The 71,873-nt window shown below is 47.7% G+C and overlaps 1 protein-coding gene across 1 annotated transcript; it reads right to left on the minus strand.

Moving 5' to 3' along the window:
* Window positions 1-1,005: 1,005 nt before the first annotated feature.
* LOC311530568 (butyrophilin subfamily 1 member A1-like) lies at window positions 1,006-46,793 on the minus strand. Its single transcript, XM_084647361.1, has 10 exons — window positions 46,429-46,793; window positions 32,057-32,173; window positions 30,285-30,632; window positions 27,238-27,519; window positions 20,486-20,602; window positions 16,301-16,333; window positions 13,653-13,673; window positions 11,467-11,493; window positions 11,311-11,337; window positions 1,006-2,123 (listed from the first exon to the last, which is right to left on the minus strand). Exons 2-10 carry the CDS (start codon window positions 32,160-32,162, stop codon window positions 1,570-1,572), a joined length of 1,515 nt encoding a protein of 504 aa, XP_084503487.1. The 5' UTR covers window positions 32,163-32,173; window positions 46,429-46,793; the 3' UTR covers window positions 1,006-1,569.
* Window positions 46,794-71,873: the final 25,080 nt, after the last annotated feature.

Consider the following 71,873-nt stretch of genomic DNA (forward strand, 5'->3'; position numbering starts at 1 on the left):
TAGGGCACAGTGCCATGAATGGCATATTGTGAATAAATCTTCAAAACTGAATTATGACATTGAAAATGTTCATAATGCATCACGTTTAAAACAAAAAGTAGTCCTAGAAATGCCGTGTGATGTGCCTCCCCTCACACTCTGCTCAGCCAGCTCTTCCAGAAATTAGGTTCAATCGCTAATTTCAAGGAATTAGACCAATCGGTCACTATTTTTACAGAGCATTCCAGAAGGTGGTGGCCAGAACCCAGAGGAATTGTGATGAATTTCCTGGAGCAACTTTATTTTCTTTGTACTCTAAACCTCACATGACAACAAAAATATCACCCTTTTGACTGATTTGTGGCCGAGAAGAAAGGTTTCCCAATAAAGCTTCACCAGATTTCATGTTATGTGTCATTAAGTGCCAGCGTCTTCAATACAATTAAGTTAATTTGTGATGATTCAGTGAAGGAATACAACCTCTTCTCTATTTCTTTACCAAACTACATTCGTTGTGTCCTTATAACCAAGAACATGAAAAGCCCAGCCATACATTGAAAACAATAGTGGACACTGACAGTACATTGCTTGCAAATAATATTTCTAAAGAAAAATAAAACAAAAAAATTGAGATTGTAGAAGAGATTTCTGTATACAGCAAGAGAACATTTGAGGTTGGGGACCGTGTTTTGTTTATTGATGTAAGAAAAAGAAAGGAAGGATCATATCTTGATTACCGATTATATGTAGCTACAAATTTAAAAATGACATGAATTAATGCTGACAGAACTTCAAAGAATATTATATAATCTTGTGTGAGTTAACTTAAATATATTGCTTAATTAATTCTATCATTTTTTCACCTATTAATTTTCAAAGATGTAGTGCAGGGGGTGGGTGTATGTGCCCTGCCTTCCAGAGAGAACCAGTCAACACAATAAAGAGAGGGGGAGAGACAGAGCAGCTGCACATGTGTGTAGCTGTGATGTTTTTGACACACGTACATTGTAACTGAACCACCCAGTCTGACAATTTAATAGTTTATTTTGTTAAGATAAATATTTTGGATTTTTTGAAATTCCACAGTTGAAATACAAATGATGTTATTTAGAGAAATTAAACTTCAATATAGATTTGAGGGAGGAATCAAAAAATAAATGTAAATAATTCCATTCCTAAAAATATGTTTAGATGCTTGTTTTTGAAATACTGTTGAAATGTAAATTAAAATAATCTTGTATTTACACCTTGTTACAATAATATTTTCTAAATTAGAATAATCTTTTTTGTTTCATATTTTACACTGAGATTTCACAAGGGGTAGAAAATTCTGACAGGAGTGAATGACCCCATCCACCCCCATCTGCTACCTCTGGGGCAGGGGACGGGGAAAGATGAGGGCTAGGAGTTGCCAGGTGTCCGGTTTTCGACTGGAACCTCCAGTTGAAAAGGGAAACTGGCAGTGTCCAGTCAGCACAAAAAGTCCAGTTGCCATCAGTAACTGGCCTCCACTACTGGGGGTGGGGGGTGGGGGTGGGGGGGAAGAGCAGCAGCGCTGGGAGGGGCCAGTCTCTGCTGCAGGGGTCACTGTCAGGGACAGAGATTCCCTCCGACCTGAGCTGGGACCGGGCAGATTATCAGCGGAGCCACATTTGTACCCCCAGCTTTGTGACCAGGATATAAATAAGGGCGGAGCGTCCCGGAGAAGGTGCCAGTGAAAGTGAAGAGATGGGACCCGTCAGTCACATTGTAAAACGAGACCTCGCCCGCCTCATAGTCCAGGAAAATCCCCACCCGGCCGGGCCGGACGCTCACGGGGATGGGGGGAGAGGTGGAGGTGCCAGCCTTGTATTCCCCACCCCTCAGCCACATGACCCAGCATCCATTCCCAGGTGTGGGTGTGACCTTCCTGTTCAAAGATTCCCTACAAACCCCCAGAGTCCATCTAGTCTTGTCTCCCACCTCCACCTCCCAGTAATGCCTCCCGCCCATGAACCGCTCAGTGCCCAGGACACAGGGAAAAGGATCAAATCTCTCAGGGTTGTCGGGCAGATCCTGGCGTGTGTCTCCGTATCTCGCACGTTTCCGATCCTCAGACAGGACGAGCCAGGGATTTGCCGTGTCTGGATCCAGAGTCATGTCCACTGGGGAGAGAGTCACAGAGTCAGGGCCGGGGGCAGGTCACTGGGATCAAAGGGAAATTAACCTGCATCCAGGCTAATCGCTGTGCTGGGGGGTCGTTGCCCTTTAAGGGGACTCAGAGCCCTGTCTGCTCATGAGAGTGAACTTGCGGGGAACAACAAGAGGAAGGTGTGGGGGGGAGGCATCAGTGGGGGTGGGGGAGGGAAGGGCAACAGAGTGACAGGGAGGGGCCAGGCTGATGCTGGGAGAGGAAAGGGGAGAGGCAGAGACGGGTAAGGGGAGGGGTAGGCACAAGAGCAATGGGGGGCAAGGGAAGGAGCAGGCACCAGGAGTACGGGGGGCGGGAAGGGAAGGGCAGGTTTCAGGATGAGGGGAAGGGTGGGCACCAAGAAGAAGGGGGCAAACCCCAGGGGGCACAGAAAGCAAAGGAAGGAGCAGGCATCCGGGCGCAAAGGGGTGTAAGGGAACGGGGGGGGGAGGGCTCCAAGGGGCAGGGGAAATGAGGAGAGGGGTGGACTCCTGAGGGGCAGATGGGAGCTGAGGAGAGGGTCAGGTGCCAGGGATGGGGGGGATGAGGAATGGGGCAGGCACCAGGGGGACAGTGTGAGGCAGGAACCTGGGGGAGAATCATAGAATCATAGAATATCAGGGTTGGAAGGGACCCCAGAAGGTCATCTAATCCAATCCCCTGCTAGAAGCAGGACCAGTTCCCAGTTAAATCATCCCAGCCAGGGCTTTGTCAAGCCTGACCTTAAAAACCTCTAAGGAAGGAGATTCTACCACCTCCCTAGGTAACGCATTCCAGTGTTTCACCACCCTCTTAGTGAAAAAGTTTTTCCTAATATCCAATCTAAACCTCCCCCACTGCAACTTGAGACCATTACTCCTCGTTCTGTCATCTACTACCATTGAGAACAGTCTAGATCCATCCTCTTTGGAACCCGCTTTCAGGTAGTTGAAAGCAGCTATCAAATCCCCCCTCATTCTTCTCTTCTGCAGGCTAAACAATCCCAGCTCCCTCAGCCTCTCCTCATAAGTCATGTGTTCCAGACCCCTAATCATTTTTGTTGCCCTTCGCTGGACTCTCTCCAATTTATCCACATCCTTCTTGTAGCGTGGGGCCCAAAACTGGAAACAGTACTCCAGATGAGGCCTCACCAATGTCGAATAGAGGGGAACGATCACGTCCCTCGATCTGCTCACTATGCCCCTACTTATACATCCCAAAATGCCATTGGCCTTCTTGGCAACAAGGGCACACTGCTGACTCATATCCAGCTTCTCGTCCACTGTCACCCCTAGGTCCTTTTCCGCAGAACTGCTGCCTAGCCATTCGGTCCCTAGTCTGTAGCGGTGCATTGGGTTCTTCCGTCCTAAGTGCAGGACCCTGCACTTATCCTTATTGAACCTCATCAGATTTCTTTTGCCCCAATCCTCCAATTTGTCTAGGTCCTTCTGTATCCTATCCCTCCCCTCCAGCATATCTACCACTCCTCCCAGTTTAGTATCATCCGCAAATTTGCTGAGAGTGCAATCCACACCATCCTCCAGATCATTTATGAAGATATTGAACAAAACCGGCCCCAGGACCAACCCTTGGGGCACTCCACTTGATACCGGCTGCCAACTAGACATGGAGCCATTGATCACTACCCGTTGAGCCCGACAATCTAGCCAGCTTTCTACCCACCTTATAGTGCATTCATCCAGCCCATACTTCCTTAACTTGCTGACAAGAATACTGTGGGAGACCGTGTCAAAAGCTTTGCTAAAGTCAAGAAACAATACATCCACTGCTTTCCCTTCCTCCACAGAACCAGTAATCTCATCATAAAAGGCGATTAGATTAGTCAGGCATGAGGAGGTGGCTAGGGCAGGGGCAGTCACTGGAGGGCAGAGGAGGGTGAGGAGAGGAGCAGGTGTCAAGGGGACAGAGTGGGGTGATGGGAGGGGCCGGTGCCAAGGAGCTTAGGGAGAAGAGGAGGGGCAGGCACCAGGGGGTAGAGGGTGGGTGAGGAGAGGGGCTGGTGCCTAGGGGAAAAGAAGGGAGGGGTGGGCACCAGGAGGCCAAAGGTGAGGCATGTGGAGTGAGGGCAGGCATGAGGTGGGCAAAGGAGGGGACAGGGGAAGGTGCAGGTGACCAGGGAACAAAGGCTGTGAGGGGTGGGGCAGGCATCAGAGGGGAATGGGGGGAGTGAGGGGAGGGGCGGGCACCAAGAGGGAGATGGTGGGAAGGGGCAGACCCCAGGAGGGTTGCAGGGGGTTAAGCAGAGGGGCAGATGCAAGGAGGGCAGGGGGGCAGATTGGGGAGTGAGGGAACAGGTGAGCACAAGGGGGGCAGAGAGAGGAGTGTGGAAAAGGGCAGGCCCTAGAAGGACAGAGGGGTGTGAAGGGAGGTGTGGGCACCGTGCGGGGCGAGGGAACACGAGGGGAGGAGCAGGACCCAGAGCACAGGGGGTGAGGGAAGGCGCTTGTGCCAGGGGGCAAGAGGAGGGGAGGGCGTCAGTGTGGGAGAAGGAAGAGGCAGGCACTGGGGGAGAGGTGGACACTGGGGGGACAGTGGTGGTGTGTGGGATGGGGCAGGCACCAGGGCCAACAAGGGGTAAGGGGAGGGCAATGCATGAGGGAGTAGAGGGGACAAGGGAAGGGGTGGGTGCCAAAGGGGCAGGGGGTGGGGCAGGTGCCAGGGGGACAAAAGGGGAGGGAAAGGAAGGGGCAGACAAAAGGAGGGAAACGGGGGAGGGCAGGAGTGGGTGCCGGGGCAGAGGGGAGGGGAGCCAGTGGGGAATAGGGGGTGGGCAGCAGGAAGGAAGGGAGCAAAGGGAGGGGCAGGTGCCATGGAGATTGAGGGGGGTTGAGCAGGGGGCAGACAAAAGGAGGGCAGGGGGAGGGGCTGGCACCAGTGGGGCAGAGGGAAGGGTGAGTAGATGGAAGGACTCCAGAGGGGCAAAGGGGATCAGAATGAGGCTAGAAGAGGGGTGGGCACAGGTGGGCGAGGGGAGGGATGGGGATGAGAAGGGTGGGAGCCAGGAGAGCATATGAGGATGAGGGGTGGGGTGGGCATCTGGGGTGAGGGCAGTGGCAGGCACAGGGGTGCTGATGGGGGCGACGGGAGGGTGGGAGACATGGGATCAGAGGGGGAAAAGGAAGAGGTGGATGCCAGGTGGTCAGGCCTGCCGACAGGGCGGGCAAAGGGGGCAATTGCCCAGGGGCCCAGGCAATGTAAAAGGGCCCAGGGCCTGCGGCCAGTGCCAGCAGCACAGCACGGCTAAGGCAGGCTTCCTGCCTGCCCTCGCTGCACGCCATTCCCAGAAGCGGCCGACGGCCCCTGGGAGGGGAGTCTCCACAGGCTGCCTCTGCCCTGAGTGCCGACTCTGCAGCTCCCATTGGCTGGGAACTGCAGCCAATAGGAGCTGTGGGGGTGGTTGTGACGTTGCACTCCATATGTTTATGAAAATTGCTTGTGAGTGTGAATATAATGTAACTGCAATATGCTTTATGCAAAAGGTCTCTTGTAAGTTTTCATTACAAAGCTTATAATTTACTGAGTGTGTTCACTCTATGTGTATGTATGTATCATTCTTGTATCCGAAACTAGAAATATGAAGTATTACTCTGAAGTCCTATTGTAACTATGCAAAGTGTGGGCCATTAATGGTGGCTTAGAGTCTTGATGGCTCCCACTGACTGGGACAATTGGTTGTAAATGGTTTATTTACTTGTACGCCTTCCTGTGTATGTGGTTGCCAGCCAGTGAGTAATGAAGTCTCACAGAACATGTCACCTGGTACCGGAATCTATCTTAAACCTGGTGCTTTTCCATTTAGAGGATGGGGGGGGGGCCCAGAGAGAGACAAAGGATTCTTGCCTTGTGCCAAAGCTATAAAAGGGGGTGGAACAGAACAAAGGGGGCTGCCAGTCATGAAAAATCCCCGAGTTACTACCTGAGCTGGAACAAGGACTGTACCAGGGGAAAGGATTGGGCCCAGACTAGGATGGAGTCTAGTCTGTGAAAGAAGCTTATTGAAACATCTCTGAGGGCGAGATTTACATGTATTCAGTTTCTTAAATGTATTAGGCTTAGACTTGCGTGTTTTGTTTTATTTTGCTTGGTAACTTACTTTGTTCTGTCTGTTATTACTTGAAACCACTTAAATCCTACTTTTTATACTTAATAAAATCACTTTCATTTATTAATGAACCCAGAGTAAGTGATTAATACCTGGTGGAGCAAACAGCTGTGCATATCTCTCTATCAGTGATATAGAGGGCAGACAATTTATGAGTTTACCCTGTATAAGCTTTATACAGAGTAAAACGTATTTATTTGGGGTTTGGATCCCACTGGGAGCTGGGCATCTGGGTGCTGGACACAGGAGTACTTATTGAGTGGTTTTCAGTTAAAGCCTGCAGCTTTGGGGACGTGGTTCAGCAGGCTTGTGTGTCTGGCTCAGCAAGACAGGGTTCTGGAGTCCCAAGCTGACAGGGAAAACTCAGGCTCAGAGGTAGTTTCAACACATCAGGTGACAGTCCCAAGGGGGTCTCTGTGACCAAACCTGTCACAGCAGCCTCCCCACCTAGAAGCCACTGCCAGAGGGGTGTGCCGGCCACTTTTGGAAGCCTCCCAAGGTAAGCACCGACCCCCTGACCCCCTCCTACACCCCAACCCCCTGCCCTAGCCTAAAGCCCGCACCCTGAACCCCCTCCCAGAGCCTGCACCCGCTCCTGCACCCAAACTCCCTCCCAGAGCCCGTACCTGTCCCGCATCCAAACTCCCTCCCCGAGTCCAACCCCGCACCCCCTCCCACACCCAAACTCCCACCCAGAGTCTGCACCCCACACCGCCCCCAGCACCTCAACCCCTTGCCCCAGCCTGGTGAAAGTGAGTGACGGTGGGGGAGAGCGAGTGACGGAGGGAAGGGGGATGGAGAGAGTGGGGGCCGGGCCTTGGAGAAGGGGTGGAACAGGGGCATGGCCTCAGGAAAGAGGTGGGGCAAAGGTATTTGCATTTGCGTGATTAGACAGTTGGCAACCCTACCAGGGGGGCATGTGGAAGTCTTGGCCATGCCAGAAGAGCGCGGCCAGCAGCGCAGCCGGCAGCTAGCTGGGCACCAGCCAGCGCAGGCATAGCACTGCCCTAATGTCAGGCGGACGGTGTCCACGTGGGCACAGCTTGTGGGTGTAGGGAGGTTTATTGACTGTTTTGCCCAGGGCCCGGAATAGCTGTCGGGAGGTCTGCAGGCGGTAGAAGGGGGTGAAGTGATGGGTGGGCTCCAGGGTGCAGAGGGTGTTTGGGGAGAGGGGTAGGTGCCAGGAGGGCAGGGGGACAAAGGGAGGGAATTCTTGAGGGCCACAGGTGGGTGGAGGGCAGGGGCACGTGCCAGGGAGACAAAGTTGGGGGACGGGGGCAGGGGCCAAGGGGAGCAGAAAGGGGTTGAAAGGAGGGGGTGGGGTGACGTGAGGTGGAGGGGGGCAGGATAAAGGCAGGGACCAGGTGAGCACAGGGATGAGTGAAGGGTAAGGGAGGGGCAGGTGCCATGGGTGTAGAGGGATGATGTGGGGCAGGCCCCAAGGAATCTCTCTTGGTCTGGGGCCATGTGTGGTTGGTTTGTTACTAAGAGCAGGTTGGTGCCGTCCCTACACACAGGACAAAGACGCAATAATCAGATAATCAAATCTCCCCAGACTGTTTGGCAGATCCTGGCGTGTGTCTCTGCGTCTCACATATTTCCGATCCTCAGACAGGATCTTGCTCCCTCCATCTGGGAGCAACTGCACCGGGGGCCAGTCCCAGTTCACACCCGCGCGGTGCGTCTGCACTGGGGTTTGCACAGGGGCACACACATGCCTGAGACACTGCTGTGCCAGAGGCCGTAACCCCTCCCCTCCCTGGGGTTATGGATCAATAATTACAGGGTCACGGGAGCAGGGCAGCTGGACTCTGGGCTCCTGGGTGGGGACCCGACCCACCGGGCTGCAGGGTCATTCTCACTCCCACACTCTGGCAGCCGTGGCAGTGTTTAGACACAGGGGGGCGTCTTCAGCAGGAGAGATTGAGGGAGCCCCACGTCAGACACCCGGAGCCCAGCGGTTCCAGCCCTCACCTGATGGGGGGGAGACCCCCATTCCAATTCCTGCCCCACATCCCATGGGGGGATGGAACCGGGGGCTCCCCGCTGAGGGCCCGGCCACAGAGCTACAGGCTGGAAGGGAAGCGGTGGCAGCTTTTCCTGTCCATTGAAACTCGTCAGGAAACTCGTCATGAATCGGCAAATAGTGTCAGTCAACCCGAAATATAATTTTTCAGCAAAAAAACTATTTGCACCCAAATTTCACCCAGCTCCACTGTCTGAGCAACTTCGGAGCCCAATTCCCAGTGACTTGTGGTGAGTGACTCTCAGCATCCCCAAAAACACAGAGGTACGGCCAGGCCAGACTCAGGACATCAGCTATGAAACACTCCAGAGCTGCTATTTAATTTGCCCTGGGTAGAAAAAATCCCCCTGGGCCCAATCTCACCCCCACAAATCAGGCTGAAAATGGAGACTGGGCTCCAGCCTCAACTCTTTGCCCAGAGTGATTTGTCCCGTGGACTCTGCCAGCGGCACAGATCCTCTGCAGATACACCTGGGCGTCTCCCAGAGCGGATAATGGTCCCAGAGACCATCCCAGAGCCCCAGGGGCTCAAGTGTCTCCATCTAACGACTGCGCCAGCCACCCCCCTCGCTCTCATTAACTGGCCCTGGGTCAGACACGCTGGGAACTTTCACACCCAGCCACTGAAGACACTTTGGGAAAAAATGGTGGGCGCTGAGCACCCACCGGTAGGCCTGCCCATCAGCTCCCCCCTCCCCCCAGCACCTCCGCCCACCAGCAGCCCTGATGATCAGAGCCTCCCCCGCCCTCCCGCCGTGATCAGCTGTTCAGTGGCCTGCAGGAGGCACTGGGGTGAGGGGGAGGAGCAAGGGCAGGGCGTGCTTGGGGGAGGGGGTGGACCAGGGTGGGAAGAGGTGGGGTGGGGGTGGAGCAGGGTGGAAAGAAGCAGGGTGGGGGTGGGACCTTGGAGGAAGGGGTGGAGTGGGGGTGGGGCCTGGGGCAGTGCGGGGGTCAAGCACCGCCTGGCACACTAGGAAGTTGGCACCTCTGGCCCCTGGGATCAGGATCTGGGATGGTACTCTCCCCAGGAGTGACAGAAACTCCCTAAAGGTAGAGGGGCCACCGGTGCCTGAACCGTGGCCCTGCCCACCCAGGCCACACCTTCCCCCCAAGGCCCCAACCCCACTCCACCCTTTCTCCCCAAGCTCCTGTCCCCGCACCACCCCTTCTCCCCACACCCCCGCCCTCACACTGCCCCTTCTCCTCACGCTGCCTCTTCCCCCCAAGACCCCACCCCCCTGGTTGCTTCTATCTTAACCCTAACCCTTATGACTGGTAAAAAGTGGGAGGCCAAACCCTTCCACTTTTAAAAGTGATGGGGCCATGGCCCCCTGTCACCCCTTCTTCTGGTGAGGAAACACAGGGCCTTGGGGCAGTGTCAATGAGTTTCATGCTGGGGGTATGAGTGGGGTTTTACACCCCAGATGCTGGAGCTCTGTGTATCGAGGGTATGAGGATGTCATAACAGTCATGTGAGCCCCACATTGTCCTGCCAACATGGCTCAGCCCTGACATCGTCTGGAGTCTCTCCCTGGGGAGGAACCATCCCTGCGGCCCATTCAGGTCTTGGCCTCCCTGCGGAGATGGCCGGTGAGGCTGCCGTTAATGTGAGTTACGATGGGAGGTCCTGTCTGCTGGGAACCAGACTCTCAGCCTGGGCTGGAATCAGTGATTGGGGATTCACTGTCCCCTTGAGTCAGCTGGCTCCCCTTCCCCTCGCAGTATGATAACAGCGATGCTCACACTTGGTGATACCCCCCAGTGCCCCAGCGGGCAGGGCGAGGGCCTGTCCAAGGAGCAATGGGTGCAATCTTCAGCAAGGGAGACTGAGGCTGGAGATGAGGAAACACTTTCTAACTCTCAGGGCAGTAAAGCTCTGGACCTGGCTCCAAGGGAGGTTGTGGGATCCCCGTCACTGGGGGTTTGTAAGAAAAGGCTGGATGGTCTAGGCCCTGCCCCAGCATGGTGGGGCTGAACTAGGCGACCTCTCGAGGTCCCTTCCTGCCCTGCATTGCTATGAGTCTAGGTTACAGCTGTTCTGGGGCTGGGCCCAGGGGGCTCTAAGCGTGGTGTGCGGCACATGGGGGAGTTAACACAGTGAGTGATCATGGTAGCTCAGTGTCCCTGCCAGGGACCTGGGTTGGCATGTGTCTGGCTGCCTGCACCCAGCTCAGACTGTGCTGTGTGGACAGGACCTAGGGTTGCCACCTATCCAGGTTTACCAGGATTGTCCCTTTGGTCAGGTCACCGCCCTGGGAAATCTGTGAGTCTGTCCCCGGGTGTGTTGGTGGCTGTAGCCGGGAAGCCGCGGGGTAGTGGTGCCTGCACAGAGGGAGCTCTGGGTCCAGAGTTCCTGGGAGCCGTGGGGATGGGGCAGCTTGGGAGCAGCGAGTGATATGGGGAGCTCGGGGCCGGTACGGCCCATTTACACCTCACAGGTACTGGATGTGGGGGTCATGCTGGGATGGGGGCGGGGAGTGGAGTAGATCTGGCACCATGTCCTGCTTGGCGAGGTTGGTTCCCGGCTCAGCCCCAGGAACAGGAGCCTATGGGGGCTAGTGCCCTCTCCCAGGGGTGGGATAGCAACACAGTGCCAGGGGATGGGGCGTCAGTGCCTGGAGTGAGGGGACAGGTGGTGGATGTGGAGCAGGCAGATGTCCTGGGTTTTTTTGCACCTCAGAGCCGGCGACCCTAACAGGACCCCCAGCGGTGCTTGTGTAACTGCCCTTGGTGTCCCTCCCACCAGCTCTATGCGGTAGGATGCCCCGGAGTGCAGGTACCCCTGGGCAAGTTGTACTGCAATGTGTGTGCATGGGGGCAGCATTTCATCACTAATCACAAAGGGGCCACGTCCCTGCTCTGCAATAAACCTGGGGTGTTGCCTGCCCCTTTCCACCCACCCCCAATGATATTGCTGTTTCCAGCCTCTTGCTTTTGATATGAAAGTGCGGGTGCGCTGGGGAAATGAGGAGAGAGCTCTCAGGGGCAGGTGGGATGCTGATGTGAATAAAGTGTCGGTTTTATGTACAGTACCTGCATATAGCTGGGCTCTTCTCAACCCTGAAAAAAAAATACACAGAGAGATGAGAACTCCCCTGAACACAGACATGCCGAATAGGACACAGTATATAACAAGGATTATATTAAGGGTGTGTGTGTAGGGGGGGAGGGGGAGGAAATGGAACTTACCAAGCCCCAATTCAGTGAAGAGTTTCCCTAGAAAACAATACATAAATAGACCTGAAACCATGCTTATAAAAAGGGATGGGAGTCAGAAACCTAAAAAAAGTTTAATTCTTTAGACAAAAGATGCACCTAGGCATTCACAACAGTTCCAGACACTTACACAGCCCTAAACAAGCAGTGCTGAAGGAATGTTAAGAGTGAAACTGCTGAGCTGCTAGCAAAAATATGCATCTAATTAAAATCAGCTACTGATCCAGAGGAAAAGAGGGTAGGAAATGTTGCACCTATATTTTTTAAAAAGTGCAAGAGAGATAAGGAGAATTACAGCCCAGTAAACTTAAGTTCAGATCCTGGTAAATTGGTTGAAATTATAATTAAAAATAGAATCCAAAAGCACGTAGATGAACACATAGCACCAACTCCATGGGTGCTCCAGGGCTGGAGCACCCATGGGAAAAAAATGGTGGGTGCTGAGCACCCATTGGCAGCCAACTCTCCTGCACCCCAGTGCCTCCCACCAGCTGATCAGTGCCTCCTCCTCCCTCCCAGCGCCTCCTGCCTGCTGCGGATCAGCTGTTCTGTGGCATGCAGGAGGCACTGAGGGGGGAGCTGGAGGAGCAAGGGCCGGGTGCACTCAGGGGAGGGGGTGGAACGGGGTGGAAAGAGGTGGGGCGGGGCCTTGGGGAAAGGGGTGGAGTGGAGAGTGGGGTCTGGGGCAGAACCAGGGGATTGAGCATCCCCCACGCACATTAGAAAGTCCGTGCCTCTGCTGGTCACTATCTCCAACAGGCTAGAGCAGAAATTGAGGGGAGGGGTTCAAAAAAGGGAGAAGGTGTTAATTATAATATGGAAAGATTTCAGTGTGGGGAGAGATGTTATTATTAGGACTGTTCAGAGAGGAGACAGCAGAGGACATGGCAGAGGTGCACATACTAATGAACAGCATGGAGATGGTAAATCAATTATCGGATGGTCCTAGTCACCCTCTCTCAACAGTTTTATAAGTTGCTGCCTTTCAATTTCATTGAAATACTTCTCCAAGAAATACACAGTGAATCTTCACCATCAGGTATCACTCAGACCAAGACCTGAGTAGCATTATACATATCCAGGGAGAGTGAGGACAGTCACAGTATGTTAGATAGAACTGCAAAATTATTGGGGATGTAAAACCTCCCATTTCAGGGCATAAGCTGACCCTGAACTGCCTAGAGCTAGGAAGAAACGTCCCCTCTGGGCAGGGTGTTCCATGATTGGGGTTTCTGGAACCTTTCTCTGAAGCAACTGGTGCTGTGGGAGACAGGATTCCACAGTAGCTTCTTCCCTGGTCTGATCTGCTATGGCAAATCTGGCAAAGATTCTGTTTACTGAATGTACAGGTCAAGAGTTACTACACAAAATCACATTACAGTACCTAGGTTTCAGAGTAACAGCCGTGTTAGTCTGTATCAGCAAAAAGAAAAGGAGTCCTTGTGGCACCTTAGAGACGAACCAATTTATTTGGGCATAAGCTTTCGTGGGCTGAAACCCATTTCATGCATCCGATGAAGTAGGTTTTATCCCATGAAAGTTTATGCCCAAATAAATTGGTTCGTCTCTAAGGTGCCACAAGTACTCCTCGTTCTTATTACAGTACCTAGGTAAAAAGAAAAGGAGTACTTGTGGCACCTTAGAGACTAACCAATTTATTTGAGCACAAGCTTTTGTCCCAAATGTCAACTCTAAGTTAATGCATTTGTGAAAATCTACCATGAAATGTTATAAAAATAAATCACAACTTAAATGTCTGAAAGTTTAGAAATTTACAATTATATGTCTAACCCCAGCCCCAACCTTTGCGCAGCCAATTTCTCCCTGGCCACCACCTTCCGGATGGGGAATGTCCCTGATGGGGAAGCTAGAAATATTATAACTTAAATTTCCTCATCACTAACTATATAGTGAATGACAAAATAATACATTCATCTGCTCCCTTCTGTCAATGACTAGGAAGCAAATCCCCAGGTTACCAGTGCCCCAGCCACTGAAATAGACATAGCTAGTAAGTGTAGACCGGAAGGGGTTATGGTGGAGCTCTACTTTGCATGCAGTATAAAGCAACTGTGTTCCATTTGATAAGAGACGTCAATAGCTGCTTAGGAAGTATAAGTTATATTCCCTCTTCGCTAACATAAACGAAGAAACATTACCTTTTTCTTCACGATGTTCTTCTACAAATAAATCATAAAGAAGGGGATTTGATTTAACATATTGCACATTTACAGGCATATTTTCTACTATTATCTACACATACACAGGCTTACAGATGTTCCCATTGACTGCATTACTGTCAGGCCCTTGTGTAATGTGATTATGCAGTCATTTGCTTAGCAACATTATTTCCATTTTTTAAAAATTGCCACACAGTTGTGCTCCATAACTGGTGCTTCTGATTTTTGGGTTTAACCAATAAACACTAATAAAAAAAATCCCTAATAAAAAGAAATACTTCCAAAGAGAACCAGCTGTAACAAAACAGCAATTTCTGCCTGAGTCTGCAGAGAACCTGAAACCAGTGATCTGAGAGATCTGAACTGCCCCCTTCATCTCAGGTTGTAGATTCGAAAGCCTTAAAGTGACAGCATTCATCTCTATTTCATGGCTGATAATTTGATCAGAACCACTCAGTACTGTTTGATGTAGTGACAGAAATTGGGGTAGAGTGCACTGAGGCAGTTACTTGCCGTGAAGGCTGCTGGGTTTAGAATAATGAAATCAAGGCCTTTCCCTCCCAAATTTAATGTCACCTCTGCCTGTGGCCAAAGGGGGCAGATGTATCCCCTCCTCAGTCTGAAATGCCACCCAGAGTAGGTCTTCACTGCAGAGTTAGCCCACATGGTCAGCACCCGGGTCTGAGCCCCTGGGCTAACCTAACCTGGGTGAGAGCAGCCCCACTGCAAAGCCCTACCCCATTACTGTGTCCGCACTGGTGCTGCGAACCCCGTGTGAGTCCCTAGGACTGCTGGAAACATATCCCATAGTTCTCCATGCTGAGTGAGCTGAGCCACGCTGATTCTTTCCCAGTGAATTATGAGAGAACTTGTCTGAGCTTCTGGCACACCCGGGGGAATCATGGGATGGCACCTGAGGACTGTCAGCATTGAGTGATTTAGCCTGTGTCCTCACTGAAGAATGGGCAGGTTACCAGCCCAAGGGAAAGTGTTACCCAGGCTCTAACCCTTAGCCCCAGATGGGCCAGCTCCCCTGGACTGAAAGCCCCACTAAACTCAGAGGGTTGTGCGTGGATGGGAGTGGGGGAGTTGGAGGCATCACTTAAGTAAGAGCCTGGCAAACTGCAGTAAAGACACAAAATCATCTCTCACACCTGCCCAGCTGCCCAAACCTCCAGCTCCCCTGCCCCAAACACCTGGGATGCAGTGATATATTTATAATACAAAAATCTCTGTTTTTCATGGAAAGCAGCAGTGAAAGAATGCAACCTGTGGGCACTGAGGGTCCCTTCCTTACATGGCCACTGACCTGTCAGAAGACAGGGGATCCACAGCAATCCCAAAGCACAAGCCATATAGGGGCCTCAGCAGCTCTTAAGCACTGCACAGCCACATCCCGTAGGCACCCATTCTACGAGATCACATAGAGGGGCTCAGGGGCAGACCAGAGTAGGAGGCCTGGTCAGTGGGGCTGTGAGCTGAGCAGATTGACTGGACCCAACCTCAAATCCAGAACCATGTTAGGCTGAGATTTGAATGAAAGCGACACAAGGAGCCAGAGAGTAAACTCTCAGTGCAGCCCCAACTCTGCCCGCTGAGCATGGCCACTAGCAAAGGCCACTGGACATGATCACATCACAGTGAGCAATGGCACAGTGTACTGGGCAATCAGGGCAACACGATGTTCTGTGCATTGAGCTCACCACCTCACAAGGCCCTGCCTTGTTTACACCAACTTTACCCAAGGTGCTTTTCAACTGATTCAGTTAATCTGGTAAAAGTTTGTGTGTAGACACAGCTCAAGGGAGTTTAATGGGGAATCCCCAATGAGATTTTGGAGTGCCCCCTGCTGAGAGAGGGAGCCAATCACACACTGGTCTCAACCCAGAGTCAAGTAATGACCCTGGCACAGCAGTGAAAGGGTTACATGGGACACTGGGCTCGTGGTTTATATTCTAAATGTTACTTCTGCACTAGTCCTGCTGCAGCACTCACAGCTACGTTGCAGCAGCCTTAGCTGAAATTACCCATTCAACTCTCAATCAGGAAATAAGCCAGCCACAGAGCAGACCCTGCAGGTCGTCACAGCAGTGATGGGGTTAATTCAGTGTGTCTCAGCCATTTCAGGTTGTTCATTCCTCAATGAAAGTCAAAAATTTTCGCAACCCCCTTTTATTTACTCTAAAAGTCAGAGTAAAACATATATCAATAACAAAGATAAGCCTGGATAACCCATCACAACCACTACAATTATTGTATGTGACCTTCCAAACTCTGAAGGTTTTAGCAGCCCCAAAGTTATTCTAGACATTTTATTTTCTTTGCTTTGCAACAGTTATAATATTTTCAACATCTCACAACCCACCCACTCCCAACTCGATAGCCTTTCGTGACCCCACTCCAGAGGGTCGTGACCCGCCAATTGATAAATGCTGGGTTAATTAGTACAGCAGAGATGCCTGAGGGAATCACGTTTCTGTGATGATCTCAAGATGTCAGTCATAACCTCCCTTTGGTGTAACTGCAAATGACCCATCTACAGAGAATCTTGGTACTTGCTCATCTCTTCATTGTTTGCAAATAGCTACATAAAATCTTTAACAAGCCGCATTGGCCCAGACACTGACCTTTCTGTCTCTCCAGGTCAGATCGCAGCATCTCTAGGGGGAGAAAAGGGCAAGAGGTGAGATTTCACCATCATGTTTATGGACACATCACTACTGTTAACTACAGCACAATCACATTAGGGTGAGAGGGGCAGACAGACAACAGACAGATCTGTCCAGGGGCCTTTGCACTCAGAGTCCCCTCTGCCTGGGACTGAGTCATGGTAGCAGATAATAGTGGGGACAGGGCGACGTATCCCTTCCAGTGGCCACTTAAAGGTCTGCCCCCAGAAGTCACTCCTGCTGCCTGGGCCTCAGTCACACTCCTCTCAGATCTGGCTGGTGTGAGAGGGGTTGAGAGAAGGTCTCTTTGTCTTAGGCCAGGTGTACACACAAGGCTTCACTGGTTTAACTTCAAAGTGTGTACAATAGCAGGATACCTCTCCCCAGCATGGAGGTGCTGCCATTCCTCAGTTTCCCCTGTCAGACAGAGGCTCCCCAGTGGGCCTGCAGTTTGCAGCTGCTGGAGGGATAATTTATAGTCAAGTAATTCTGGGTTTAGCTCTCTGGCCAAAGCTCTATCAGGGCCCTTCCCTTTCCTGGAACAACAAAAACTCCAATGAGCAAAACAGCTAAACAATCTGCTTCTCCCCCCTGCTACTGGGTCACAGCCCTTCCCTGGGCTCAATAATCCTTCCAGACCCTAGACAGCTCATCCCTCGCCCATCTCTCCAACTCTGCAGTCCCTTGTCCAGGGCTCAGTCAGTCCTCATCCCCTCACCGTTGGGGTTTATGTCCATCTCCTTCAGGTGGCATAGTGGGAGGTCCTGGGTTCCAGCCCAGGGACCCCCAGGTACGCAGGGACTGTTCACTGTGCTCAGTAACCTTGAATTGCTTTTCTCTGGGCCGCTTCCTATACAGCCTGTGGCTTTCTAGGCTTCTCTGAAGCCTCTCCCGGGTTGGCTGCTTCTCCGCTCTCCCCAGGGCCTCTTCTGGCTAAGCCCCTCTCTGGCTATGTTGCCAAGCCTCCTGCCAGGTTGCTGTGGATAGATCCAGACCAGGTCTTTTCCTGCACCTGGCCGCCAGCCTATATTCCATCCTGGTCATGTGACCTGCCAGGGATACTAGCTGGAGGCTCCTCCATGGAGCTGTGGGCATAGGCAATATAACTGGCACAGTTCACAGAGTCACCTGACACTTGTCCATTCTGAAATGAGGTCTTGTGGTCTGTCTGCTCGATGGAGAAGGTGAGCCTCCAGTTTTGGGAGGGCCTAAGTCCACCCCATCCCTGAAGTCATCTGATCCTGGTCAAGTGTCCCTCCTCACAGGGGTTTAGGTGCCTATGTCTGGAGATTAGACACCTAAATACCTTTGTGATCCAGGCCTTAGCGGCCAAGAGAGAGCAATCAAGGGAGCTGTTCCTTGGTACCAGGGTGGTGGTCTCTGAGCTGAGGTTTCTGCACAAAGAGCAATTGCCTGTGTGCAGCTTTGGCCATGTCCGTTCCTGGTAGAGAGGACCCTTGATCGGGGCATCAGTGTTGCCACCCTCCTGATTTTATCACAGGGAGGGTGGGGAGAAAAGATTGAAAACATGACAGCTAAAGGCTCCAAAACCAGAAGGCAAATAAAATGAATCCCAAATTATTATTTTTAAGTCAATCTCATGATTTCGGGGGCCTGACTCATGGTCTTTGAGTATTTGAGGTTGGCCATACTGAAGGCTGCACCTGGGGACTCCGCAGTCCCCTGCTTCAAAGAAACCACAGATCTGGGTGGAGATGAGCCCCAGCTCACCCCATGGCAGTGGCAGAGGTGTTATTGCAATGCAGGAGATTTGATCTTGGGTTCTCCCAAGCAGAATGCTCTGGGGTCTGAGCAGAAGGGAAACAAGATGTCTAAAGCAGTTAGAGACAGATCCACAAAGGTATTTCAGAACCTAACTGCCAGGGGCTAGTTCACGAGAGAATCTAGGAGTGGCGACACTGTGCTCCACAGAGCCTGTGTTAGTCACCCAGGCTCCCTATACCTATACAATGAATCGGGGGAGAATCGAGAGATGCCTTAGAATGGGATTCACAAAAGCCAGCATTCTAGGCAGGGAGCCACCTAAGTTGGCCAATGGGAGATGCTGACCAGAGGGGTGTTTGCTAAGCTCCACCCCCTTTCAGAGTTCAGCACCGAAGTCCAGGCTGCAGGGAGCTGCCTAACCCTGCTAGCGATTCTCAGCTGGAAAACGGGTTCCAAGTCAGGTGCTTATGAGAACAAGTTAAGTGCCTGCCTAACTCCATGGCCAGAGGAGGAGCTGTCACCTCCCTTCTGACTTCTAGCCCAGTGGTTAGGGCCCTTATTTGGGATGTGGGAGACCCAGGTTCAATTTCCCCTCTGCCTGCAGGGGACAAAGGATTTGACAGCGGGGGTCTCTCCCTCTCAGGAAAGTGCTGTAACCAACCACTGAGCCCTGGGATATTCTGATGTGGGGCTCCCTCAGACTCTCCTGAGGAAGCTGTGCTACTGCACAGAAATAATTAAAGAGTCTCTGGAGCTGGGGACTGGCTCCCTGGGTCTCTCACATCCCAGGTGGCAACCCTCACCACCAGGCTATGGCGTCTCTCTCTCTCGGTCCCAATGATGAGGTGGTTATACATAGTGGACCAACCTCATCAGGAGAGATGGAGGTGGGAGCTCACAGCTCAGTGGTTAGGGCACTCTTCTGAGCGGTGGGAGACCCCTATCCAAAATCTGTCACTATCAGGGGTAAGGGAAAATTAAATCCGAGTCTCCCAAGTGAGCTCTCTAACCACTGGGCTGAAGGTTATAAGGGAGATGGCACGACCAGGTCCTCCTTTGGCCAGATTTTGTATGGGTCCTGATCTGGTAGGAGTGCTCTGAGAACACCTGTCAGATCAGGCTCTGTAGGTAAGACAGGCTACTGTATTTCAGGTTCCCCAAAAGAGGACTCTGCTGTGGGGAGAATGGGGTGGGGGGGGGGGAACGGAGTTGGAGAGGGTATGGGGGGGTGCTGGAGGAGCGTGGGTACTGGGAGGGGGTATTTGGGGTGTTGGAGGGTATGTGTGTACTGGGATCTCACACTCGAAGTGGGGGGCAGTGTTGCTCTCTGTCATGGTGGCACGGTAGCTGGCGCAGGCCTGGGACGCAGCACCAGCCCAACAGTCAGCGCCTCTGTGCAGGCCTCTCCCCGTCCCCAGGGCTGGGTGCTGGGGCCTGGATGGGTGGGATCCAGCTGTGGCTGCAGGGAAGGGACCAATCGGGGTGTGAGACGGCTCTTTCTGAGCTACAACGTGTGTACCGCAAAAATCTCAGAAATTGCCTCTTATTTGAAAAATCTGCCCGGATGGAGGGTGGAAGATCAAAAAAGAGGCAAATGTCCAGAAAAACCCAGAAATAACCCTAGATAGGCATCTGGGTGCCTAGACTAAAGCAGCCGTGCACATGCCCAGAGGCAGAAACACAGGTGCCCAGGGAACTTTTTACTGCAAAAGATGTAGGCATTGAGTGAGTTTAAGCACCTACAAGGTTAACTGGCAGACGAGAAAGGGTTTTGTGGATTGCAGCAGTGCCTAAAACGGAGACTTGGGTGCCTAAATCAGGAGTTTAGGTACCTATGTCCCTTTGTGTATCTGGGCTTTAGTGACTAGGCGGGAGCAATCAAGGAAGCTGCTCCTTGGTAGAAGGGCAGAGATTTCTGAGATTTCTGTCCAAAGGGCAATTGCCTGCTGGCAGTTTTGGCCACATCTGTTCCAGACAAAGAGGACCTGTGTACATTCTGATAATAAATTATACTAGGAGATACCCTCCCTACTTGTCACTGAATTCTCTACCAATAGGGAAATGACCTGCTGCAAGGCCCCCAAATCTGCTGCCATTCAGTGGAAGTTCCATGTGCCGTTCATTTAATGTCACATTTTTGTTTCCAACTGAGACAATATGGATCCCCGCTGACTAGTGAACAACAATGCCAGGACTGGATTGTTTAGTGAGAGCTATAGGGGTGAATGCACTTGATATTTTCTTCAGGTTGAATGATTTGTTCTCCCTCAGCCTCGTTCCATCTCTCAGTGTCCAAATCTCTCTTCAGAACATTGACGTCCAGTCCCTGTGTCAACCCCTCTCTTTAAAAGGAAGAAAAAAACCCAAAACAGAAAATCTCCCTCATTCTCTCCACATTCTGTCCCTTTCTAACTTTACCTTTCATTCTGTGTTGCCTCCAGAAGCAGTAACTGGCCAGGGCAATCAGAAGAGCCAGGAGAGCTAGGATCACACCCAGAGCCACCATCCAGGGATTGGCCCTTGGGAAAAACAGCTCTGCAAAAGAAAGCGGCATTGTGACAATGTGGAAACTGTCTGTAATGTTTTTATGATTTTCTACCTATCACCTTGGTATTGCTACCCAGTGGGTGCAGAAGGGTTAAAATGCTGCCCCTGGAGCAAAGCAGGAGACATGAGATGTTTGTCTGGGGTGATCTGAATGGGTCGCTCAGGACTGGCTGGGACCAGCCCATATCAATGGAAGCCCTGAGAGAGACAGGAGACGCCTGAAGGACTGGGTGAACATGTGAGCTCAGCACGGCTCTGCAGCAGGCCAATGATGGGCAGAGGTGACAGGAGGCAGTGGTAAGAACTGGGCTCACAGAAACACAGGGCTCTCACCTGGGACTAAGACAAAGGATCAGAGACAAAGAAAGGACACCAAGATGGTTCCTACAGCTGCCTGTCTCATAGGATGTCAGCAACCAGGTCATGGGTGGTCTGGCCTAATGGTTGGAGCAAGAGTTCCGCATACCAGTTAGAGCTAGATCCAGATGGGGTGGGCCTGGGATCAAAGCCAAGAGTCAGAGCTGGGAGTGAGAAGCCTAAGCCCCAAGGTTAATCAGCATCACAGTCAGAAGGTACAGTGGAGGGGGTCAGAGCCAGGAAGTAGCTGGGGACTGGAACAGAAGTGGTTACAGACAGGTACAAAATGCACTGTGTAGATACTGGATTGCTGACTGCTGCTACAAAGCTTAAGCATCAGTCTGCTGACTCCTGCAACCCATCAGGAAGCACAGTCAAACACACAGCTTGTATGAGGGCCATCTGTGCTCATTAGATTGCCAAGAGACTGAATGTGCTGGAGACGGCCCCTGACAAGGGAGCCCTGGGGCTGGTATGGGCTGTGTTTTAACCTTGGCCTCTCTATGCTAACCTAAGGGCTTCCTGATTCTGTATTCCAGTTGACTATTAAAAGGCAAAGGCTGCCTGGTATCACTGCAGATTCTTACTCGCTGAAGTCTGTTGGCCCCTGAAGGGAGTAAAAGTCTCGGAAAGAGCGTCTACCTCACAGGGGCTTGCTGGGCAGACCTCACTGTGAGAAGCAGGAGTGCTGGAGCCTGGAGGCTCAGTGGAGCCTGTGTTGCCTATTCTTGTGGCAAAATCTGACCCCTTGGGGGTCTGGCACTCTCAAGGGCCCCTCCCTGCTTAAAGGCTGGGGCACAGAACAAATTGTGTAAATCCATGACAGTCGCTGGCGGCTGGTGGGATACGGAGTGCACCTGCAGTATTTTGCAATGAGTTACTTAGTACAGATCCTGTAAATCTGTGACAGTCATTAGTCTGCAAACCCTGACTAAATGCGGTCATATTATGAGCAAAGAGTGTGTCTGACTGGAATAGTCATCGGGGGCTACCTATGGATTTCATGGTGAGCTATGGCCCTCCATGCTTTGCTTCTAAACCAGTGGAAGTCCAAGCCTTAACCTGCTTGTGGAATATGGCGAAGGTCCCAGCTGCATTGCAGATCTGACCTGTGTCGCAGTGCAGCCAGAGACACCCTGACATGGCCGTAGTTGCAGTGTCATTGGGCCTTACATGGGCAGAAAATACATGGTCACGTTTTTGAAAGGGTAACATAGGAACTAGTGAAACCAGCATGGTCTCTGAATCCTTGGGCTTGGTCTGAGCGGGAGAGAGGCAGATCCCCCTTCCTACAACAGACCAGTGAAATACTTACAGGGAACAAACAGGGAGCCCAGCTTGTTAAATATTAATCCCTCTGTGATGCTGGCAGATGAGATGCCTGCTCATGCCAAGTCCCCAGGACTCACTGAACACTTATACATGCGCAGCTGAAAACCAGTCTTGCTTATCTATGTGTTAGCATCATCAAAATAAATAATAGAGGTTCAGTTGATAGGGATGTGTTTAGTGTTTTCCAAAATGCTTGTAGGATGCTGCATGCATTGTTCTCACTCAACTATACCCCATGGTATGAAGTGATAGCAAGCATTGGCATTGTAAACCTCTGTGACTATGTAACTCATCAAAAAAAGAAAAAGTCCTCCTGTTCATTATCTGCAAATGAGCCATTGTGTGAGATCAGGGATCAAAGACTTTGTTAAGTGCATTCCTTCCCCACCCCATGAAAAAGGGACCTGCATGGGAAGTGTTGTTGTGAGCTTGGCTCCTGTGAGAAGAAGTTATAAGTATGAACACAAGGAAAAATTCTTCATCTCTGGACAGTTTGGATTCTAAGAGGGCAGAATAACTGAACAAGGAGGTGGTGATCCCCTGAGTTATTCTGGGTAGCCCTGAAAGAGTTTTTGGAAATTGACAGATTACTACATCTCTGCTACCTTTTGAAATTATAGACTGTGATTCACCTGTACTTGTATTTTTACCTGCTTTAACTTCTCAATAACTCTCGTTCCTTTTTCTGAGCTGATAAACCTTTAGTAGGTTTACTATAGAACTGGCTGCCAGCGCAGTCTTTAGAGTGAGATCTGGGATTCAAATTGATCTGGGTGAGAGACTGGTCTCTTGGGACTGGGTGTAACTTGAATATTTTGTGGTTTTTGGCGTGAGTGACCATTTATCTCAGAGTCCAGTTGCCTCGGTGGCTAGACTGTCAGACGGATTTGGGAGTTTAACCCTCTTTTGAAAATCCCAGCCTTTGTTAACTGTAAATTAGGTAGGAACGTAACATTAAGGTGAAAATGCCTTTGCACCCAGGAATGTCACAGTTAATGTTTTCCGGTCTAACAGTGTGCTCTGACACCACGAGCCTGTAACTCTGTGAATACAAATATTGTCACCTGCAAAGCCTAGGCACAAACGTGAAGCACAGGCCTGCTCTACACTAGAAAGTCAGGTCGACCCAGCTATGTCTTTCTGGGCTGTGACAAATCCATGCCCCTGACCAATGTAGTTCAGCCAAGCAAACCCTCGGTGCTGGCAGCGCTAAATCGATGGTGGAATTCTTCTCTCAGCCCAGCTACTGCCTCTTCAGGAGGTGTGTTCACTGCAACAACAGGAGAACCCTTCTCCCCATTGCTGTAATGAGCGTCTACACTGACGTGCAACAGCAGGGCAGCTGCACCTGTGCTTCTGCAACGTTTCAGGTGTAGACAAGCCCTGAGTTTTGGCTGAACATTTGGCCTTTGTCATCTTTTCTGCTACCCTATTCTCAGTGCTCATCGATGTTAAACGAGACCTCATTTGGATTCCTGTTCCCCTTATCTCAGTCCCTGAAGTATCACTAAATTTAACAGTAAATAAATATCTGCTCTGTAGCCTCAGTGCCATGAGACCTTGATAAATCTCAGCAGCCAAGCACTGCTGGACTGGGTCAGTGAATCATAGAATATTAGGGTTGGAAGAGACCTCAGGAGGTCATCTAGTCCAACCCCCTGCTCAAAGCAGGACCAACACCAACTAAATCATCCTAGCCAGGGCTTTGTCAAGCCAGGCCTTAAAAACCTCTAAGGATGGAGATTCCACCACCTCCTTAGGTAACCCATTCCAGTGCTTCACCACCCTCCTAGTGAAACAGTGTTTCCTAATATACAACCTAGACCTCCCCCACTGCAACTTGAGACCATTGCTCCTTGTTCTGTTATTTCCCACCACTGAGAACAGCCTAGCTCCATCCTCTTTGGAACCCTCCTTCAGGTAATTAAAGGCTGCTATCAAATCCCCCCTCACTTTTCTCTTCTGCAGACTAAATAACCCCAGTTCCCTCAGCCTCTCCTCATAAGTCATGTGCCCCAGCCCCCTAATCATTTTCCTTGCCCTCTGCTGGACTCTCTCCAATTTGTCCACATCCCTTCTGTAGTGGGGGAACCAAAACTGGACACAGTACTCCAGGTATGGCCTCACCAGTGCCGAATAGAGGGGAATAATCACTTCCCTCGATCTGATGGCAATGCTCCTACTAATACAGCCCAATATGCCTTTGGCCTTCTTGGCAACAAGGGCACACTGCTGACTTGTATCCAGCTTCTTGTCCACTGTAATCCCCAGTCCTTTTCTGCAGAACCACTGCTTAGCCAGTCGGTCCCCAGCCTGTAGCGGTGCATGGGATTCTTTCTTCCTAAGTGCAGGATCTGCACTTGTCCTTCTTGAACCTCATCAGATTTCTTTTGGCCCAATCCTCCAATTTGTCTAGGTCACTCTGGACCCTATCCCTACCCTCCAGTGTATCTTCCTTTCCCCCCAGCTTAGTGTCATCTGGGAACTTTGCTAAAGTCAAGGTATATCACATCCACCGCTTTCCCCATAACCACAGAGCCAGTTATCTCATCATAGAAGGCAATCAGGTTGGTCAGGCATGACTTGCCCTTGGTGAATCCGTGTTGACTTTTCCTGATCACCTTCCTCTCCTCCAAGTGCTTCAAAATGGATTCCTTGAGGACCTGCTCCATGATTTTGTATCAGAGACCTCCATGAAATGGGAATCTCTGCAGCAGACTGCACTGTGAGTCCCAAACTGTAGGCCCTATTTAATTAATCTCCAGGGAAACTTGCTTCCCAAGCTTTGCTTTTATCTCTCCTCCTCCTCCCACCTTCCCTGCACTCTTATACATTCATTGGTTTAGAACCATTTTCCCGTTGTCAATTCAAAATTTAACTAAACTCCAAAGAAAATGTATATGTACAATATCTTGTTGCAAGATTTTAATTGCAACAAAATTTGAGTGAGGAAAGTCCAAGTAACAACCCCCTAGGGTCCTTATTTCTGTGTGGGGAGCCTGGGCACCAGGACGGGGTTCTTTATTATGTGATTATGAAACAATGGGCAACACCAGAGCCTTTTCAGCAAATACCAGAATGCAGCAATCTGAGATTCTCAGATGAATAGTGCCGTAAACATGCAAAGTGTTGTTGTTATTTTATTACACTAATGGCTAACTATTAATTTAATTAACAAAAACAAAAAATTTCCTTAGTGACCATTAAGGTGGTACCAAGGCACAACCCACCCACCACAACCCGAACAGCCTAGAAATCAGAAGTGAAGGAAAAAACATTCCTTCATTCCTAGCAGCCTTCACATTCTTGACATGGCTGTCAATAATACACTCCGATTCCAGCACTCCATAAGGCTGCCACTTCCAACTCCCACTGAGATCAAACAGCTTTTTTAAACGATGTTTTTTCATTGTGTGAATTAAATCAACCAGTATTTTTAAAAAAGAAACTCTGTTATATGCAACTGTAAACTTCTTGCAGCAGGAGCAGAAAGGTTTGAACCCAGACCCTATAGAGCTTCAGCGCTAACTTCTACTACTTGAGCTATGGCTAGCTTCCTACTAAGCTAGTTACCAGAGACAGGCCTGACACACACTTTCCCTTGAGTTACACAGCTATTCACTAGACTGCAGTAGAAAACTGGAGTTCAGGAATGCTGGAGTCTGTTTCTGGATCTGGGAGGGCACTGTGGTGAGCTGGTCATCAACAAAATAACCAAACCACATACGTAGGGTCAGATCTTCTGCAAAGCAGAAGGAATCAAACCATTGTTTTGCTCACAGCTCCAAGCCCCTTTCAGCCAGCACTCAGCCCAGAACTCTCTTGCTATGCTTTTCTCAGGCCCACACTCCCAGTGCTTGTTATGCTCCTTCCCTGTGTCCGCCTCTGTGCTGTGTACTCACTGCTTCTCTCTCACACACACCCCTCTACCAAAATAATACCCAGCCAAACCCCTCCACCCACATCTGCGTGACACAGGCCTTTGTTTTGGGTAGTAGCATATGCCTATATTTGGGGTGGAGGCTGTTAGTTTTTTCAGCGTTCTGGTTCCACAAAAGGGCTTAATGGCTTCTTACCCCTGTCTTAAATGAAGGGCAGTGGTTATGGCCAACTAGGGAGGCTGCTCATCTGGTATTAAACCGACTGGTCCTCCGTTTGAGACCTTTGTCCCCTGTCCTGCACTGGGACACAACCAGATGTGGTTTTGTCTGGTATTAGATGGGGCATGCTGCTCTGCCATTTCTGGCTTTCAAAAATGGCACCTCCCACCCTGGTGCAGCATGACCTCACACACACAGTGTGTACAAGGTCACACTGGTGGGGGCAGGGTGGTGCAAGTTTAAAGATAGCGGCCCACCATTCAGCTTGACCTCACATGCACCACCTCACCAGCGGGATCAGGATCACACCAATGGGGGCGGCGTCACACCATTCGCAGAAGTACCGGAATGTCTGGTATTCCGGGAACATGTGAGTGCCAATCTTATGTCCAACCCATAACAATAGGGCTGGGTTTGGTTGTGGTATTTTTTTTTAACCATTTTTACTACATTTCTTAAAAATAAAGGTTTAACAGTGCTGTCACAATAAAACTCTGCCACAACTTCAAACATGCTGCCACTCCACCAAAATATGACACTCAGGCCTGATCCTTCACTCCTTACTCAGGTAGAGATTTCATTTAAGCCAGTGGGAGTTTGTCCTGACTCCTGCCTGCATCCTGACGGGGCCCTTGGCGCTGCTGTTAGATTAGTGTAGTCTTCTGGATGTAATGCAAGAAAGAAACCAAGGTAAGAGTGTAAGAGAGGGTGTCTTGTGTTACCCAGAGAAAAGCTATAAACAGGGGGTCAGTAATAATCGCACAATACTATATACTCCCCACTAACATCTGTAATGTCTTGTCAGACCCCAGTGCAGTGTGGATGGGCACTGACCTGCTATGAAAACTGTTGATATTTTCTCTTGGTTGACGAGCGGGTTCCTGACAGAACAGGACAAATTCTGGTTGGAATCTTCTGTTATAACAATAGAAATCTGAGTTTGAAATAGGCCATTGGTCTCCTTGGATATTTTTTCAGAGGCAGGTGATAGCAGCTTCCCATGGTGATCTTTCCACTGAACCTCAGGTTCTGGGTGCCACCCTGCTGATTGACACACAACCAGGATTCCTCCATCCTGGTGACCATCAACAGAGATGTGGGGGTCCGAGCCCATAGCTAGAGGAGAATGGAATGAACCTGTGTTAATTCTACACTTTCAGCAAAGCAGACAGGAGCATACCCTTCACGAGAAGTAGCAAATTAACTCTTTTCTCTGTCCCCAGCACCCACTGTCAGAGTGAGCTATGTGGAAAACTCACTGCAGGTGTGTGTCACTGAGTGCTGGGGGGGCTGTTCCCTTCACTATGGCCTGCAATACTTTACTCAGCTAGATATCAGAATCTCACTAGTGCACGCACCCTTGCTATTTAATTCATTAGTTTGTTCCAGCTTTTCCTCTTTTGATACATCACTCTCTGACAATGCCTCATCTTTATTAGCTGAGATGAGCAGATATCTCCTCTGTGCTGACGACTAGCGCAAAGAAAACATTTAGCTTCTCTGTAACATCCTTATCCTCTTTGATTGCTCCCTTTCTTCTGTATTGGTACACCTTACCCACCAACTCTCTGGCAGACTACCAACCCCTGATAAACATTGAAACAATTTCTTGATATTTGTTTTTGGCTTTGGCTTTTTATTCTTCCTCTCCTAATTTATATCTTATGCCTTACATTGCAGTTTCCTTCTATTGGTTTCATCTGGACTGGGATTCTTCTTTTATGGGGAGATTAATATTATAGAGACTAAGACTGAGAGTAAATTCATTCTGACTATTTTCATATATTTCTTCAGGTGACAGGTCACTTTATTGCTTTATCTAAAAATGATTATTTCACAATTCAATTTGTCATTTATATTGAGCTTCGAGTTATCTGTAGATAAAGATACTGAGATACTCTGACAGCATCCTGAGATACTATGAGAATGTTCTTCCTGAACTTAGTTCCTGAACAGAGCTGGGCAGGAAGCAGTTTTCCTGCCCTGTGAAAACTTTCAAGATATATACAAAAAATTTCTCCTAGAAAACTGAGACAAAAAATCAAAGTCTCCAAAAACTTTCATGAATCAAAAATCCCCAAAGCATTTTGAGTCAAGTTAGTTGAAACATTTCATTTCAATTTTGACAACTTTTACTTATTTACTACAATTAGCTTACATTTTAAAACAAACAGTTGATTTTAAACTGGAAAATGGATTTTCTCATGTTATAAATATCAAAACAAAAACGTTTTGACAATTTTGAAACTTTTTTTCAAAATTTTTGAGTAAAAAACTCAGTTGAAACCAACCCTTTCCCACGGAAAGTTTCAGTTTCAACAAATCAGCAATTTTTGATGAAAGAAAAGCTTGGTCAAAAAATTCCCAACTGGCTCTATTCCAGAGGGGTATGGGACTATGAAAATAACAAGGCAATTCCAAAAGAAATTGATCCAATTGTATGATGAAAAAAATCAGTTAATAGACACAGATCCAGATCCAGAGAGGCACTGAGTAACTGCAGTTTCAGTGGGAGTCATCAGTGATCAGCCCTTCTCGAGGTTTGGCCCATAATATGTGAGGGAAAGAAAAAAAACCTGCTGGAAAGGTTTCAGATGAAGTGTTCTATGTTTAAATAAGCAAATGACAGACACCTGATATAAGCAGAACCCAAGGGAAGAGAGTGAGGGGGTGTCACAGCTTTGTCAAGCACCCCCTCTTGGCCACTCACCAGACTGCTGTGAGGGGATCCAACCATTGAATCACGTGTGTTTTAAACCTCTAGAGTCTGAGCAGAGTCCAGGCACAGACAAGGCCTGAGGTCTCTCAGACCACTCTGGGGGTGCAGATCCTCCATCTTACACCCCTCAAGAAGTGAGACCTCATGGTCCAACTGCCCAGCCCCTGCTGGGACCAGTGCTGTTCCCATAGGCAGCCCCACAGCTTAAATACTCCCTTGTTGTCCCAGAACTCCAGCTGTGTGGGCATTCTGGGTCCACATATTATGTGGTAGGGTAACACACAGAGACTTTGCACAGGATTCTAACACCATTGCTCTTTTCTTGAAAACACGGATCTATAGAAAAATAATAGACCTACATGCATTTCCCTCTCACAATTTCCTTACCACTCCAGAGCATTCTCTGGGCTGGGTCAGATTTTGCTGCAGCAGATGGCTTGTCTTCTCAGCCAGCGAACCTCCCTCTCTCAGACAGTCTTCTCTGGTCTTGGCTGGTCTGCGTTCTTCCTCTCTCTTTCCCAAAGTTTCTTGTTCCTGTCCTACTGATTGTCTCTAGTTTCTATGTCCCATCACTAACACCTGGTTCCTTTGTTCTGTTTCTCGTAATTTTCAACTCACTAAACTCCAGTCCCCCTTCAGACCAGCAGAAGGAAGTGGCTTCTTCCCAGTTCCAGCTAACATCCTTAGCATACTTATTGACAGGTCAGAGTTAAAAAGTAGTTAAAGCTAACTACTCCTCATTGTAAATAGTCTGGTGTATGTGCTACGACTTGGTCAGTAATGGTGGATACACGTAGACATAGAGACATTCTATGATACAGCAATTTTCATAAAAACAACTTCACAATATCAAACAGAATTCATAAACTATACAGACAGAGTCCTCAAATTATCACAGTGGGTTTGTTTATTGTCAGAGAAATATTTGAACTCTATACTATGTTTAAAATAAAATTTAGAAACTGCCCCAAGTACAGAGCACATAAGCAAAATTCTTCCATTTTTCCTCAGGGATTGACCCTGCTGTGCAATAATTGGAAGCTAAAAGAGAATTCTGGATATTCATGTGTGAATGAGAGCGATCAAGGGGTAAATCACAATGAGCAATTACTCCATTTATTATACTGCTGGCAAATAAAAACAATAAAACACTATAACTGACCTGATACCATCAGTTCCAATATGGCTTCTTCATAAAATATACTGTATTGAAAAAAGCATGTATACTGCCCATGATCAGAGAGCTGGACCTGGTATATTCTCAGGGAAACACTCCCATTAGTGATGCCATCTTTCAGCAGCTCTGTCCTCCCGTGATATTCCAGCATCTGCTCTTCATACTTATCCTGTCCCTCCTGATACAGGTGGACAACTGAATGATATTGGAACCGGAACCATCGCACCTCCATGTTCTCAGCGCTCATCCTGGGGGAGAGGTGGCAGGGCAGGACGGCCTCCCCACCTACGGAGGTGGTGATTGGATGGTCAGGTCCAGTCACTGTAAACTGTGCTGTGAAATGTACCAGTGGAAAAAAGTGATGAAGTCCGAGAGAAACTGAATGGACATTAATTTAGGTGCAACAGTGTGGCAGGGCACAAAAGTGGGCAGGGTGCAAACAGAAAGAGTGTGGATACAATGCAGCACTGGTGTTTACACTAGAACAGCCCTCCTGTTCAATGAGCAATGGTTCAATTCTCTAACACAGACAGAGGGTATGAGACTAGTACCCACAAAGGAGAAGAGGCAGTGCCTGAAGCAAAATGGACTGAGGAAATGCCAGTTTATCATCATTACTAAAGCAGTTTAGTCACAATTTGTATGTTATTGTATCGTAAAATGTTTCACTGTAATAAGTGCAACCTTCGAGTCAGTTACCAATGTGATTGCACCATAGAATGCCAGAAAAAGATGATGAAGTGAGCTCTAGCTCACGAAAGCTCATGCTCAAATAAATTGGCTAGTCTCTAAGGTGCCACAAGTCCTCCTTTTCTTTTTGAGAAAAAGATAGAAACAGTATAGATTAATTACAGACAGCAACTATGTTAAGGTGGCCAAGTCAAGCACTCCAAGACTAGGAAATGCCAGAATTAAGGTTTTCCATGAAACCTTAATTGTGCCCCCTTGTGTGTGTTCATTATGCTACAGTCTTTAATTACTTGAAAACATGGTATTTTTTCCATGGGATCCCTGACTCATTCAGTGCACAGGATAGATCAATGCTCAGTGAATTAGCAGCTATTCAATGCTTCTTTTTATCCTAATAATTCAGAGAGGCTCCAGGCCATATTTACTGCCACCCTCCAAATCCTGCACTAGATATAGAATTATATTATCTACTCAAGGGCTTTTCTGTGGTGCTCATCCCTATCTGAGTGTGTCAACTAAAACTAATTATTTTAATTTCATAACATCCTTTTGAGGTAGGGAGGTTTTGTTATCTCCATTTTCCAGATGGGAAACTGAGGCACAGAGACATTAAGGCCAAAACTGTCCACTAACTTGAGACACCTAGGGCCCGATTTGCATTCTTATGGCATGTTACATGTCCACACCACACTCCCATGGAATTCGCTGGCAGTGGTGAGTGTTTTTCACTTTTGCAAATCAGGCCCCAAGTACTCCCAGAATACTCCTGTGCCAGGGGCTGAAGGGAGCGGTGCTGGGCTGTTAAACCAGCCATGTGTCCCTCAGGGAAACACCACCCCCAAGAGGAGGAAATTCTTAACTGGGAGGACCTGGCAGCTTTCTGAAGTCATGGCACTAGAATGCAGACAAAAATCTGGAACCAAGAGACCAGTTTGTGACTTGCATGATCTTCCAGGGTGAACAGGCATGGTGAATGACATGAGGCTATAATGTGAGAGAACTGGTACTTTTAGAAGGAGAAGATATATGAGCAGACAGAAATCTCATGGATAAATAGGAATTCCCACCTGATGCCAAATTGTGAATGTGCAGAGCAATGAAGAAAACGACGTATCCAGGCAGCGAGGAACTCACAGTGAAGCCATGAAAGAATGAGAAAATCGTCCTCTTCATTATAACTTGCTCTGAACAAGGGGAGAAACAAATGAAACCAAACCCATGTTAGCAAACTGCTGGGATTTCTCTACAAGTGCAGTGAATAAGCTGCAGGACACAGAGGGTGTTGCAGTACAAAGGGTAGAAGCTTACAAACATGCCATGCCACATGAAAACAAGACTAAGTGTAACATTAAACCTCTTACATTCCTGTATACATTGTTGCATGAAGCTGGTCAGATCTTTGATGTTACCCTGGTCCCTTTGTACCACTCCAGCAGTGCAGAGGGGCCGGAAAGCCAGTGTAGGCATCCAGCTGGGAATTCTGTCAGTGTAGGGGAATCCTCAGATGGTGTAAACCCAGTGTAACCAGCTCTAGGTCACCCCCTTGCATCTCCTCCATCTCCCCAGGGTTGAAGGGTTGTTGGAAGTGTGGTGGGATGTAAAGGGTGTGGCTGGAGTGCTGCTGAACTCCACTGATCCCCAGCAGATGTGATGGCCCCCTTGTAGATCTTGCCTGCTGGGGCAAGATGGAGAAGCCCTGAGGCTGCTTTTCATAATGCCAGGATCTGAATTGGCTCCTGGCAGCCCCAGGTATTGGGGCAAGTGTAAAAATGTCAAAAAGCTACTTTTGTCCTTCCTTCCTCCACGTAGGTCCAGCACTAAGCAGCACTCAGAGCACAGTGCAGCTCTCAGACTGTCAGAATGAGTCACTAAATCCCTCACCTATGCCTGAGCCCAGTTCTGGAACTGTATCCCTGGGGCAGGTGGGCAGGACCCAGCGTCCCTTTGGGGGATGCCCTGACCGCCAGGCTACACAGTCATTCTCACATGCTCGGTCTCTCTGCCCAGTGACTGTTTAAGTTTTTATACACAGTGCAAGGGTCTCAGCAGGAGAGATTGAGGGATCCCCACATTGGAATGTCCCATGGCCCAGTGGTTACAGCAATCTTGTGAGAGGTGGGAGACCCTCTTCAAATCCTTTCTCCCCCCCTCGCAGAGGGGAAAATTGCGTCTAGGTGTCCCACATCCCAGGGAAGTGCTCTAACCACTGGGATCAGTGTTGTAAGGGAGGAAGCAGCATCTCCTCCTCCTCCTCCTCCAGTGCTTCTAGCAAGAAATGCCTTAGGCCCCACACTCCAGGAGATGGGTTCCCAGCTGTGGGTCACTAGCACAGACAGGTGCCTCCCTGCAGCTCAGAGTTGGGTGACTAGCTCCCTGAGAAGGGCATGGCTTAGCCTCCCCCCTCTCCTTGGCATCTCCCATTGGCTAACTAGTGTGTGGTTTGCGTGGATCCCATTTTTAGGAGCATCTCGCTCCCCGTTCATTGTGGAGGCAGCCTGGGCACCTAACCCAGGCTTTGTGGAGTCCAGCGATTTTCAGGGTGTCTAAAAGTTGGGCATTGCAACACTCAGCATTGCAACACCTAAACCCCTTTGTAGATCCAGGCAGAGCCGTCCCTTAGGTAGGGTGAATCAGGGTGACCACCAGAGGCCCAGCGCTTTGGGGAGCCCCGCGCTTCAATAAAATTGGGACGGTAACGATATTTAGCCCTTTGTCCCGCATTCTGACCGATGCACAGTTGGGATGCCATTTGTCCCGATGCTCAGGTGAGGAGGTGGGCTGGGAGGTGAGGCAGGAAGCGGGCAGACAAGCGGGGTGAGGAGGTGAATGGGGAGTGGGCGCGAGGGGAGTGAGGAGGCAGGCAGATGGCGAGGAGGAGAGAGGCGGTCCGGCAGACGTGGGGGCTGGGGACGTCCAGGCGGATGGTGAGGAGAGTAGCGGGCAGCAGTACCGGATTTACCATGGCGCCCGACCCACGCACCAAAGGGGCCCTGGCCCAGCCTGCTCTTCTCCGCCCCCCTCCCCTGCTCTCTCCTGTGGGGGCAGAAGCTTGGTGCTCCCGACTCCTGCTGCAGCGGGGCAGGCTCCGCCGGCACCCAAGCTCCTCCCCTGCCTCTTCCCACAGCCTGCTTCGTTCCGCCCCTCCCCCTCCCTGCTGCCGAACAGATGATCGCCCGCGCCAGGCAGGGGGAGAAGCGGAGCCGCAGCCCGCTCGCCGCTAGGGGAGGAGGCGGAGAAGAGGCGGGAGCGGGGCGTTGGGGAAGGGGGTGGAATCAGGGCATACCACCAGCATGAGCTGCTCAGGGCAGGGGGCTGGGAGCGCCTCCACAGCCCCAGCCCGCACCCCCAGCCCTGACTCCTGCACCCCCCCACACATACCCAGTCCCCCCCACGCCCCATGCCCTGACTCTTGCACACACCCCCCACATCCCTACCCCCACCCTGAGCACCAAACGGGAGCTCCTGCACCTCCCACATTCCCACCTGCAGCCCTCACACCAAATGGGAGCTGCCCCAGGTAAGCGCTCCACACCCCAACCTCCTGCCCCAACCTCGAGCACTCTCCCTCACCACCCTAGCTCCTGGCCAGACCCTGCACCCCAGCTCCCAGCCCACTCTTGCACCCTAGCTACCTCCCAGACCCTGCACCCCCAGCCCTGTGCTCAGTGCACCCCCACCCTCAGCTCAGTGCAGAGAGAGACAAAGAAAACGGGCTAGAACCAGGGAGAAGGTAGGTATCCGCTCTATGTGGGCAGGAGTGGAGGGGATCCTTTTTACCCCCTCCCCAGCCCTGCTGTGCTTGCAGTTTACCCCCGGCCCCTCCCTTGCTCCAGGGACCAACCCTAGCTCCTGCCCTGCTGTGCTTTTGCCCCCGGCCCCTGCCTTGCTCCAGTCAGCAGGGACTAATCCTCCCCCCATGCCCCACTGTGCTCATCCTGCCTCTGGCCCCTGCCTCGCTCCAGCTGGGGACCAATCCTCCCCCCGCCCCACCATGCCCCGCTGTCAGGGTGGATAAAAATCAATGACTTTTTTTAAAAAATCAGATTTTTTTGTATTTAAAATCAGATTTTTGAGGAAAAAACCTATCTAAAAATAGTTTTAATTAAGATACATTATATCTCATCATGGAATAGGGATGATAAATTCTAATTCTATGGTATGAGACAATATATTCATGTAATGTTTAAGAAAAGTTTTGTAAATGAGTTCTAATAGTTCATGGATTAGGGACCCAATTTTATGGGGTTCCACAGGCTTCTGTATAGATTATTTAGGTTAATCTTTCTCTCAGTCTAGAAGATACCGTCAGAGACGCTTAGTTTTGCAGTTCTCAAACTGGGGATGTGTCTCTCCAGAGGTAACATGCTTGTTAACAGCAAAAATGTTTTTAAATAAATAAATAATATATAGAGGTGAGAAATAACAGTTGTCCCTCTGCAAATTTGTGTACACAGAGTCAATCCCTTATCTCTCTTTAAAAGTGAAAAGTTTCGAAAAGTTCAATGAATAGAAGATTGTTGGGGGCGGAATAGATCTGGACAAGGAGAAGAAGTCTGGAGATAAAATGTGAGAAGCGAGAGACATATGCTTTTTTGTAAAAATATTATGTTTGCTGTTGAAGAAAAAAATCCATAATACTTAACGTTGTTGTTTAGTTAAATAAAACAATTTAAATGTCTGTCTGGTGATGTTCTCCTCCTAATACAGCCTGGCAAGAAAATCCTCCAAATATTAATGATTAACCTGTTGAATTGGAGATAGTTCACCTCCCAATGATATCTGCTTCAATTCTCTTTGGTAAATGAAATAACCAATCATTCATTTTCTGATATAGCTGTAAAACGCATCTGAAAAGTTTTCAAAATAAATCACTGTTTAAAAATGTATAGTGTGTACCTTCTAAAAATGAAACCTACATCTATCTCTGAGTTGTGAAGAATATATATTAAGGTTATAACAACCAACAAGAATGCACTTTTATGTAGAAAACCATGATTAAATCGAGTCTTCCTGACTACTGATTTAAATCATGATTTAAATCAAATCCACCCTGCCCGCTGTGCTCTTGCCCCTGGCCCCTTCATTCCCCAGGAGGGCCCACAAATATGTTTGGTGCCGGACCCACGAAAAGTTAATCCGGCCCTGGCCAGGAGACGAGCAGTGGGCAGGTGGGTGAGGAGGTGAGCGGCGGACAGGCACGCCAATGGTGAGGAGGACAGCAGCGGGTGGGCTGGGGGCAGTGAGGAAGTGAGCAGCGGGTGGGCGTGCCAGGCAGACAGTGAGGAGACTAGAGTGGAGGCTGGTTTGTCCCAGGCCCTGCACCCCGCTAGGGAGGGCCCTGGATCCAGGCCATGGTCCTTTGCAATTTATCAAGGTGTCTAATGCATTAGGGAGGTCCATGTAGACCTGTCTTCACTCCGCCAGACTGATGAATGCACTGGAGTGCCTGATGTCTTTAAGGTACTGACCAAGGTACCATCAAACTGGTGTCTGTAGGAACACAGGACTTGCCAGACTGGATGCTTCAGAAGAAGGTACAAGAAACCTGCAGGAGGGAATTATGGGAAAGCCCATCCTCAATGGAAATTTCTTCCTAACCCCTTCCATTTATATCCCCTCTAAAGCACTAGGGTTTTTTTTTCTCCCCCAACACTTCCCAAATCCTTACAAAGATAACTGTGGATAGTTTCCTTATCCATAGATATGTCTAATCCTTTTTTGAATTGTGCTAACACTCCTCACCGCAATGATATCTGTGGCAATGAGTTCCTCAGGTTAATTGTATGTTTTGTGAAAATGTGTTGCCTCTTATCCATTTTAAATGTGCTGCTTTGAATGCCCCCTTGTTGTATTCAGAGCAATGAACAGAAATACCTGATCTGACGTGTCTATCCTATTCCTTATTTTATGTCCCTCTATTATGTTCCCTCTTAGTTGTCTCCTCTTTAAACTAAACAGTCCCAGTCTTTTCAATCTCACTGCATAGGGCAATTTTGCCAGGCCCCTAATCACTGCTTTTGTCCATCTTTGAACCTCTCTGTTTCTGCAACTTCCTTCTTGAGATGGACTGACCAGCACTGACCACAAAACCCTTGTGAAGGAATCCCTCTGATAAATATACTGGTGTTAGAATCTTTTCCTTATCACTCATTCCTTACACATCCTCACACTTGGTTTTCCTGACCAAACTGAGCAGAGGATTTTATTGCACTGTCCACTCCTTGCCTGCGTCCATTTAGAACTCAGTGTATGAACAGTTCAAAAGATTCCCTCCACTGTGCATTTGCCAACAGTGAATTTCATTTGCTCTTATGTTGCCCATTCCCCTAGCTTGGTTAGCTCCTCTAAAGTTCCTCACAGTCTTCTCTGGTCGACTAATTAAATATTTTTGTGTCATTTGCAAATTTTGCCACCTCACTGTTCACCCCTTTCTTGGGTCATTAGTAAATATATTGAACCAACCATTGTGGTCAATCTTTTGCCATGATGAAAACTAACCACTTATTTCTACTTTTTGCTTTCTGTCTCTTAAAGCACCTCTAGACTGGTAAAACAAGTCACATTTAAAAACATGTTTTAAAACATGATCTTCCACCCAGTGGAAACAGGATTTAGCAACTTTTAAAAGCATGTTATCTGATTCTGTTCAGCCCTAGACTTTTCCAATGCTAATGTTCTTGATATGCTCCTTCAGATCCCCTGTGCATCCCTGGTGACTTCAGTTCTTTAGTTTATCAACTTTCTGATGTTGTGAAAATTGCCATGGCACCTGCGACATTCTGGAGGATGAGGTCTGGGGAATGAGTCTGCTGAAAGCCTGTTTCAAAGATGCCCCTTACAACCCACTATGTCACTGTAGTGCCCAAAGCACAATCAAATAACATTTCCATTTCAAATATGACACTGTCTTTCTGGTCGATCTCACTGGGGCGATTGAACTGATAGGAGTTCATAAGACTCCTGATGCTCATTTTTTACCTACTTCTGCAGACAAAAAAGACTTTCAACATTTTAAATAGGTTTTCTGTGTGTGTACGTGTGGAAGGGGAGGCTGTATCTTGGGTGACCCTTTCGATTATGTTAAGTCAAAATTTCTCCACAAATCAGATTTCCTCCCCACCTCCTGAGCTGCCTACCAATTTCAAATCAATCTGCCTATGTCTCTGATTCAGCAAAGCACTGAAGCACGTGCTTAACTTTCATCACAGACCTAAGTCCTGTGGAACATAAAATACAACGTTGGCTCTCCTGAACCACGGCCTATATATGTGCAAAATTCAACTTCAAATAGAAACTTTCTTGCCAACTAGGAGCAGTTATCGCTGCTCCATAATGACCTGTAGAGCTTGTCTCTCCTGAGTGCTACTGTGCCGCAAGCCAGGGTGTAAATCCACAGTGCTCCAGCCTGCCGTGCACTAAATCTCCATGTACAACTTGCTGCCTCATGCAAAAAGTTCCATACTGAGCTTTAACCTGGCATGACTGTTTCCTGCACTGCCTTCCCCAGGATGAATATGCCTAGCACTGTCTGGACTAGGGATTTTTCACACCCCTGAGAGACCTAGCTATACCGATATAAAATCCTAGTGTAGACCAGGCCTTGGTAATTAAGGGGAGCCACCCACTGCCAATAACGTCTCATAAGGAAGCTATTCACTAAATACATCTCACATCAGGCAATAAAACAGCAAGAGAGAATGAGCCCTACTGCAGGCTCCGCTAGAGCACAATGAACTAGCAAAGGGGAAAATCCCGTCTCACTCATCAGGCTAGGAGCTCTGTGGGGCAGAGACTCTGCCTGCCCCATTGTCTGTTTGGAAAGCACCAAGCACACCCTGGTGTTACCCAAACCAAACAAATGCTGACCCTTGCAAGTGTGCATTTCTGCAGCTGAATTTACACTCAGCGTATGAGAGCTCTCAACACTGACAGCTCATCTGAGTAAGTGCGTGCATGAGGAAATACAAACTGAGCAGCTAGTCTGTAGTTCCAGATGGAAGCCCCCTACCTGCTGAATCCTGGTGAGGGGACAAACACGCAATATAAAACTAGTCTGTAGGTCTAGATGTGATTACCCACCCTTGTTGCCATCAGGGTTAAATTTATTAGTGATCAGTAATTAAGTTTGATGGGTGTACACCCACAGTAAGGGAGGTGAGTGGTTGGGTGGGAATGGTGAGCTCTGATTAATATTAAATGAAATAAAACCTCAGGAGTTCATAGACGCAATTGGACAGTTTAAATATAACCCAGGAGTTGGCTGAACGCTATTGGACAATTTAAATATAACCCAGGAATCGGTTGAATGCTATGGGTCACTCTTTTTAGCAACTCAAAAGTCATTAAAATTATACATTTACAAAAATAAACAAGGGTCTAACCCAAACCTGAAATGTTTCAAGGGTTCACAAACCTCCACCATACTTTTATAGAACAAGCATTTGCTGTAAAAACATTTAAAAGCTATGGGTATTTCTAGGGTGTTTACTATGGTTGTGATACATCCATTTTATTTCAAAACAACCCAAAACTTTAAGCATGAAAGAAACACATTAAAAAAAACAAACAAGACTTTCACTGATATTAGTAACTTTATGGATTGTTGTGTATGGTGATTTACTGTTTAATACTGTAAGAAGGCCCTACAGTGCTCTTTTTTTTTCCATTGAAACAGAAAAATGTATTTTAACTACTACTACAAAAAAAAAGCAGCCCAGTTGTGCAGACAACTTAATTCTCCCACCCCTCAGATCACAAAAGGGAACTTTGGGGAGGGATACCTAATTTCCTTATGTATCTATTAATTCAGAGTTGTAAGTGATCGAATCAACCTGCTAACTACAGACTCTGAAAGAAAGAGTTAGGATGGTATAAAAACCTCAGGGTTTTTTTGGAGACTGTCCTCTTTCAAGAGAAACTATCTTGAACAGAATAGCTGCTGGACTGCAAGACTAGGTGTACTGCTTGTTTTTAACTCTGAAAATATATATTATATAATGTCACTCTTTATCCATGCTGTCCTTACTAGCTAATGGTACCTATCTTTATTGCAGTGTGATTTGTTTAGCATGGAAATAGCAACTTCAAGCTGCTTTTCACCAGGGCCAGGTAAAACCCCATTTTTAACTATAGTTGTGCTTAATATTGTTAAATTAAAAAACACCAGGTATAACACAGATTACATAAGGATTTGATGCTATTGGGGAATAATACTAACTAAAAATTTTGCTTGTTCATTAATCCAAAGGTCCAAATACACATGGGGGAAAACAGAATAACCATGTGCCGGCATCCGTTTACCCTGTGGTGGAAGGTAACTTTCTGCAATTGGCTTTTAAAAGAGTGTGTCTGTTTTAAAATGTTTTTTAATTAGTTAGTGTTTAAATTGTTGCTGGTGATCTAGGAGACCTATACTAGAGATAGGTGTGGGTTTTTAAAAAGTATTTGGTTGCAGACTGTTGGTTTAGTGTGTTTAAAACTCCTGTTTTTGTGTGTGTGTGTGATTCAGGGAGTCTATGCTAGAGATAAGTGTGTGGGGTTTTACAGTATTTTATTTCAAAACAGTTTGGTTTTTACTCTGCAAAATGTGATGTGTTTTTAAAATGGGTTGTTTTAAAATTAGTGTTTAAATTGTTGTTGGTGATTTAGGGGTCCTATGCAAGACATAGTTATGGTGGGGGAATTAAAAAGTATTTTATTGCACACTTTATTTTTGGGTGCATGGTGGAAACGTGCTTGTATTAAAAAAATGTCTAGGTTTTAGAGGAACACTAGTGGTAGAAATAAATCAAAACCTGTGTGTGTTATACAGCCTGAAATGGATTATTTTGTTTTAAAGCTATGACTTTTTAAATAGAAAAACACCCTAACGAGTATTTTATTTTTTTTAAGTTTATAAGACAGTTTCATGTGTTTTATAATAATAATGTTGTCTGCTCCACAGTACGGTCAAAACACGAGAGATCCTTAGACCAGAGTGAAAAGAAGCTCAAAAGAAAAAGGAAAGAGACAGCTGAAAAGGAAAATTCACCAGCATCAACGGCTGATGGATGGACGAAGCCCAGTAAATATATTTTGCTTATTGGTTTAGTTATGTTATGAGGTTTTGTATTTTAAGCAAATACATATGTGTGAGTGAGAAAGATGGTAAAGTTTTGTAAAATGTTTATTTGATGCTAAATTGGAATATCTCTGTTTTTCTTAATCAGACATGGGCAGCTCTCCTGACAATGCTGTAGTCAGAGCTACAGGGACACCTCCACCAGAACCGCCAAAGAACCAGGAGTCTGCTCTGAGACTTTTAACAACAACAACACCACCACCACCACCAACGCAAAACAGCAGAAGAGCGCAGACGATGCATCAGGACAGTCCAAAGCTCGTATACATCAAACCCAAGGACAAAACAAAAGACTCTGATAAAAAGCAACCACACAAACACAACTCCAGTTCCTCAGCTGTCAGCACCACATCAAACCCTGAGAAAACTGAGCAAAAACACAGATATTCACAAACCCGGAGCATGCGCTTTAGGGGTCGTGAATGTGAGGGAAAATACACATTCACAAACCCGGAGCACACGCTTTAGGGGTTGTGAATAAAAAAACAAGGACTGAAAGTTCCTGCGATGCTGGGGTATCTCCTTATGAAGTATCTGAAAATTATTACCAACCATTTTCCCAACACAATAAGCTCGACACAGCTCTTCGGTATTCTAAAAAGATTTGGTAAAAATATGATGCTTCGTTCAGAAAGCTGATGGACCCTGTATCCTCGGGGGTTCTCAAAGAAAGGAGGGCTGGGAACTACATCAAAAATGCAAAAGCTTTCGTGGGTGACTTTTTGAAAAATACTTCTATTTTTCCAGAGGGTGGTTCTGAGCAGGCATGACTAGTCATAGAAAGGGGCCTGAGTAAAAGGGGCATCCTCAAGGGTACACATCCGCTAAGGCATAAACAAAAGGGGGACAGAATTTGCGGGACAAACAGATGGCTGCCCAAAAATTATGGGCCAGGGTAGCTGTAAAATGTTTTTAAAAGGCTAAAGAGGTGATGAGGAGAAAAGAACAAAAAGAGTTGCCCCTATTGAAGGCTCTCAGATTGAAGTGTCTGAGAATGGGGAGGCGAAATGTGACTCTCAGACAGAGTCTGATTTAGAAAAGTCCCCAGAAGGCTCTCTAGACGGGTCCCTGTCTACTTCTGATGATCCTTGTGGTGGCCCCTTGGAGTCTGACTCTCAAATAGCATTTGACGTAGAAGACGCAGCTGATGGTCCCATAGAGGAACCCCCAAGTAACCCTGAAAATGCAGATGCAGACCCCCAAACAGACATGTATATGGAGCAAGTGAGAAGTTGGCAACAGGAACTACCTAGATTTGGTGGTTTGGTGTATTGTGAGGAATTTCATTTTGTTGATCTTGAGCGAATAAATTCAGCTCAGCAGGTCGTCAAAGTCATACACAGGGGGATACAGTTAGTTCTTGATGACGTTAACAGTAGGGTAGCCCCTGACAATTACGTTCAGTTACGTTTAGAGAATCATAATTTAACTGACCATTTGTTTTCGGTCAGAAGAACTAGGGATGAGCTGTCTGCTGAAGACTTCTTAAATCAGACCTCAGAGCTGTTACAGAGTAACACAGAGATGCATGTCGATGGGACATTGCGCCTCATTGTGACAGTTGTAAAAAACATGGGTGGGGGTGACCGTAGAGTTTTAAATTCTATCCCAGTTGGATAGTCCCAGCTCTAGTCCCAGCTGCAGTGTAGACGTACCCTTAGAGACAAAGAGAGCTTTAGATAAATGATAGAGTCACTCATGCTCCACCCAGCATGCAGCCCCTGCCAAGCTGTGCAATGATGTCAAGTCGTCTCAGGAACCAGGCTGTGCCTATAACTTCCCCTAGACTGAGCCAGCTGCCAGGGCCTGTGTTGTCCACAGAGCAGCCAGCATTGGCCGGGAAGGGAGCCTGACCAGGGCTCCAGGGCACAGACTCACGGTCTCCCTGTGTGATTCCCACAGACAGAGATATGGGAGGAGGTGATGCACCCCCTGCTCTGGCAGAAACCTGTAATATGGGTGGCAGCAGTAACAGCACCTGCCCTCCCTCAGGGCAATGGCCCTGCAGACTGGGGTGGGGCTGGGAGGGATTCACTGAATCTGGACGAAGGTTTTTCTCTTCTTGTCTTTCAACCCTGCACTCTGAAACATCAGTTTAGTGACAATAACAAAGGGGAGGAGGGGGGAAAGAAACACAAATACACGAACACACACACACACCTGTCGCAAAGGGAGCCCAGTTCTGTGCCAGCATCCCAGTCTGGGTACAGATGAACAGAAAAATCTCGGAATTTGCAGAGACATTCCCACAGTCAGGTTTACTTTCAGAGTCAGGAGGTGCCGGATTCTCCCTGAGAATCCCTTCAGTGAGGCCCTGTCAGGGCTGAATCCCACTCTGGAACTTCGAGTGCAGAAGGTGGGGGTCTGCTAGGGTGACCAGATGTCCCTGGGACAGTCCCGATTTTTGGGTCTTTTTCTTATATAGGCTCCTATTACCCCCCATCCCCTTTCCCGATTTTTCACACTTGCTGTCTAGTCACTGTAGGGTAGGGGTCTCAATAACACGGCCCGTGTTATTTCCTGCGGCCCACCATAGGTGCCGACTCCATGGGTGCTCTGGGGCTGGAGTACCCACGGGGAAAAATTAGTGGGTGCTCTGCACCCACCAGCAGCCAAGCTCCCCTTTCCCCCGGTGCACCGTGTCCCCGCTCCTTCGCCTAACTCCCAGCGCTTCCCGCCGCCAAACAGCTGTTTGGCGGCACTTAGGACTTTCCAGGAGGGAGGGGGGATGCAGCGGGTTCAGGGTAGGAGGCGGAGAAGAGGCGGGGCCGAGGTGGGGATTTGGGGAAGGGGTTGGAATGGGGGTGGGAAGAGGTGGGGCAGGGGCAGGGCCTCATGGAAGGGGTGGAGTGGGGGTTTTGCAGTCTGTTACCAACCAATTTTGAAGTTCTCAGCTATTTTGACTTGACAATTGGTGTACAACTACAGAAAGGTGTGTATCTGCGCTGTGCCAAGAGTACTAGACCATTGTGAGATCAGAGATAATTCAACCAATCACCACCCGTACTCAATAGTTAATTTGCATGCTACAGTTTTATTTGTTGTATGAGGGAGACTTCAGAGATGGTGGATTACTTGGCCCGACTGCCACAGCCTTGTGCCTAGCTGCCACCTCACATATCAGAACAACCACCTACACAACAACACAACCAGCAAGTCCAAATACAGATAGTCCCTCACCCCAGCACACACCCCTTATTTGCCACCAACACAAATCAATCAAAATCTCCCAGCACAACACAACCCAAGCACAAATCAACACAGCTTCCCCTGACAACACACATTTGCCCACCCTCACTCATACTTACCATAAACTTGAGTGGCTAAGTGGCAAGTTCTTTGCTAGTAAGCATATATTTGGCTACTGTGACAACGCAATAAAAGTCAATAGAAAAATCACTGTAAGATGCTCTATAATGTAAGGGTGTAGAAAAAAGGTATATATTATATAAGATACAGTACGTGACCCTGTAATTAAAAGATTACATGATAACACATAGTCTCAAAGGGGCAGAGAAAAAGTTGTGTGCGCAACCCTAATTTTGGCACATGTGCTTAACTGTGCAGTCTTAACATTCTCTTAGTGTAGTTTTTTATATGGAATGTGGTACAATTTGCAAGCAACACTGAGACTGGTTTTGTCTCAGGATATCAAACTTAATATTGATGCTCTGGTTGATACAACACACTGCCAGCTAAGTGGCCAAAAATGAAATGACTGTCAAAATTAGCACTGACTTTTCACATTACAGTTTTAAAAAAGTTAATAATTAACTTTCAATAGCATACAATATTACTCTTCATTTTTTTCATTTTTGACTATACTTTTGTATCATTGTATAAAAAGGTTTCAGTGATGCAGCCCTCGGGCCAATGTACTAGTCCTCATGTGGCCCTCGTGGTGATTTGAGTTTGAGATCCCTGCCCTAGGGCCTGCAAGGATTTAAAAAATTAATACTGGCCTCTCCAGGCTTGTATTAAAACCCCAGGATTACAGCTTTTCACTGAGTTTGGCTTGGTAAACGCTGCCACCACCCAAGTGAAAAACTGCCTCTTGCAAATCCTGGAAAAACTCACTTGGGAAGTTTTCCCTGAGGCCCCTCGGCTTTTCCATCCCTCCCTTGGGGAAGCCGAGAAAGAAAACAAACAAGAGGGATACCCAGCTGTTGCCACCAGCTAATTGAAAAAAATGTGCACAAACCTTTTAAGACACAAATCAAATCAGGTTCTTAAAAACAGTAAATTTTATTAAAAACAAAAAGAAAGAAAATACATCTGGAACTTACACTTCTGCTAGATTTTAAAAGAGCAATTCCAAAAATTAAGCACCCCAAATAGCTTCTTGGGGTTCAGCTTAAAGGTTACAAGCAAACAAAAGCATCTGGGGTTAGCACAGAGGAGTCCACAAGCCTTACAGAAAATAAAAGAAATAAACCCAATTACGTCTATCTAAACATTTCCTGTCCAAATGAATCCTTCTAGGTATTTCATACCTGGTCCAAACTTTACACAGCATTCCAGCTTCCCCCACCCCTTCAGCCCAGAGAGAACAACAGAGAGACAAAGAAAAGGAGTACTTGTGGCACCTTAGAGACTAATCAATTTATCAGAGCATAAGCTTTCATGAACTATAGCTCACTTCATCGATGTGCTTATGCTCTAATAAATTGGTTAGTCTCTAAGGTGCCACAAGTACTCCTTTTCTTTTTACAGATACAGACTAACAGGGCTGCTACTCTGAAACCTGTCATTATGCAAGAGAGACAAAGGGAAAGCTTTTTTCCCATTTTAAAAAGTTCTACCCTTCCCATTGGCTCTTTTGGTCAGATGCCCACTCCTTTTTCTTTACCTGGGGGACTTTTTAACCCTTTACAGGTAAAGGAAGCAGCCACCAAGTGGGACTTTATAGCTAACTGGCTGTCTGGGTGTCCATAAAAGGGAGATCCCCCGCTCCAGCTTCATTTACCACAGGCCCATTGGTGCTAACAGCCCATCTGAAGGGACCTCAGTGCTGTGTGTCCAGAAATCTCAGACAGAACCATGCAGCTGGGGGTGCAGAGCCCGGCGCTCCCCTCCCTGCTGAAACCCAGAAAGAAGCTTTGAACCGGAAGGTTTGGAAGGTTCCACAAAATTCTACAAAGGTCTAGAACATTCTAGGAGGTTAGTGACAAATGAGGAAAGCCTGAAACATTCAATTTTTCCTTTTATCACTAACAACAAAACCAGCCCCCCGACCCCCCCCCCCCGCAAGCCTGGCACCCCAGGCAGTCCCCTAGGTTGCCTGCCCCTAAAGCTGGCCCTGGTCCCCATGTCACTTACAGAGGCTGCAGCACCATTTCAACACACAGGGTCATGAAGCCGGAGGGTTTGAGACCGGACCCTTCCTCGTTATTTTTGATACATTTGTAGCTGAATTGACTGGGCCGAGCCCCCTCCCCGTCTGGGCCTTCCACTCCTTTCAGAACTGAAAGTACAAAAGAAGCAGGAAGTTGAAGTAACGGTCTGTGTCCCTGGCTGGTTGGGGCAGAGCAAATTCCTCTTGAAGTACCAGCCCCACCCGCAGGGCACGGAGCTGGCGGGGGTGAGCCAGGGTAGGGGTGGCAATGCCCCCCCCGGCCTCCGAAGCTGCTGTCCCTGCTCTCCAGGGATCGCGGGGTTATCAGTAATGCCGCTCTGCACAGCACCGCCCGCCACAGCTTTGTCCGGCTGGGGAAATAAAGCAGCACCAGCAAAAAGCACCAGCCAGTTCGCACCACCCCACGCCCCTGCCCTGGGTGGAGGCAGAATGAGGAAGGTGGAAAGGGGGGGATTGCTGCTGGGGGAGGGGGAGCTGAAATCCAGAGCGCCGGAGTGGGAACTGGGTGGGAAGCGACAGCTGATCAATGGTAGCTGGGGGAGAGCGGAACGGACTGAATGTAACTCAGGAACTGCCCGGCTGTAGCTGGCTTGGCTCCTGCAGGCGCTCAGGGGAGCAGAGCCTGGGGGGTCAGGGAAGGCAGCAGCTCTGGGACTCGCAGCCCCTCCAACCCCAGCAGAGGTGGGGGAAGAGGGGCCATTGGTGCAGAGTCACTTTCCTGAGAGGAGGAGGCCATGGGATTCCCTGAGCGCTGAGCCAACGGGCTGGAGTCTTGTGAATCACGTGAGCACCGCCTTGCTCCTTCCAAAACAGAAAACAGGAGGGGGAGCATAGCTCAGATCTGGTGCCGAGTCCTTGCGGCTCAGCACAAATGTTCCCAGCCACCGACACCCCCTGCAACCCCCCCCCCCCCGTCTCCCCAGCCACTTCCCCAGCAGCCCATAGTCACAGTAGTACCCCCTGAGACCAACATGATGTTTGAAACGGGAGGGTTTGCAGGATCAGGCCCTCGTCGCCTCTCTCATAAATTATTGCTCCATATTTCATACAGGGGAAGGCGGGATCCAGGAAGGGGGTCTGAGTGAGGGGCGGGGGGGACTTTAGCACTGGAGCCCAATTGGGGAAGGGGCTGACATCCAGGCAGGTAAAGCTGGCCAGTGTGTCAGGAGCTGATTCCCATCAGAATTTGCTACTAGTAACAAAAGCCTAAACTCACTTGGAGGCTGGAGCCTAAGGCTTTGCAGTAGCAGTTCCCTAGGTGCCTGTTTCTGCCTCTAGTCATGTGCACTGTTGCCTCCCACTAGGCACCCATACCTATCTCCTGCCCAATCCCTAGCACAAACCATGAACTTGGGGAAGATAGGTGCTTCTCCACTTATTTCGTCTGCAGTGTCTGATCCAGCAGTTCTGCTCAGAGGCCAACCATTAGATCCAGTCTCATACAAAATCTGGCCAGAGGAGGATGTGCCATCCCAATAGTTAGAGCACTCACCTGCAATATGAAGAGACCCACGTTCACTGCCCCGTTGTGTGAGGGAGAGAAAGCACTTGAACTGGGGTCTTCCACACCTCTTAGGAGAGCTCTCTAATAGTTTGTTCTAGTATGTTTCCAGGTACTGAAGTTAGGCTGACTCATCTATAATTCCCTGAGTTGTTTTTGTTCCCCTTTTTAAAGATAGGTACAATGTGCCCTTCTCCAGTCCTCTGGGACCTCACCTGTCCTCCACGAGTTCTCCAAAATAATTCTTAACAGTTCTGAGATTGCTTCAGGGAGTTCTTTATGTGTCCTGGGGTGAATTTCATCAGGCTCTGACAACTCCAATACATCTAATTTATCGAAATACCTTTAACCTGTTATTTCCCTATTTTGGCTGGTATTCCTTCCCCCTTGCTGTTCATAGTAATTATGTTGAGTATCTGAAGACTGAACCAAAATAAGCATTAAACACCTCAGTGTCTGTGACCAGCACATGGGTGATCATGCCTAGTGGTCACAGCAGGAGTCATTAGCCAGGAGTCAAAGCCCAGGGTCAGAACAGGAGTCAGAGGCTCGATAGAGTAGGTCCTCAAGGAATCAATTCTGAAGCACTTAGAGGACAGGAACAGTCAGCATGGATTAACCAAGGGCAAGTCATGCCTGACTAACCTAATTGCCTTCTATGACAAGATAACTTCTCTTCGACACTGGTGAGGCCTCATCTGGAGTACTGTGTCCAGTTTTGGGCCCCACACTACAAGAAGGATGTGGAAAAATTGGAAAGAGTTCAGCGGAGGGCAACAAAAATGATTAGGGGACTGGAACACATGAGTTATGAGGAGAGGCTGAGGGAACTAGGGATGTTTAGTCTACGGAAGAGAAGAATGAGGGGGGATTTGATAGCTGCTTTCAACTACCTGAAAGGGGGTTCCAAAGAGGATAGCTCTAGACTGTTCTCAGTGGTAGCAGATGACAGGACAAGGAGTAATGGTCTCAAGTTGCAGTGGGGGAGATTTAGGTTGGATATTAGGAAAACCTTTTTCACTAGGAGGGTGGTGAAACACTGGAATGCATTACCTAGGGAGGTGGTGAAATCTCCTTCCTTGGAAGTGTTTAAGGTCAGGTTGACAAAGCCCTGGCTGGGATGATTTAATTGGGGATCAGTCCTGCTTTTAGCAGGGGGTTGGACTAGATGACCTCCTGAGGTCCCTTTCAACCCTGATATTCTATGATTCTATGATTCTATGAACTGGCTCTGTGGATCAGGGGAAAGAAGTGGACGTGTTATTCCTTGACTTTAGTAAAGCGTTTGATATGGTCTCCCACAGTATTCTTGCCAGCAAGTTAAAGAAACATAGGCTGGATGAATGGACTATAAGGTAGATAGAAAGCTTGCTAGATCATCAGGCTCAACGGGTAGTGATCAATCGTTCCATGTCCAGTTGGCAGCCAGTATCAAGTGGAATGCCCCAAGGGTCGGTCCTGGGGCTGCTTTTGTTCAATATCTTCATTAACGATCTGGAGGATGGCATGGATTGCACCCTCAGCAAGTTTGCAGATGGCACTAAACTGGGAGGAGTGGTAGATATGCTGGAGGGTAGGGATAGGATACAGCGGGACCTAGACAAATTAGAGGATTGGGCCAAAAGCTTACTGCAGGCCAGCTGAACTGGTTAGGTTGCCCAGAGACTGGCAGGCCCTGATTCCTGACAGTAGACCCTGCCCCGATGGCAACCCATAGGGGCCTCCTGGCCCAGTTTTTTGGGGTACTTCCTATGGAGCTCTCGCACTAGATCCTGGGTATAGATGTTCTCTACTGGGTCCCAAGACCACACGTCTGGACTGTAGACTTTCCAGTCCACCAGGTACTGGAGCCTTCCCCTAACTTGCCGAGAGTTGCGGATTCAGTAGACCAAGTACTCCTCCTGTCCCTGGACTGTTATGGATGGTGGTGGTGAGTTGGAGCAGTTAGGATCTGGGTTCTTGGTCTGGGGCTTTCAAAGTGAGATGTGAAAGATGGGGTGGATCTTCCAAGGACTCAAGCAGCTGTAACTGGAAAGGCAGTGGGTTCACCCATTCTATAATCTTGAAGGGGCCCAGGTATTGGTACTCTAGGTGATGGGTGGGTAGTTCTATTTAAGGTTGTAAGCAGAGAAACACATCTTGTCTTCTATGGCTAGAATAGGAAGAGCCTGACACTCTTGGTCTGAATGGTGTTTATAGGCATCTTTAGAGGACTGCAAATGTTCCTTGAGCTTCTGCTGCACCCAGTGTAGGTAGGAGGTTAAATTTGCAGCAGCTCATACTGGGGAACTCTCAAGTAAGTCTGGGTGTCAGCAGTGGTGAAAGCCAGGGCTTGTAAAAAACGGGCTATGTTGGGTTGAGGCATGGCTTACATTGTTAAATGCAAACTCAGAGTAGCACAGCAGGGGGTGCCATTCATCCTGGGGGTAACTCAAAAGGCCGCAAAACTACTGCTTCAAGATTTTATTGACCCTCTCTGTTTGCACATTAGTCTGGGGGAGATAGGCAGACGAGGTGAGGAACTTGATGTCAAAAAGTCTAGAAATTCACATAAGATTTGGGAGATGCACTAGGACCCTGGTCTGATATAATGCCCATTGTTAACAAATGGTAGCAGAAGACATTTTTCAGGAAGAGCCAGGCCATCTCCTGTGCAATAGGAACAATACCAAATTGGATGAAGTGCACCATCTTTGTTAGGAGGTCAACAACAACCAGGATTACCGAGTTTTCCCTGGGAGCATGGCAGTTCTATGATGAAATTCATTTATATAATAGACCAAGACTACAGAGGTCTTAGATTGGCCAAAATGGCCCTGAAGCAGAGAATTCATAGAATCATAGAATATCAGGGTTGGAAGGGACCTCAGGAGGTCATCTAGTCCAACCCCCTGCTCAAAGCAGGACCAATCCCCAATTAAATCATCCCAGCCAGGGCTTTGTCAAGCCTGACCTTAAAAATTTCTAAGGAAGGAGATTCTATCACCTCCCTGGGTAATGCATTCCAGTGTTTCACCACCCTCCTAGTGAAGAAGTTTTTCCTAATATCCAACCTAAATCTCCCCCACTGCAACTTGAGACCATTACTCCTTGTCCTGTCCTCTTCTACCACTGAGGATAGTCTAGAACCATCCTCTCTGGAACCACCTCTCAGGTAGTTGAAAGCAGCTATCAAATCCCCTCTCATTCTTCTCTTCTGCAGACTAAACAATCCCAGTTCCCTCAGCTTCTCCTCATAAGTCATGTGTTCCAGTCCCCTAATCATTTTTGTTGCCCTCTGCTGAGCTCTTTCCAATTTTTCAACATCCTTCTTGTAGTGTGGGGCCCAAAACTGGACACAGTACTCTAGATGAGGCCTCACCAATGTCAAATAGAGGGGGACAATCACGTCCCTCGATCTGCTCGCTATGCCCCTACTTATACATCCCAAAATGCCATTGGCCTTCTTGGCAACAAGGGCACACTGCTGACTCATATCCAGCTTCTCGTCCACTGTCACCCCTAGGTCCTTTTCTGCAGAACTGCTGCCTAGCCATTCGGTCCCTAGTCTGTAGCTGTGCATTGGGTTCTTCCGTCCTAAGTGCAGGACCCTGCACTTATCCTTATTGAATTGAATTGTGGCATTGTTTCAATTCCTGAAGCAAAGGGTGTTGCTCTGGAACTTGAATACAACTCGTGTGATAAAGGAGGCCATTCCATAGTCAGAATTTAGAGTTCTGGCAGGTACCCACATCAGTCAGGATCTGGTGGATTTGGGTAGCAAACGGATCATTGGAGAGCCGGGGTGGATGGAGGATATCACTGAGACTGCTGTCTATTGTCCCGTTGACAAAGCTGGAAACCTGGAACATGGTGGTAGAGGGCTTTTTGCTAGGTTCATGATACTCATTTTTTTTTCATGAAAAGGCATCCACTTTCCCATTTCTTGTCTTTGGGCAATAGGTTACCACAAAATCAAAGCAATCAAAGAAGAGGGACCAGCAGATCAGGTATTGGTTAAGGCAGCTAGCAGTCTGTAGGCTCTTCGGGTTCTTGTGCTCTATCAGGACTTGCACCAGGAATCGGATTCTTCCTAGGTGAAGCACCATGCTTCAAAAGCTGCCTTGATAGTCACTAACTCCTTGCCACAAATATTGTAATTTTTTCCACTCAGGTTAGCTTCTGAGAATAAAAAGTACAGGGGTGTAGTTGGTTGTGGGTGCCCACATGTTAAGATAATACTGCATCTATGGCAAAGTTTGAGGCATCGGAATCAATTGTAAAAGGTTTAGTGGGATGTGGTTGAATCAGTATGGGTAATGAGGCGAATGCCCTCTTCATGAGCCTCAGTGGATAAGCGAACTGGGCCCTGTTTTTCAGGAGCACCAGTATGGGTGCAACCAGGTGAAAGAATCCTTTAATAAACCTCATGTAGAAATTGATGAACTCCAGAATCGCTGCACTTGACATACATTGATGGGTGAGACCCAGTCAGATATTGCTGCCACCTTACGTGGTTCCATGGTGAATCCCTCAGGCAAGTCAATACATCCCAAGAATTCCTCTGTGTCCTTATCAAACTTGCATTTCTCAAGCTTCACGTAGAGTTGGTGTTGATGGAGTGTCTCCAAGACAGTGCATACATGGTGCTTGTGGAGGTCCTGACCTTTGGAGAAAATAAGGATGTTGTCCATGTGAATGACTACAAATTTGTCCAGCCTGTCTCTAAAGATGTCATTTTTGAAATGGTGGAAGTTTGCTGGGGTGTTGCACAATCCAAACAGCATGACCAAATGTTCAAAGTGGCTATACCTGATATGAAAGGCAGACTTCCATTTGTTTCTTTCCCAGATCCTCAACAAGCTATAAAATTCATAGAGGTCCAACTTTGTGAAGATCTTGGCAGAGCAGAGTCTTTCAAACAGCTCATTAAGTAGCAGTAAGGTACTGGTTTCAGATTATAAACTTGTTCAGAGCTCGGTAGTCCACAGAAGGCTTGGAGGGAGCTGACAGTTCCAGAGTGCCTGTAGTTTGGATTTGGAGGGGGAGTCAAGGCACCCAAGGGGAACCTCTGATCTGAGCTGGAGGTTGATGAGGCAGTCATAGCTCTGATTAGGCAGTAGGGTGTCAGTTTTCTTTTTGTCAAACACATCAGCATAGTGTTGATATTTAACGAGATCCTCTTTTCACGTATCTGAATTCTTTAGAGGACCAAGTAAACCACAAAGGGTGGCTGGTCCCAGGTTGGCTCTTGGGAAATAGGTATGTAGGTGAGATGAGGAGTCAAAGGATACCATCCCTGTGTGGGTTGTGGACAGGAAGCCAGGGGGTGTCAAGGACAACTGATAGATGTGGTGAATGAATTATCCCAAACTGGAGGAAAAACTTAGTACCCAGCACCAGCAACCTAGCGTTACCTAGGGAGGTGGTAGAATCTCCTTCCTTAGAGGTTTTTAAGGTCAGGCTTGACAAAGCCCTGGCTGGGATGATTTAACTGGGAATTGGTCCTGCTTCAAGCAGGGGGTTGGACTAGATGACCTTCTGGGGTCCCTTCCAACCCTGATATTCTATGATTCTATGATTCTAAAGCCCCTGCCTTACTCTCAGCTGTAGATGCCTTGTTGGTGCGGTCTTTCCTCAGCGCAAATATGATGGGTTTGTGCCAAAACCCCTCTGGGGACGCACATCCTCTGATGTCAGCAGGCACATCTGCAGTATACTGTGACTGTGCATCCAATCGTATCTGGGATATCCACCAGTCTTTCAAAATTGTTACCTGGAATGTTTCAACTTTTCACAGGCATGGTCATCAGATCGCGGTCCTATGTGAAATGGACCGTCTTGGCATATCAATCGCAGGCCTAGCAGAAACAAGGCTGATAGATCACGGACGTCACGAGGTGGAAGTTTCTTTATTTCTGTATTTTGGTGGTCCCAACCCCATACATGGGGTAGCACCACTACTACAAGGTGAGGCCAAGTTCTCCCTGATAATTTGGATGCCCGTGTCTTCTCGTTTACATGTCTTAAACATCAACACAGTTACCTCGCTGTCATACTAGTCTATGCACCAACAGAGGAATCTGTTGGTTCAGTTAAAGATAATTTCCACCATCAATTGGAATCTCTAGTATGCACAGTCCCTCCACATGATAATCTCATGATCCTGAGCAACGTAAATGCAGTTACTGGCTCCCTGCAAACTGGGTTTCAACAGGTCATTTTTCATTATGGTTCAGGCATATTCAATGATAACTTTTACCGCTTGCTCACATTCTACACCTCCCATAATTTTTCCATTCTTGGGTCATGGTTCAAGCGCCAACTCGTACACCAGATGTCATGGATCTCTCATGATGGCATCACTCAGAAGGAGTTGGATCACATCATCACACATGACAGGCATCTCTTCGCCTCCTGTAGAGTATATCATGGTGCGGAATGTGCGGCGAATACAGATCACCACCTACTGGTTGCATGTATGGTGTTGACTGTCCGACGAGCTGATAAGCCTTCTTCAACTATGAAGAAGTTTGATATTGATGCACTTCGTGTGCCAGGTTTAGCCAACAGGTTTTGTATCATCATCAGCAATAGATTCTCGGCTCTAGCCACCCTCCCTGATAACATGGAGGTTGCCTGGTCCTTTTCACTTCTATTCTCAACCAACCCACTGAGCAAATGATTGGCGATAGGCGCCCAGCATGCTGACTATGCCTATCGGAGGAGGCCTTCCGGATAATTAAATTGAAGGTCGCAGCCACCAGCGTGGTGATAAGTGCACTCATAATCAGCTGAAGCAAAAATTTAACACCCTAACACTCTGCGATCGCGAGGCATATTATAACCAAGTAGCAGATGATGTTGAATTTAGCTTAGCCGGGGCATCTCAAAGCCAGTATTCCATGTGATCCGCAACCTCAGCAGTCAAGAGGTTGTCACTACAAACGGCATCCTGAATGACAGCCAAGGTCATCCATGTAAATCAGACGATGACATCCTCTCACACTGGGTGGAATATTGTCACAGTGCCATGAAGCAAACTCCAGTTGCTGCTTGCTCACAGCTGGACGGTTCTAGAGCCAGACATTTGTACTGATGCACCAACATTGGATGAAGTGAAGCATGCCATCTGCAAACTGAAAACGGACCTGCAGCCGGTGCTGATGGCATCCCCCCAGAGCTGCTAAAATGTGCTATTGACCTTATAGTGGAATCACTTCTAGACATCTTTCGTCTGCCAACCACCTGGATGGACAGTATTGTGCTCTCACTTTATAAGGGTAAGGGACCATGCAGGGAATGTAAGAGCTATAGGCCAATCACCTTGCTGCCCGTTCCAGGAAAGGTGTTTGCACATATTCTGCAGGCACGCTTGGAGCCTCTGCTACATCAGAAGTGTCACCCCTAGCAATCAGGCTTTACGAGGAAGAGGTCCACATTAGATGCCATTTTGGCCCTTCGCTTGTTGTTGGAGATACACCGTGACTTCAGGAAGCCCCTGGATGTAGTGTATGTTGATCTTAAGGCTGCATTGGTTCAGTTGACTGTGTCATGCTATGGAAGACCTTAAAGGGTGTAGGTATCCTACCACTCTGCTGGACTTGATTAGAGAGCTGAATAATGGAACCACTGCTCATATTCATCTGGGGAATCGGATGTCAGCATCTTTTAAATTAGTATCTGATGTTAGGCAGGGTTGCGTCTTGGCCCCTGCACTTTTTTGTTGGGCAATGGATTTCATAATGCCGCATTCCATCAGGTCCATAGGAGTAGTATATACCTCGATAGCACTCATCACCATGCATTTTTGACAGATTTCCACACCCCTTTAGGGCTTAAGTCCCACCTTCCCACCCCATTTCCGTTGGCGCCGAAGTTTGGTGCCGTCGGCCATTTTGAAAAAAAATTGTGCATGTTTGAATGGAGGAAGTGTTGTGCTTGGATACATTGAGAGAAGTTTAAAGTTTGGATAATAAGTTTCAATATCTTGCAGCTGGGCTTCTTGCCAGTCAGCTGCATTGAGCATGGGCAACAGAGATTGGTCCAACACAATATAATTCACTGAGGCAGATGGCATGCTATCAGGGGGCAGTCCCAGAGCTTTTGCAACACACCTATGAAGGCTCTCGTGGGTCTTTGGCTCTTGAAGACTCACACTGCAAATAGCTCTCACTCCATCCATAGGTATCACACCGACTTCCAATGCCTGCGGACGCCAGGACAATGCATCCTCATCTACATTGCTTCTCCCTGATTAGTACTGAATACTGAACTCATGGCTCACCAAGGTGGCCACCCATCTCTGCCCTGTAGCATCCAGCCTAGCACTTGTAAACACATAAATCAGTGAATTGTTGTCTGTCCACACTTGAAACTGAGCACCATACAGCTAGTCTCAAAATTTCTCAGTGATGGCCCATTTCAAGGCCAAGAACTCCATTTGTGGATGGGATAGCGAGTTTCACTATCAGACAGCCCGCGGATGGCAAAGGCTACAGGTTTACAGTTGCCTTCCACATCCTGGTACAGGACTGCTCCCAGACCGTCCAAACTGGCATCAGTATGCAGGATAAATGGCTTTCTTGGGTCAGCAAAGACTAGGACTGGAGCATGAGTGAGGCAATTAATGATTTCCCAAAAAGCCCTTTCACATCTCTCATCCCACTGTGGTCCAAATGGTTCTAAGGGGCCATAAAGTCTCTGCTCAGGAGCCTTTGGGGACCTCCTCTTATTCTTGATCTTAGATTTGTTCTTGCTGGACTGATACCCCCGGGTAAGATCTTTCAGGGGTTTTACAATGGTAGCATAGCTCTACAAATCTGTGGTAGTAGCCACTAAATCCAAAAAGGTCTTGAGTTCTCAGTAATTACTTGGACATGGCCATGTAGTGAGGACATCTATTTTGTCAGGATCAATACTCACACCTTCTTGAGACACAATGTGACCCACATACTTCACCGAGGTTCTGCAGAATTGGCATTTGTCAATTGAAAGCTTCAACCCATAGGCTTCCAACCGATCTAGAACATTAAGAAGTCTTTCTTCATACTCCTCCAAGGTTCTTCCAAACATGATCAGGTCATCCAAATAAACTAACACTTGCAGTAAATTCATGTCTCCCACATCTTTCTCCATAAGATGCTGAAACATAGCAGGTGTTCCAGAAATCCCTTGGGGGCATGCGCTCAAATTGATGAAACCCTAACAGACAAATGAAGGTCATCTTTTTGTGTTCTTCTCCTAGATGGATCTGGTCATATCCACTTTGAAGATCCAACACAGAGAAGCACTGACTCCCAACAAACAATCCAAGGCATCTTGTACCCAAGGCCTGGTGTATTGGTCAACTACAGTGCGCCTGTTTAGGGTGTGGTAGTCAGTACACACCTGGATTTTCCCCCTCTTCTTATGGGCCACCACAATGGGAGAGGCATATGGGCTACGGGACGCTGTAATGATACCATTCGCGATCAGCTCTTGAAGATGATGCCACACAGCTTCCATCTCAGAGAGAGCAATCTTTCTAGATCTCTCCCTGAAGGGTCGGGGGTCTTGTAGCCGGATGTGGTGTTCCACTCCTTTTGCACATCCCATGTCCCACTCATGCAGTGAGAATACCTTGAATCTTTTGCAAAGCTTCTTCCTCAGGCGATTTCACGATGGTTTCGGGCTCAAAGAGGTCTGCTATCTTCTGCCCTTGTTTCACAACCACATCACGGCTTTTTTCATTAGCAATCAGTTTAAACACCTTTTCCTGGGCTTCAGCAGATAGGGTTATGACTCCACTGGGAACCAGCACTCCTTCAGGGAGCCCTCCCTCAGCCAGCTGCTCTACCATTGCTAATGTTCCTTTACTGCTCTTAGGCAGGTACTCATGACAATCACCTCCTTTTCTGTCACTGCAGGCACCACGAAGGGGGCCGTGCACGCGTACCTCAATGCTCCCACTGGTGAATCAGACATCACCTTTTTAGTGTCCTCAATTTTTCTGTAGGCTGCAGCACAATGTGTGTGGATCACCATGGTGTTCAGGTATTGGTCCCCTGCTCACTGTCTGCAGTAATCCGCGAATACCTTAAAGAGCTTGGAGTTCGTCCCTATTAGCACGGACACATCAGAGACCCCTTTAGGGTCAGGGCATATTAAGGCAGCAGTGTCCACCTCTTGTCTTACCCCAGTTGAAATCCTGGACGAGCCCCCACTTGTAACACCAATAGACCCCGGTCATCGGCGGGCAGGATCGAACTGGGGACCTCTGGAGCTTAGTGCATGAGCCTCTACAGCATAAGCTAAAAGCCAACTGGCTGTTAGCTAAGGCTGTAGAACAAACTCATTAATTGCTCTCTAAGTGGTCTCAGTGCCACTAGATTAGACAGAACACCACATCTAGAAGGTGGGTGGGTTACACTCTTCTAACATTTCCTGTATTTTTATTGTGACTCTGTAATTTACTATCTTTAATACTGAAGTTTTGCTTTTTTGGAATAGCACAAGTGGACACAAATCAGACATCAAGAATTATAACATTCAAAAACCAGTCGGAGAACACTTCAATCTCTTTGGTCACTCGATTACAGACCTAAAAGTCGCAATATTACAACAACAAAAAATTCAAAAACAGACTCCAATTAGAGACTGCTGAACTGGAATTAATTTGCAAACTGGACACCATTAAATTAGGCTTGAATAAAGACTGGGAGTGAATGGGTCATTACACAAAGTAAAACTATTTCCCCATGCTTATTTCCCCCCCACTGTCACTCACACCTTCTTGTCAACTGTTGGAAATGGGCAATCCTGACTATCACTACAAAAAGGTTTTTTTTTCCTCCTACTGATAATAGCTCACCTTAATTGATCACTCTCCTTATAGTGTGTATGGCAACACCCATTTTTTCATGTTCTCTGTGTGTGTATATATATATATATATATCTTCCTACTGTATTTTCCACTGCATGCATCTGATGAGTGGGTTTTAGCCCACGAAAGCTCATGCTCAAATAAATTTGTTAGTCTCTAAGGTGCCACAAGTACTCCTCGCCCTTTTTATGATTTCAATGCTGACTGATTTCCTGGGTTGCCCATCTTGTGGTCCAGGGGAAGTAATTTGTGACAGAAGGGGATCCCCATCACAGCTCGCTACCTGCACCTGTTCCAGGGGTAGCAATCTGAAATGGGTGGATGGCAGCCCCTCCTGTCACAATTTGCTACACCTGTGAAATCTCTATTTTAAATTTGGACACAAATGAAACAAGATTTTTCTAAATTAGAAAATTATATCAAATTAGAATGTTTTTTGTGCCCAAATTTAAAACTGAGATTTCACAGTCTAGCTCATTGTGATGGGAGTGCTTCCATCTAGCACAACTTCGACCTTTGGGCCATGGGGAGTTGTGGATGTAGCAAATTGCAATAGTGCAGGGAAAATCCCTAGCTGGATGTCAGTAACTGGTACCATCTGGACATTTTGACAGGGAGCAGGGACATGACACCTGGCTCCACAGGAACGGTCAATATCTCCCTGGAGCAAGTGGTCTAAGTAAAGGTCTCAGGCCTGGGGCAGCACCAAGGGCCACCGCTGGGCTCTAGCTCAGGAAGGTCAGGCAGGAGCCAGGGAACTGCCCTGAACATGAGAGACCAGCAGCAGGAACAGCAAACCCCAAACTACACACAGCTAATGGAGAGCTAGAGTCACACACCATGGGGCAGGGACAGGAAAACACACAGGACCCTGGCATAAATCAGGAATAACCCATTAGAGTCACTAAAAAGAAAAGGAGTACTTGTGGCACCTTAGAGACTAACAAATTTATTTAAGCATAAGCTTTTGTGAGCTCACTTTGGAGCTGTAGCTCACGAAAGCTCATGCTCAAATAAATTTGTTAGTCTCTAAGGTGCCACAAGTACTCCTTTTCTTTTTGTGAATATAGACTAACATGGCCTGCCATTAGAGTTACTGTGACCCCTAAATCCTTTCCAGAGTCACTGCTTTCCGGGATATAGCCCCCCCTCCATTCTGCTGGTATGGCCCACACCGCTTGTTACTAGATGTGGAATTTTCTACTTGTCTCTATTAATAAGCATTTTGTTGGGGGTTTTGTTGAGCCCCCTTTCCCTGACCCCTGTACTTATACCAGGATACACAGGGGCCCTGTCCCTCTGGGGTTGTCTGAGTCCCTCTCAGTGCTTACTATACATGTGTTAGCATCTGGGGGACCCAAACCCTCTGTTGTCCGAGGCCTTATCTCTACCTCTCATACATTTACCAAGATGTGGGGGGCCCTGCCCTTCTAGGTGTTATCAATCTAATCCCCTCTCTCTGCAACACCTCAAGTCAAGAGTTGGTGGGGCCAACCCTTCCTGGGGAAATCTGAGCCTCTCTCCATTCCCTGCACATGTGAGCTGGGATTTGAGGAGTCTTGTCCCTTTACAGATATCAGAGCCCCTCTCTCTGCCCCCAGTGTGAGCCAGCACCTGGAGAATCCCTGCCCCTCTGGGTGGGGAGCTAAGAACAGACATGCTGGGAGCATGCACCAAGATCACACTGCTGAGGCCTGATCTACACTTGAAAATTTGGTATGCAGGGTCTGAATGAGCTCTCCCTGACATATTGTGGTGAGCTCGGGGAAAGACTTTAGGGACAGACGGTGTTTTATATATGCCTACTATGCCTAGGTGCACAGCAGAGGGAACTGCTCTGCCAAAATGATCACTTTTGGCTGGTGGTGGGTTACACAACACTCCAGTATTGAATGCAGGAATGTCGTTAGCCCTATTTCATTAGCAAAGGGCAGCAGAACTGTGCTTAGCCTGCCCTGACTGAGGTGAGTCACCCTCAACTGAACCTCACTCGCTAAGTAGAGATGCCAAATCCCTGTGAAAATGAGGTGGGGGGGGGTACAGGTGTTCCTAGCTGGGTGTGTGGGCTCTGTAAGACTCCTAGATACCATTTGATCCTCTTCTCTCCATGAATTTATGTAGTTCTTTTTTGAACCCTGTTATAGTCTTGGCCTTCACAACATCCTCTAGCAAAGAGTTCTACAGGTTGACTGTGTGTTGTGTGAAGAAATATAGCTTTTTTTGAGATGGGGTGACCACATTTGTATCCAGTATTCAAGATGTGGGCATACCATGGATTTATATAGTGGCAATATGATGTTTTCTGACTTATTTTCTATCCCTTTCCTAATGATTCAAATAATCTCATCTCTCTGGTCCTCACTTTCCCCATATGCAGAAATGGGATAATGATGTTTCTCTCTCAGATCTACTGATGAAAAGACCTGGGCATAATCATCATTGCCTGGCCACAGTGGTGTCTCAACTGCACAACTACATGACAATTACAGCTGACAAAATGACCTCCAACTCCTACCAACAGCATTTCTCTTTTTGTTAAAAAAAGGACATTCGCTGACAAAACCTTTGCTTACCCAGAACTGGGGTTGCCCACTGGTGTGTCATGTGCTCCCAGACAGCATGTGACCAGTGCATAGCATGGACCACACTGAGAAAGCCACGCTCATGGCAGACTGCAAGAAAAAAGGCAGACACACAGTGGTGTAGTCGAGCAGGATCTGTGCACAGCTGATTGCTTTGAGACACTGGTAGTGATTTTAAGTGAGTTTTAAGTGTGGTGGCTAGAGAACAGACAAAGTGGTTACTGTTATTTTCTGTTTGCTTATTTCAGGTAAGGGAATACACGCAGGAAAATCAGCAACATGAGAGAGTGAGGCTCAGAAGAAGCTAGAATTGCACAGGCTGTAAATTGCTGAGAAAGAAAATGATCAAAAAAGGTCAGATGTTGTTGGTGCGGAAGGAACCCAAAGTCTCCTGGCTCCCACCCATCTTTATAGCAGTTGTCTCTCGTGTAAGTCTATGGATTTTGCTGTATCAGCTGGGATTCGTTAATTCCAACTTTGCCATTCTCACAGTCACCTTCCGTCAGTGATGTTTGTATCCTTAGTCAGAAACAGGGCTGGCCTTACCATGAGGCGAACTGAGGAGGCCAACTCAGGTGCCAGACTGGGGGGGGGGGGGGCGCCACGAGGATCCAGAGTGTAGAAAATCGTGTCTGCTGCTGGTACATATATCTAGATGCATAGAGATGGGGGAGTGCTGTGCTGGAGGAAGGAGGGCACAAGAGACATAACGGGCAGGCAGGAGAAAAGTTGAGAGGGAATAACAGAAAGCAACAGGAACTGCAGGGAGAGAGAGAGGAGGAGGAGCCTCTTATGTACCTCTCTAGCACCCCCAGGAGCCTGCACTGATTAACACCAGCTTCTCAGGGAGCTTCCTGTTTCCTGCTGCATCCCTGAACCCACTTAGGAGAACAGGCAGTCAACTGAAGTAGTAGGAGCCAGTTAGGCCCTGAAGACGCTGATATCTTCCCTCACTCAGGCCCTGTTACCAGCCTGCTTATTTGTCCCTGTCAATTGAGTGTTGAGAGTTACTATAGTTGGCACAGAACAGCAGTCATGAGTGAAAGAAGAAAACGCCCCCTCTGGGGCAGCACTCAGAAAAAGAAAGAAAGTGAAGGAAGTTTTTCTATCTAAGCAGGAAGGAGTTCTCCTGAGATACATAGACACAAATGTTCACGGTGAGCCTTCCGGCCCCAGTGAGAATGTGAGTGGTGAGGAGATGCCTGATCTTCCAGTTAGTCAGAGTGCAGGTGATCTGGAAGCTATTGCAGCATCCATATCTCCATCTCAAATGGATATAACCATGCACATTCCTGAAGAAAAGTGTAGATCAGAGAAGAGTGTGGTGGAGGTGCAAGAAACAGCTGCTCCTGAGTTTAGTTCCTTAAGTCTAGATGATCCAGAACTGTGGACACACTTAAGCAGTAGCCTGAGGGATTTCCTTGTACTGCATGGGCCACAGCAAGTGAAAAACTTCCTGTTCCCCAAAGACAATGAAAATAGATGTTTCCATCCAACACATTACTGGTGTGAAATCCCCAATGGTGACAAAGTGGAGAGGCCATGGTTTATGTACTCAAAAACCCAGAATGCTGCATACTGTTTTTGTTGCAAACTCTTCCAGTCTAATGTTCCAGCCACATTGGGTTTTACAGGAACAAAGGACTGGAAAAATCTGGCTAGAAATCTGGCATGTTATGAAAAGGCAGCAAATCAACAGAGAGCAATCCATAGATGGGAAAAGTTTGAGATGAGACTAAGGTTAAAGACCACCATAGATGATCAGCATCAAGAGAAGATTGCATCAGAGTCTCTTTACTGGCAAAATGTTCTGAAAAGGCTCATTGGCATTGTGAGAATGCTTGCTACCCAAAAGCTAGCACTGCATGGCACTTCAGATAAGCTGTATGTGCCAAACAATGGAAACTTCCTTAAAATTGTGGAGCTGATGGCTGAGTTTGATGCTGTACTCCAGGAGCATCTAAGAAGAGTCACCACCCAAGAAACGTGTACACACCACTACCTTGGAAAAACAATTCAAAATGAGATCATATAGTTACTGGCAACAAAAGTCAAACAGAAGATGGTGGCAGATCTGAAGTCAGCAAGATACTACTGTTATTCTGGACTGCACACCTGACATCAGCTATACAGAACAAATTACTTTAATGGTGTGTTTTGTAACAACAACAGAACGCAGTGAAAATGTCCCTGCAATGGTGACTGTCAGAGAGCATTTTCTAGAATTTATTGACATTGATGATACTACAGGAGCTGGTATGACAGATGTGCTTCTTAAAAAGCTGGAAGATACAGGAATTGCGACAGCTGACACGAGAGGTCAGGGCTACGATAATGGTGCCAACATGAGAGGAAAGAACAGAGGAGTGCAGACATGGGTCTGAGAGTTAAACCCTCGAGCTTTTTTTGTCCCATGCAGTTCTCATTCATTGAACTTGGTGGTCAGTGATGCAGCATCAGCTTCTAGTGAGGCTGCTGAATTTTTTAATGTAATTCAAAGTGTCTATGTATTTTTCTCTGCATCAACTCATTGATGGAAAATTTTGAAGCAACATCTGGGAACATCCTCTCTGACACTGAAACCACTGAGTGACACATAATGGGAAAGTCGAGTGGAGGTGATAAAGCCTATCAAACACCAAATTGGGAAGATAGATGATGCCATAGTTGCCATTATGGAGGATAATGCTATGACAGTGACTGTTCGTGGGAGAAGAGTGGCAGAGGGATATGGAATCACCAGAAACATACATAACTTCAAATTTCTGTGTGGCTTAGTGTTGTGGCATGACATACTGTTTGAAATAAATGTTGTAAGCAAGAGACTCCAGGGTGTTGACCTTGATATATCTGGAGCAATGGAACAACTGGACAAAGCAAAGTCATACATAGAGTCTTACTGGTCAGATGAGGGATTTCAAAACGTTCTGAAGAGTGCACAGAAGTTGGCAGAGGAACTTCACACTGAAGCTCTTTTCCCACCCATTCAAGAATACAAGAGTCACTGAAGAAGACATTTTGATTATGAGGCATGGGATAATCCCATAAGAGACCCCAAACAACAATTCAAAGTTGAATTCTTTAACCAGGTGCTAGATTGTGCAATACAGTCAGTTGAAGAATGTTTCATGCAGCTCAAGGAACACAGCAGTATGTTTGGGATGTTGTATGATATTCCCAAACTCCGCATTATACCTGAAGAAGACCTACACCAGCAATGCAGGGAACTAGAGACAGTGTTGACACATGATGACATGCGCGATATTGATGCGAGTGATTTAGGTGATGAACTGAAAGCCCTTTCAAGATACATTTCAGCAGGGTCAACTCCAAAGGCTGTTCTGGAATATATGTGCACAAATAAGATGACCACCCTCTCTCCAAATGCTTTTGTTGCTCTGTGCATACTTCTGACACTTCCTGTAACAGTTGCCAGTGGAGAACGCAGCTTCTCCAAGCTGAAGTTAATAAAAACACATCTATGCTCCACAGTGACACAGGAGAGGCTGGTCGGCCTTGCAACCATCTCAATAGAGCATGAGCTGGCCCAGACTGTGGACCTTCAGCAGGAAGCAGTTCAAATCTTTGCAACCAAGAAGGCACGGAAAGCACCACTTTGATTATTCAAACAGATAAAAATGCCCGTGTTTACTATGCAGACAAGAAATGTTACTGTAACCCTTCTGCACGTCAGAGTTGGCAGCAACAAGGGCCGGGTTCAATATCTAGGGGATCCATTCCAATAACACAATGCAAACCGGCTCGAGCCCCCACCCAGTGACCTGGGACAAATATATACCACCCCCACTGGGCGCCTCCAAGAGGCAATACTTCCCCTCTTGCAAGCACATAGTCTGAGAGTAGCAAAAAGCCTTTTAATAACAGCAAGAAACAATGTGGCATTATGTTGGGGAAACACCACCAACAGGATTCATAACACAACCCATGAGCAAAAAAAAACCCACCCCAAGCAAATTGGGGCATGCCCTTTCCCTTTGGTTCTTGAGTCCAGCAACCCCAAATCACCCAAAGTCCCAAAAGTCCAATGACACAAAAGTCTCTGTCCCTGGTCAGGGCAGCCCCAGAGTTCAAAAGTTTGTCTGTGGAGCTTTACCTCCCAACCTGGGTGGAGATGGGGGGAAGGTGTTAAGGGGCACCTTACATGATCTGAAGCTGACCGCCCCACAGCTCCATAGGCCTTTGCTCCACTCTGCTCCGCCAGCCGCCCCACGAACTGCTTCGCTCAGCTCCACTCTGCGGCCCACAAGCAGCTTCCGCCATCCAACAAACTGCTCCGCGTTGCACCAGCAGCTCCCGCCGTCCTATGAACTGCTCCACCAGCCTGTCCACAAGGCACTCCAGCCATCCTGCAAACTGCTCCACAATATATCTTCAGGCTCCCCCACTACTTAACACAACACTCAGTGATTTCAGCTCTTAGTCAGTTCAACTCTTTGGTGAATTCAGCTTGTAGTAGGGGAGCCTCAGTGCTGGTGCACTGTCAGCCCAAAGTGAGCTCAGCAGCCTGCAACTAGACTTCTAATGAAATCAAAATTAGCTCTGATATTCCACAGTGGAGAGAGGAGGAAGTGCAACTAGCATGTAAGGCCCTTACCAAGGGGCCCATATCACCAAGTATTAATACTTGTCCCCAGCCTCTCTCAATTCACAGAGTTTTGGAACCCATGACCCTTGCCTAGCGAGTGCTACTTAGTTGATGGTGAATCCCTCCATCATAACAAAAGGCCAAGTACAGTTCCAAGCACAGTTCCCATAATCAGGGTAATAACAAGTTATTCTTCCTGCCCCCAATAACAGAGACACTGGGGATCCCACAACAGCCAAAGTGACCATTTGGGCAGCTATGGCCTCATTCTAAGCGGGATGGGTGTACTATGCAAATGAGATCATTCCCTGAAGTTCTTTCCACAACTTGCCACACCTCACCACCAGATGTCAGGCTGGAGCTCATCTTGACACTGCTTACATCACATTTGCTGTTCAGGCGTTTGAAAGCTAAGTGTTACTTAAAATTTTTGAAAAGGCATTTTAAGTTGTTAGTTTTCCTTTATTAGAGCAGTACCATGAGAGGAGTAGAACAGGAAGAAGGCACAATTGAGACCTTTCAAAGTTTTGGCCCAAGTGAGGGGACATGGGGGGCCTCATTTGAGTTCCCCGCCTCAGGTGCCAAAATGTTGTGGGCTGGCCCTGGTCAGAAACTGGGTACTAGATGTTTACACAGCTGCTCCTTATCTTATATTTTGTTATTAGTTTGGGGCAGATGCCTTTGCACTTCAGGTTCATCAATTTGCACTCCTTGGATCATCAAAGCGAGGGTGATATTGGTGTCTCTGTTTCCTTCACTCTTTCTTCTTTAATTAGGCCCATCTGCTACTAACATCCTATCTCTTATTGCTACACACACATACCTTATTCACACAAAGAACAGCTCTACATTCTTTTACCAATCAATGAGAGGAAACAGCAGAGGGGCTGTTAAACAATTGTCTAACAAGCAGGCTTGTAACAGAACATCCTGATTTTGAAACAGATCCATTTCATATTACTACTTTAGCTTCTAAAACAAATTAATATTAACTTAAGAAATCCAAAACAGCTTAATAGAGCAAGGGAACATTGTCAGGGCTTGTGTTCTTTAGCTAACACACCCACCGGTGTGTCCGAGGCCCTACTGGCAGGAGCAGGGTGGCAAGCTCTGCAAAATGGCATCCTCCATAATAATATCAGACAAGACCACATCTGGTACTGGAGAGGGGGACAAACCTTTCCAAAAACAGCACTGTCCAACTCTGGACTGTCCAAAACTGGACAAATGGCCTGCCTAGAGATGAGCCTTAAATAATTTTTTTAACCAGTTTAGTTAAACCTGCATGAAAGGCTGTGTGGACACTCTTATTTTGGTTTGAACAAGGCTTATTTCAGTTCATCTCAAGTCATTTAGGAATCAGATTAATCTAGACTGCAGTAAACTGCTTTTAAAATGAAATAAGAGGAGCTATCCACACAGGGATTTGCTCTGGTTTAACTAAATTGGTTTCAAACACAATATCAGTGAAACTGGTGCAACTGTATGATGTAGACAAGGCCTGAGGCCTTGCCTAGATTCCAAGTTGCATTAGTTTAGTTAAACCAGTATAAATACCAATATGGACACATATGAGGGGGAGAGGAGTCCAGGAGAGCTGGCTGTATTTTAAAAAAGCCTTATTGAGGGTGCAGGAACAAACCATTCCGATGTGCAGAAAGAATAGCAAATATGGCAGGCGACCAGCTTGTCTTAACAGTGAAATCTTAGGTGAGCTTAAACTCAAAAAGGAAGCTTACAAGAAGTGGAAATTTGGACAGACGACTAGGGAGGAGTATAAAAATATTGCTAGAGCATGCAGGGGTGTAATCAGGAAGGCCAAGGCACAATTGGAGTTGCAGCTAGCAAGTGATGTGAATGGTAACAAGAAGGGTTTCTACAGGTATGTTAGCAACAAGAAGGTGGTCAGGGAAAGTGTGGGACCCTGACTGAACGGGGGAGGCAACACAGTGACAGATGATGTGGAAAAAGCTGAAGTACTCAATGCTTTTTTTGCCTCGGTCTTCACAGACAAGGTCAGCTCTCAGACTGCTGCACTGTGCAACACAGTATGGGGAGTAGGTGAGCAGCCCTGAGTGGTGAAAGAACAGGTTAAGGACTATTTAGAAAAGCGGGACATGCACAAGTCCATGGGTCCAGAATAAATGCATCCAAGGGTGCTGAGGGAGTTGGCTGATGTGATTGCAGAGCCATTGGCTATTATCTTTGAAAATTCGTGGCAATCGGGGAAGGTCCCGGACAATTGGAAAAAGGCAAATATAGTGCCCATATTTTAAAAAGTGAAGAAAGAGAACTTATATGATAAGTATTCTGAGACATGAAGACAGGAGATAGTGGTGTGGAAAGGTGATGGCCCTATGGGGCATGGAGGGATCTGGTGAGAGTAGCAGAGACACCAAAGACATGGTGGAGGGTGTGAAGAAACCAAGTTCCATGGGAATCAGAATGGTCTAATGATTATGGTACTGGACTAAGAATCAGAAGACCTGGGTTCTATTTCTGCCCTACTGGGTAAGTCAGAAATTCCTAGTACACAGACAGTAAATTAAAATAGCTGTGACTTCTTCAGGGATAAGAAACTGTCCAGAGCTGTGGCATTTGAGGCCCTTTCAATTATCATGTGCTGGTTCCATCAGCCAGTTTGTGTTTCCCCTGCTTGATTTGGGTCCCTCTTAGATCTCCAAGGAGAGTTTTCAGTGCTCTGGGTAACATTCTGTGGTTTCATTGGAAAGACAGCAGAGAACCCGTGGAGTTACAGAAGGTTCTGGTTAATGTGGTGTCTCTGTCATATGCTTTACAGGAGTTCATACAGGATATCATGCAAGGTAAATGTTCTGCTTGGACTGTACTTAACTTTATAAGCCCTGCAATGAAGTGGACCTGAGTGGATGGCTCCCCATTAAATCAAACACTTTGCATCTTTCCCCATGTTAAATACATCTGAAGTGTTTTTAAATATTAGCCAGTCTAATTGTTTATCATGATCTGTATTTATTATTGCTGCACAATAAAGCCTCTAATCAGCTATAAGAAGTTCACATGTGAACTAACAGAAGTCGTTGCTGCACCCATTGCCCGTTGTGGTGGCACAGCAAGTGAATTTATGCAAGTTTTCAGTTGCAGAAGTTTGGCCTGTATTTATTTACTTCTGAAAAACACCAAAAGTTAGATTCTGACTGTGTGGAGACATGAACTATTATAGAAACCACATTATAATGTTTACTTTGCTTACTACATATGGGATTATAATAAAAATGTCATAGGAAAGATCCAAATGAGAACTCTAGCCTGTGTTCTTGCACATAGGTTGTTAAACCCTGGGAATTGCTGTATCCAGTCCGACAGAAGGGATACCAGTATGTACCGACAGCCACAGATTTTTCAAAATAGGTAGCAGAATTTCCACTTGGAACTATGATAGCACATGAGATGGAGAAGAAGACATGTAAAATTATATATCAGCATGGCTGTCCATAGCAGATACTGGCAGATCTAGGTTCTGAATTGAATAATGAGGTAACAGTTTACATTTGGTGTTATTTTCACTATATGGTCAATTACACAATCATGGCCATGTGACAGGAGGCTGTTCCCAGCTGCAGACTGAGCCCTTTGGAAGCCAGCAGCCTGGTCACTGAGAACACCCAGGGCACCGGGTGCAGTTAGAGTAGGAGGGACTGAGTAGTTTGGGTTCAGAAGGGCAGAGGGGATCACCTGCACCTGTAGGGAGCCTGATGAGGTCACTAGCTCAGCACTGAGAAGAAAGCAGCAGGATAAAAGGCTGAACCAGGGAGCAGGAAGGGGGCTCCTTGTAATTGCTGATATGTTGTGATGCACCATAAAAAGTAATACATACACTTGGTGGAGGTTCCCTGGCAGACTGCAGGCTGCTTAATTCACAGAGGTCTGCCAGCCGGGGGTTGCAGGAACTGATGGGGGAACCCATTCATAGTAAGCCCTGGTCTACACTAGGACTTTAGGTCGAATTTAGCAGCGTTAAATCGATTTAAACCTGCACCCGTCCACACAGTGAAGCCCTTTAATTCGACTTAAAGGGCTCTTAAAATCGATTTCCTTACTCCACCCCTGACAAGTGGATTAGCGCTTAAATCGACGTTCCCAGCTCGAATTTGGGGTACTGTGGACACAATTCGATGGTATTGGCCTCCGGGAGCTATCCCAGAGTGCTCCATTCTGACCGCTCTGGACAGCACTCTCAACTCAGATGCACTGGCCAGGTAGACAGGAAAAGAACTGCGAACTTTTGAATCTCATTTCCTGTTTGGCCAGCGTGGCAAGCTGCAGGTGACCATGCAGAGCTCATCAGCACAGGTGACCATGATGGAGTCCCAGAATCGCAAAAGAGCTCCAGCATGGACCGAACGGGAGGTACGGGATCTGATCGCTGTTTGGGGAGAGGAATCCGTGCTATCAGAACTCCGTTCCAGTTTTCGAAATGCCAAAACCTTTGTGAAAATCTCCCAGGGCATGAAGGACAGAGGCCATAACAGGGACCCGAAGCAGTGCCGCGTGAAACTGAAGGAGCTGAGGCAAGCCTACCAGAAAACCAGAGAGGCGAACAGCCGCTCTGGGTCAGAGCCCCAAACATGCCGCTTCTATGATGAGCTGCATGCCATTTTAGGGGGTTCAGCCACCACTACCCCAGCCGTGTTGTTTGACTCCTTCAATGGAGATGGAGGCAATACGGAAGCAGGTTTTGGGGACGAAGAAGAAGAGGAGGAGGAGGAGGAGGTTGTAGATGGCTCACAGCAAGCAAGCGGAGAAACCGGTTTTCCCGACAGCCAGGAACTGTTTCTCACCCTAGACCTGGAGCCAGTACCCCCCGAACCCACCCAAGGCTGCCTCCTGGACCCAGCAGGCGGAGAAGGGACCTCTGGTGAGTGTACCTTTTAAAATGCTATACATGGTTTAAAAGCAAGCATGTGAAAGGATTACTTTGCCCTGGCATTTGCGGTTCTCCTACATGTAGTCCTAAAGCCTTTGCAAAAGGTTTCTGGGGAGGGCAGCCTTATTTCGTCCTTCATGGTAGGACACTTTTATCACTCCAGGCCAGTAACACATACTCGGGAATCACTGTAGAACAAAGCATTGCAGTGTATGTTTGCTGGCATTCAACCAAAATCCGTTCTTTCTCTCTCTGTGTTATCCTCAGGAGAGTGAGATATAATTCATGGTCACCTGGTTGAAATAGGGTGCTTTTCTTCAGGGACACATTCCTGCTGGGCTGTTTGCCTGTGGCTGAACAGAAATGTTCCCTGCTGTTAGCCACGGGGAGGGGGGAGGGGGGAGGGGGTAGTCACGCGGTGGGAGGAGGCAAAATGCGACCTTGTAACGAAAGCACATGTGCTATGTATGTAATGTTAACAGCAAGGTTTACCCTGAAAGAGTGTAGCCACTGTTTTATAAAATGTGTGTTTTTAAATACCGCTGTCCCTTTTTTTTTTCTCCACCAGCTGCATGTGTTTCAATGATCACAGGATCTTCTTCTTCCCAGAGGCTAGTGAAGCTTAGAAAGAAAAAAAAACGCACTCGAGATGAAATGTTCTCCGAGCTAATGCTGTCCTCCCACACTGACAGAGCACAGACGAATGCGTGGAGGCAAATAATGTCAGAGTGCAGGAAAGCACAAAATGACCGGGAGGAGAGGTGGAGGGCTGAAGAGAGTAAGTGGCGGGCTGAAGAGAGTAAGTGGCGGGCAGAAGACAGGGCTGAAGCTCAAATGTCGCGGCAGCGTGATGAGAGAAGGCAGGATTCAATGCTGAGGCTGCTGCAGGACCAAACCAGAATGCTCCAGTGTATGGTTGAGCTGCAGCAAAGGCAGCTGGAGCACAGACTGCCACTGCTGCCCCTCTGTA

Source organism: Lepidochelys olivacea (genome assembly GCF_965140295.1).
Source record: "Lepidochelys olivacea isolate rLepOli2 genome assembly, chromosome: 14".
Taxonomy (NCBI): Eukaryota; Metazoa; Chordata; order Testudines; family Cheloniidae; genus Lepidochelys; species Lepidochelys olivacea.

Excerpts from the sequence above, each read along its gene's own strand:
- LOC311530568 (XM_084647361.1), bottom strand. The coding sequence starts at position 32,162 with ATGAAGAGGACGATTTTCTCATTCTTTCATGGCTTCACTGTGAGTTCC. Across the intron at positions 11,338-11,466 it reads CTTCACTGAATTGGGGCTTG|GGTTGAGAAGAGCCCAGCTA; the intron begins GTAAGTTCCATT and ends TTTTTTTTTCAG. Across the intron at positions 2,124-11,310 it reads AAGAGCCCAGCTATATGCAG|TGGACATGACTCTGGATCCA; the intron begins GTACTGTACATA and ends CTCTCTCCCCAG.